The sequence below is a fragment of the Camellia sinensis genome, chromosome 11 (assembly GCF_055761805.1).
Source record: "Camellia sinensis isolate YWXY chromosome 11, ASM5576180v1, whole genome shotgun sequence".
NCBI lineage: Eukaryota > Viridiplantae > Streptophyta > Magnoliopsida > Ericales > Theaceae > Camellia > Camellia sinensis.
The window spans coordinates 96,257,267-96,329,355 of NC_138971.1; positions in this window are offsets into that span (position 1 = coordinate 96,257,267).

A 72,089-nucleotide genomic window follows, 5' to 3' on the forward strand; every position below is an offset into this window, starting at 1 on the left:
GTTGGTTGCATATCATATGCCATATTTAGGTTAACCGAGCCTAACTAAAATTGCATCTTGTATGTGTTGCATTAGGCAAAATAACATGAACTAGGACACGCATATTTGCTAACTAGTTTATTGTTTTGGCACGGAGTACAATGTAAGTGGTTATGCTTTAGCATCCAACATGCGTGTGAATGTTGCCATAAAAGTATGCTTGCCATGCGGCTAAGTGTTTACATGAGATAAATTGCTTGAATGCCTGTGGGTGGAGGTCAAACTGCTTAAATTGGGATAATGCGTTAAAACTATATTTGTTTTAAGCCCACTAGATAGTGGCAAAACCGTCTTTTCTAAAAAAAGCCCACTTGAGGGTGACAAAACCTGCATTTTAGCCTACTTACGAGTAGCAAACCATTTTCAAAATGAACATAGAATGTTTTGTTCCAATTTGGGCAATTTGGTCTATACTTGTTTGCTGTGCGCATAACATAGTAATTCTAGGCTGATAATCGGAATAAGAACACGTAAAGTTTTCAAAAACGGATATCACGGTTAGTAGAGGCCGGTCTTCGGACCGGGCGAGAGGGGGTGCTCATAGCTGACCTTCCCCGATCGTACCCAAGCTCCCGAGCCGAGATAACTCCGATGATGACGGACATGTGGCCTTCGGCACCGAGTCAGGGTTTCCTAAATTCTCCTATAAAAAAATATTTAGGTGGCGACTCTGTATCTGGCAAAGCAGTCCATGTTTGGCACTACTTTTTCAAAAATCTGTTTCTCAAAACGATTTGCCAGATTTGGACTCTTTGGTTCAGATTAAGAACCGTGACACAAATCGAGTCCGAACTGTAGCACGAGGCCACCGGGGCGCGTCTACAGTTTCTGGCGACTCTGCTGGGGAATTTTAGAGAGCTTGACTCAAACTCGTGATATCCTGTTTTGATCTCGTTTATGTGTTTCTTTGCATTGCATGTGCATTGGTGCGCCTAGGAACACAGTGTTTGCCATCTGCCATTCCTGAACGGTTTGCCGGAGGCTTGTCTTGTCAAGGCATGTCCATAAGGCTGACCGGCTATGGGCTCTGACAGTATGGGAACACAAACCCCGGTTTTACCGGGGCACCCTTTTTGACCATTCGACCTAGTGCATATTCGGAACCATAGTGACCATTCCAAGCTAGGACAGGTTGCTTACCCGATGCTAAGTTGTTTGAAACCGCTGCGTGCGTAGTGAAACCCTAGCTCCTGACAAAATAGGACAGGGAAACCCTACCCCAACATAGGGGTGTTTTGGCTCTCTTTACTTGCTATGTGCTTTCAAAATGTATTTCTGCAGGGAAATGAACACATCAGTTTGTAAGTTTGGGCATCAGGCCTGAGGGCATCAGTATCAGTTTTAAGAAAATCGGTTATCTGCGGGTATCAGGGTTCAGTATTGGGAATAGAGATTTTTGAGGACAGTGATCAGTATCGGGGAACCGTGTGCTCGGCTTATCGACTATGTGTTTTGAAAATCCAACTGTATATTATTTGTTTATTTTATGCTGTTGTGCTGTCCAGTTGTTGGTTTATTTATTGCTTTATTTATCTTTTTGCTAGGTAGTTTAGCATCATTGCGTCTAACCCAGTAGACATTCCCCAAGCACTCTGGATCAGAGGTCGCCGGCTCCATCGATCTGAGGATCTGATAGAAGGACAACCAGTGTACCATTCTCTACCCCCGGTTACTAAACGGAAAGCAACTAGGCAGAGGATATCGGTTCAACAGTCGGTACAAAGGGCTTCGTCTACCCCACCTGTGTACAGTAGGGATCAGGATCCCGTTTCACCCACAGAGAGGGAACGCATACCAGCAATTCAACCAGAGCAGAACAGTATGGCTAGCTTAGAGGAGATGGTGCGCCAACTTCAGGAAAGCATGAAAATGATGCAGCAAGATGCTGCCCGCCAGGCAGAGTTTGCCAGGCAACAGGCTACCGTTATGAGTGAGCAAGCGGATTTAATTGGGAGATTGCAACAACAAACTGGGGCATCACCTTCGTAGCAAACCCCTCCTCCATTAAGGGTTCCAATACCCGAAGAAACACCAAACGCCCGGAATGTCCAAGAAGATACAGACATCCCAACGGGGCCGGCTCCACCCCCGATTCCGCCTCAACAATCCAAGGCACCCACTCCCATTAATATATCGGATTCTCCCTTTGAGTCTGAGGTAGACCCCATGACGTTAAAAATGCACAAGCTTGAAAAGCTGTTCAAGAAATCTCAAGGTGCGAAGTCCATTCCGGACATTGGAGATGGGTACATCGACACAGCCGTGACGCTGCCAGATCGATTTAAGATGCCCCAAATTGATCGTTTTGACGGGTCTGAGGATCCCATGGTACACCTGCGACTGTTTTCAGACGTCCTAAGGCCAATGGGCCTCACCAGATTGCAGAAACTATCTTTATTCGGCCGGACCTTGTCAAGTGTGGCGTCCGCATGGTATGCCAAGTTGGGGGACGACGTCAAGAGAAACTGGGACGAGATGGCTGAGGCCTTCATCCTGCAGTACTCGTATAACACACAAATCGAGATCACGACCTGGGATCTCGAGACAACGAGGCAAGAACCCAAGGAAAGCTTCTCAGAGTTTGTAACTAGATGGCGGGCTAAGGCTTCAATGATGACCTTGAGACCCACAGACAAAGACCAGATTCGGATGATTGTGCGCAATCTTCAGCCGAAGCTAATGCAAAAGATGATTGTAGTCCCCTTTCCCACCTTTGCTGATTTGCATGAAATGGGGGTGCAGATCGAGGACGCCTTGAAACAAGGTTGGATTGATAAGGATCGGGATCAACCCCGCAGAAATTTCAATCGTAGTACTAATGCAGGCCCGAGTGGCGCTGCGACTGCCAGGACCTCCGAAGTGAGTATGGTCACCACTAACCCTTCCCCGAGAAATATAGCAGCCACACCATTCTCCGGTGCATCCGGAAGCAACTCGCAAACAGCCAAATACCCTCCCAGAAACACCAGAACCTTCGCTCCACTTTATATGCCCCTGTCCAAAGCTTTGGGGGTTTTGATCAGAAAAGGGCATCTGAAGCCCCTAGAGCCGCGGCCCTTACCTGAAAGACTACTCGCCACCCACAACCCAGCCAAATATTGTGCGTTCCACCAGCAGCATGGTCATGACACTGACCTATGCTTTCGTTTACGTCATGAGATTCAAGATCTCATTGATAATGGGGTGATTCTCCCCCCTGAGAAACCTAATGTTACCACAAATCCTCTCCCCGCACATAACCAAGTTCCACCACCCAAAAGAGTCAACTTCATCTACACTGGGGTCGCATCCTACGATCCCAGTATCTACATCACACCCTCCTACCTGCCTAAACCTAAAGTTTTCCTCCCCGATTGCACCGATTTGTGCATGACGGACGTCTCCATAACCCAACCCAAGCCAGTGGTGGTGACCATCGAGAACAGGAAAGAGGTTGTCAAACCAGGGTCCGTGGAGCCTGAGAATGATGTTGGGAATGCTTACAGTCCGAATGACTACATTTCACCGGTGGGCCAGAATAGACCAAATGTCGAACTTCCAGTCGGGGGAGAGCTGTGTGTAATCCGAGGGGACAATTCAGGACAGGGAATGAATGATTTGACAGCCGTGGAAAAGGATGTTGTCAAGTCCCAATTTCATGATGACCAAGACTCAGCCATCAACTGGTATGATAATGAAGAATCAGCAGAGGCCACGGGGTGGTTAGACGATCAGCCGGATGTAACAGGGGAGTTCCAGTCAGAACAAGGCCCGACAGGGGCAGGAATGTCAACAACGGCCGGGAGTGTCGAAAAGCAGAATACATCGCCGGAGAGCGCCGGCGTCGAGAGTTTCGCTCGGGAATAGAGCATTTTAAGTACAGGGATCAGTGAGCAATCTACTGCATTGACACAGTCAGAACAAGAGAGATTCGAGGATTCTGAGAGGATCAGAAAAGCAAAAGGCCACGTAGGGGTCGAAACCGCCGCAAGTACGGAAATGGAGGATGCTGTGAACATAGGGATAAAAGGTACTGTGAGTATCGGGACAGTTGTGCCAGAACCAGACAGATGCTTGTCAGTCGTAGATGGTATGTGGTGGGAAGACGACGATCTATGCCTTGCCCACACGGACGAAGATTGGAAAGGTAACCAACCAGATGATACTTGGTATATCGGCGAAGTCGATCACATGACTAGGAGTGGACGGTATTTCAAGCCTCCACACCTAGATCAGCCGGAGGCGTCTGGGAAAGATAATGAAGCAGAGAAACAAAAGGAGAAGCAACTCGAAGATGAGGCCGTATTGAGACAATTGAAAAAGATACAAGCAGACATCTCCATCTGGGGACTGCTTATGGCTTCTCGAGTACATAGACAAGCCGTCCTTACAGCCATGGACAAGGCCAAGCTGTCCATAGACACCACGCCCGAGCAGCTGGTGGGTTTAGTCTTTTCAGGAGGAAATTCCCCAGCATTGAGTTTTTCTGACAAAGAGCTGCCACCCGAGGGTGCGAACCATAACAAGCCGCTCTACATCTCTGTCGAGTGCAGGGATAAATGGATACCTGTGGTGCTTGTCGACACGGGGTCCGCCATCAACGTCTGCCCGGCAAGGACAGCTTATGCGATTGGTTTGAAAGTCGCCGATTTTGTGCCAACGGCCCAAGTGATTCGGGCGTATGACAACACAAGCCAGGAAGTAATGGGAACAATTAAGATTCAAACAAAGGTCGGGCCAGGACAGCACGAGATAGATTTCCATGTCTTGGAGGTTCCCACAACGTTGAACTTGCTTCTGGGACGGCCGTGGCTGCATCAGGTAAAGGCGGTCTCCTCTACCTTACATCAAGTGGTGAAATACCCCTATGGGAAGGGAGTAGCCATTGTCTTTGGAAACTCATCAATTCATCCACCACCAGAGGTGTCTACGCTTGTTCTAGAAATTGAGCACAGTATAGAAGATGTGTTCATATCAGGTTTTACCTTGGCCGAGGCTCGGGTTGTACAGAACATCATGGCAGCTAACGAAGGGGTGTATGTCAGTGCCCAAGCAGTTTATCTCATGAACAAACTCCAGCACATCCCCGGGATGGGATTAGGCAAGAGCGGTAGGAAAGGTGCCGCAGCATCGACCGAAGTGCCACATAACCCCCATACCTTTGGTTTGGGCTACCTACCCACCAAAGAGGATTGGATAAGGAAAGGAATGGAAATGGCCGGAAGGGCCAGGGCGAAACAGATGGGGAAGCCCTTTGACTTGATGCACCAGCCCATTCGGGGGACCCTGAACGGACGTTTCGTCCGGGAGGGGGAGGACTTTCCGTTCTGTGGCTTCCCGGAGCCGTGGCTCAATGCGGAGAAGAAGCGCGTACCGGGATTTGAAATTTTCTTTGATTTACAGTTACCTGAGGATGACATCGCCGAAGGGCAGGCAGATCTATCGGCTGAGGCCGAGCAAAGTAAGGAGGTACAGTCCGAGGATGCCAAAAATGAAATGGGGGCAGCGCTGGCGTGTCTGCTGTCAGATCCTCCGATCGAACAGAGGTGCTTGGGGGATAGCTCCTCGGTATGTGTGATTGGGAATGAAGCGACTGCGGGCCTACCATCAGCTATTTTGGATGCATCCATCGCACCTTCTCTCATCTGGCAATATGAAGAAGGCTTTTTATCAAGCAGCACCGGGTCAGGTAGTGAGCCGGGATCTGATTCTACCGAATCTTGTACGTCGGAATCAGATTCCAGCTCAACTGAGTCTGAGTCCGGTATTCCCGGGGGTGATAACCCGGATACCACAGTCCTGTCTAGATCGTCTTTTTCATTTTCTTTTGAGTCTGTTGTAACGGAAGAATCCGACGGCTCGGAAGTATTTAATGAGAACGACGTGGATATGGTTTCGGAGTATTTTTCTGTGCCTTTGATTTATTGCTTAAATCAGGATTTTCAAAATTTTGATGAAAACGGCGAGGAAGAAATTCCTCCGGTTTTGCAACGGTTAATTGATCAAGAGCAGGAAAGATTTGTTAAACCTTTAATGGATGAAATCACTACTGTGAATGTTGGTACTGAGAAGGACCCGCGGCTGGTCCAGATCGGGTCCACGTTGTCTTCTGAGGAACGCGAGCGCTTAGTCGCTTTGTTAAAAGATTTCAAAGATGTTTTCGCGTGGTCCTACGAAGACATGCCTGGAATCGATCCTGAGATTGTACAGCACCGGATCCCTCTTGATCCCGAGGCCCGACCTGTCAAACAGAAGCTCAGAAGGATCCGCCCTGATTGGGCCATTAAGATCAAGGAAGAGGTCACCAAGCAGATTGATGCAGGCTTCCTGCTGGTGTCTGAGTACCCGACTTGGTTGGCCAACATTGTTCCGGTGCCGAAGAAAGACGGCAGAATTCGGGTCTGTGTAGACTTCAGAGATTTGAACAGGGCCAGTCCGAAGGACGACTTTCCCTTGCCACACATTGATGAACTGGTAGATTTCACGGCAGGACATGCCTTGCTTTCGTTTATGGATGGTTTCTCAGGCTATAATCAGATAGTAATGGCGCCCGAGGACCGGGAGAAGACTGCATTCACTACCCCGTGGGGTACATATTGTTATCGAGTGATGCCATTTGGGCTGAAAAACGCGGGAGCTACCTATCAGCGGGCAGCAACTACGATATTGCATGATATGATTCATAAAGAGGTCGAGGTGTATGTGGACGACATGATTGTCAAGTCCAAAGAAAGAGAGGGCCACTACACCGCCTTACAAAAGTTTTTTCAAAGGATCAGAGAATTTCGGCTGCGGCTAAATCCCCAGAAGTGTACTTTTGGTGTTACAGCAGGAAAGATGCTAGGGTTTCTGATAACGCAAAGGGGCATCGAGGTCGACCCTTCCAAAATCAAGGCCATCTTAGAAATGCCACCACCAAGGACTGAAAAGGAGGTGCGAGGCTTTCTAGGTAAAGTGCAATTCATAAGGCGGTTTATCTCTAAACTAACCTTGACTTGTGAACCACTTTTTGGCCTCCTGAAGAAAGGAAAGAAATTCCAATGGGACGGCCGATGTCAAGCAGCTTTTGAGCAGATCAAAGAATATTTACAGAACCCGCCTGTATTGTCACCGCCAGAACCGGGGAGACCGTTGATACTGTATCTTTCGGTAACTGAGACCACCATGGGCTGCATGCTCGCACAGGAGTCAGAAGACAAAGTGGAAAGGGCTATCTACTATCTGAGCAAGAAGATGCTGGATTACGAGACCCGCTATACACCACTGGAGAAGGCTTGTTTGGCCTTGGTATGGGCTACCCGGAAGCTGCGGCACTACCTGTTAGCTCACTTTGTAATGTTGGTTTCACGTTTGGATCCCATCAAATATCTTTTCGAGAAACCAGCACTTACAGGTAGGCTAGCTCGTTGGTTGCTATTGCTTTCCGAATTTGACTTGAAGTATGTAACACGCAAGTCGGTGAAAGGGAGAGCGGTAGCGGAGTTCCTTGCCGACCACCCGGTTGAGGGGGATGAAGCGGTTGAGTACCTATTCCCAGATGAAGCGATTCTGCATATTGAGGATGAAACTTGGACGATGTACTTTGACGGAGCGTCAAACCAGTATGGGTATGGGATAGGGGTGTTGCTGATAGCGCCTGACGATTCCCGTATCCCTTTGGCATTCAAGCTCCAGTTCAGAGTCTCGAACAATGAGGCAGAGTATGAGGCGTGTATTGCTGGTCTGGAAGCAGCCCTAGAGCTAGGGGTAAGACGGCTGGACGTCATTGGGGACTCGAATCTTGTTGTGTCTCAAGCAAAAGGAGACTGGAAGGTCAAGGAGGAAAGGATGATAATTTACCACCAAACCTTGGATTTGTTAATTCCTCGGTTCGAGAAACTAAATTTCACCCACCTCGTAAGAGAGAACAATAGGTTTGCAGATTCGTTAGCAACTCTATCTTCCATGATAGACATCCCGTCGGGAGTCCGGATGCGTCCAGTCATCATTGATCAGAAGTTTGCGCCAGCATACGAGTCAATTTCCGCCATAGATGAGGCCCAAGACGACAACCCCTGGTATTACGATATTTGGAACTTCTTGGAAAAGGAGACGTATCCGATAGGGGCAAGCGCCAAGGATAAAAGGGCCATTAGAAGAATGGCTATTCAGTTCATCATCTGCGGAGGTAAGCTGTACAAAAGAGGTCATCTGGGAATGCATAAGCTCTGTGTAGAAGCTGAAGAGTCGAAGCGCCTAATGGAGGCCATCCATGGAGGAGAGTGCGGTGCACACATGAATGGAGTAATGTTGGCCAGAAAGATCCTTAGGCAGGGTTACTATTGGTCGACCATGGAAGAGGATTGTATCGGCTTTGTTCGGCGGTGCCACAAATGCCAGATCCACGCAAACCGTATGAATATCCCACCATCCAAGTTGTACAACATGACTTCCCCGTGGCCGTTTTCCGTGTGGGGGATCGATGTGATCGGAGCTGTTACCCCGAAGGGGTCGAACGGACATGAGTATATCCTGGTAGCAACAGATTATTTCACAAAGTGGGTCGAGGCCCAATCATACGCGGTGCTGAAAGCGTCGCACGTCGCAAAGTTCATCAGGAACAACATCATTTGTCGCTACGGGGTGCCAAATGAGATCATCTCGGAAAATGGATCCCACTTTAAGAAAGAAGTGGTCGACTTGTTGGAAAAGTATAATGTGGCTTTTCATAAGTCATCTACGTATCGGCCGCAAACCAATGGAGCAGTTGAGGCCGCCAACAAGAACATCAAGCATATACTGCGGAAAATGGTGGAGACCTATCGAGATTGGCCAGATAAGTTGCCGTTTGCTCTGTGGGGCTACAGGACTTCGATTAGAACCTCCACCGGAGCAACTCCGTATTCGTTAGTCTATGGAATGGAGGCTGTTCTACCTATTGAAATTGAAGTTCCGTCTTTACGGGTATTGGCCGAGTGTCAGATAGCTGAGGCAGATTGGCAGCAGAGCAGGTTCGAGGAACTAATGCTCTTTGATGAAAGAAGACTGAAAGCACTGTACCACGTTCAGAGTTATCAGCGCAGGATTGCTCGGGCTTTTAACAAGAGGGTTAAGTCCAGAAATCTAAAGGAAGGGGATTTGGTACTCAAAGACAACCGAGCTCCCATCCACGACCCGAGGGGCAAGTTCAGACCCAATTGGACTGGTCCCTACATCATCAAAGCTATCTGGTCAGGAGGAGCTGTGGTTCTGATGGACTTAGATGGCTTAGAATTCTCCCAACCGATCAATATGGACAAGTTGAAGAAATACTATCCTTGAGAGGCTCGCTAGGCCGAAAACCCGAAAGGGCGACCTAGGCAAAAGTTAGAGCATAAAAAATTAGAAAATATAAAAATTGAGCTCGCAAGGCTGAAAACCCGCAAAGGGCGGCCTTGGCAAAAGTTAGAGCACAAAAGGAGAGTGAAAATACTCGAGCGAACCCAAGCCGGAACTACGTAAGGCTTGATTCCCATGTTTGGGATACGTAGGCAGCTTCATCCTGAAGTTCAGCCATAACACTTCCCCGATCAACTTTGTCCATTTGATCATCTCAGCCATCTTTGTCCATCAGCATTCGTTGGAATCTCCGGTGCAGTGCCACTCAGACTAGGGGCAACTTTCCGTTGCTATGCAGTGCTACGAGGCTCTTCAGACTAGGGGCAACTTTCCAGTTGCAGGAATCTGGGGTTGTGCATCTCAAGTGACAAATCTCAGGCGTGTCCAGTTCTGATCCACATCAAAAATGTTTTTGAAAAGTTTTAACATAAGCTGGCTTTGTTCAAATAATCTTTTTACAACTTCGACCATTTTCGGACCAAAGTGGAAAATTCTTAGTACCAGAACTTTCAATTTCATTGATTTCAAAACAGAGTTCTCCTGCTCTTACAAACAATTGAAGTTGCTTTTTATTACATTCAGGAAAGAAAACTTGAAAGTACTAATAAAGAAATAAATCTAGGGCATGGTCAAATCAGGTGTTCCTGTGCCCCCTCCCAGAGCTGGTCGAAGCCTCTGATGCCAAGCTGGGCCCGATCTGTGCTTCTTCATTGAGCCAATCTATGCACTCATCAGATAAAGTGCAACTGAAAGTAGGAGCGGGGGCCAGGAGTTCTCTCATCCTCCACGCAGTGGCCTGCCAAGCAAGTTGCGCACCCCGGGCTGGGAATGCAGCAGGATACTCTATCCCCTCTGGCGGGCAGGTCTGATCATGGCCAAATTGGCGTCGAATCCGAAATGGGAAATAGAATACACAATGAGTGAGACCGACCAGTTGAATCCCAGTCTGCCGAGGCATATTGTAACTCATTGCCGGAAGGTTCAACCAAGGGTACCGCCAAGCAATACGGTCTGCGGACAAGTGGCACATCCAAGCGAACCACCATTCCTCATCCAAGGCATTGACTAGACGATGCCGGAAGAAGTAGCCGTGAGCTGAATATGCTGGGCAGGAGTCCACAACCTGCAATTTATCCATCAACCACACCTGGGGAGGGATTGAAAAAAATGAGAGATTAAAGAATAGAGAGATGTACGAGGAGAGAAAAGTGAGAATGGGGTTTTGTGAGAAAAGACTGAGCTCGAGGGCCGAGTGATGTGAGCAATACAGAAATGCGAGATTGGGTGGGAAATATTACCTGTAGCAGTAGTGGACTCCCTGCCAACCTAGTCGTCTCATGACGATAAAAGGCGTCTAAGCCCATTAACGTCTCGGCCAGAGCCATGGCAATATAGCTCTTGCCCTCTCTCAAGCCTTGGGCAACCTCAATCAGCCGGGCACTAGCCCCTCCAGAGCCCGAGACAAATAGAAAATGGGATAGCATGCACAAACAGAGGGCATGTTGCCGGAAGCCTTGCCAGTGATGGTTGTTGCGATCACCAGCATTAGAAAATCGATTGGCCAAACTCGGAATGTCCAACATCCCGTCACAAATTAGGGACCGGGCATCGCGCATGCTGAGTCCACACATGCGCCCTAAGGATTGGGCATGGCCAAAATTAAGTTGGGGTAGGAGTTCCTCGTCGCGCTCGGACTCCATTAAGGCTCGAAAGTCTTCAAAGGTAGGACATATCTCTTGCCCGGCGAAGCTAAAGATATGTGTCACCGGATTCCAAAACCTTGCCGCGGCATGAAGAAACGGGAGATGCAACGGGGTACGACCCAAAGTGAATAGTGCATTTATGCCGAAACCCCGAAAATTCACCTTTTCCGAGCCATCCAAGCTAGCAATCCAAGCTGTGAGATTTTGAGCAAGAAACTCTTCCATTGGAGCAAATCAGTGTGAAAATGAGGAAAACTACGAAGCTGGGATCTTTTGTAGGAGATAAGGTTGAGTGGGGGGACAGGTGTCAACATTCTGGTGGTTCCCCTCGTTTAGTGCCGACCGGCCAAAAATATATGCCGACCAGCCAGAAAAATATGCCGACCGGCCATTTCAGTTTGCCGACAAAACAGACATACGGCCGGTAGCCACTCCTTGCAGCCGGTGGTCCCTACACCGTGCCGGTGGGCTTCCTCCTAGTTTCCTGAGCTGTTTATGCTAAGAATTGGGGAACTTCAACACCTCCAACCCCCTTCCCGGCGGTAGACTCTTGCGGAACCACGCCTGTCTGCTTGTCGAGTTTTTGAACATTTGTTTATCGAGTTGTATTTCGCTCTCTTTGAGCTCTTGATTTGTTTATCGAGTTGTATTCACACTTGTTTGATTGTGTCATGGCTTTGTTTTGCTTATCGAGTTGTAAGTCGGTTCACTACCTGATTATTACGATGACGAATTTCCAAAATGAGTTCAATTTCGTTCACATTGTGGTGTGAAACCCTGCGATGCGATGCACAGAAGATCCACAAATGCAACATCTTTTGAATAAAACAATTCGTTTCGTTCCCCATCGCATGTTTTGCAAAGTGTGTGAATTTTGAGAAAGAAAATAAACCTGCCTGAGGCAGTGCAATGTGCTTAAACTACTAGTAAAAAAGGGAAATAAAACGTAGAATGGCAGGGTAGCCAAGTATCAGAATTGATACCGGTGAAACTCCCCTTGCGATTAACGCACCTTCCGCATCTTTGTTCGGGTCAGCCGCGTTGTTGGACGCCCTCACAATACGGGAAATCACACCTTTGAAACGTGAACCTTTGAGTTGACCTCAGGCCACAACTTCTGCAAGCAACGCTCGATGCGTGCGAAGAATGTCCCGCCCCGTATCCTTTTCATGCTTTGTGAGCCCCGCAAATTGTTTCGATTATGCTGTGTAATAGTACGTTCCTTTACTTGCGTAGACCGCATGTTAAATTTCATTACTTGCGTAGACCGCATGTCTTGATTGCGTAGACCGCATGTTAAATTTCATTACTTGCGTAGACCGCATGTCTTGATTGCGTAGACCGCATGTTAAATTTCATTACTTGCGTAGACCGCATGTCTTGATTGCGTAGACCGCATGTTAAATTTCATTACTTGCGTAGACCGCATGTCTTGATTGCGTAGACCGCATGTTAAATTTCATTACTTGCGTAGACCGCATGTCTTGCTTGCGTAGACCGCATGATTTATCGATTCCATTACCTGCGTAGACCGCATGTTTTGATTGCGTAGACCGCATGTTTAATTCCATTACCTGCGTAGACCGCATGTTTTGATTGCGTAGACCGCATGTTTAATTCCATTACCTGCGTAGACCGCATGTTTTGATTGCGTAGACCGCATGTTTAATTCCATTACCTGTGTAGACTGCATGTTTTGATTGCGTAGACCGCATGTTTAATTCCATTACCTGCGTAGACCGCATGTTTTGATTGCGTAGACCGCATGTTTAATTCCATTACCTGCGTAGACCGCATGTTTAATTCCATTACTTGCGTAGACCGCATGTTTAATTCCGTCACCTGCGTAGACCGCATGTGTTAATTACGTAGACCGCTTGTTTGTTTCGTCACCTGCGTAGACCGCGTGCTTATGATCAATTTCGTCGCCTGCGTAGACCGCTTGCTCCGCTTGCCTAGTTGTATTTCAATATGCATTGTCATGCTCTCTACTTACTTTGCGCTGTCACGCATTTCGAGTACACCACTATTCTTGCATTGTCATGCATGTCGCTAACAATATTGTACCTGTTAAGTTTGTTTTCTTTGCAGGCACGATATTGTATGTACGGTTCATTTGAAGCTGGTGCAACCAGACGAGCCGCACAGGTATTGTATCTCCCGAGTGAGACGTATTGAGAATTCCGTAATTCTCTTACATCCTTTCTGCATTGTAGTGTAGTTTGGTATGCTAGCTTAAAATTGTCGCATGTTTGCTTCATTACAGCTTTCTTTGCATGATCATAAGTATGCTCGGCTTCGTGCATTGTCTTGCATTTTGCCCCTGCCTCCGGGCGCATACCTTGTTTGTCTTACATGTTTGTCTAAGTCTTCGGCCTTGTCAAAAATGGGTCGTCTCTGGGCTTTGACATTCACTCCCGTCATTGTTATGACTTTCGAGTTCTGTCAAAGAGGGGCAACTGTAGACACCCCATTTTTGACCGTCCTCAAGACTTGGACGTCACTGTTTGAACACACGGTGATCTTCCATGTTTGTGTTCGTTTGGAGTTCCCGGAGGTCTCGGCTCGCGCGCCTTGCCTCAGGATCCCCGAACTCGACTGTTTAGTGTCTGGTTTTGCACCAAACACTTTTGTTTTGCCTTAGAGGGGCAGGGAATGCCTTGTGAGACATCCCCATACACCACCGGCAGTGGCTGGAGGCCACCGGCTGGTCTTTTTCTTCCATCGGCAATTTTGTTTGCCGGTCGGCACACTTTATTGCCTGTCGGCATAATTTGTTGCCGGTCGGCACTGTTTTTTGCCGAAATAACATTTTTGGGCAGCCGACCACTGTTCCTCCACTTTATGGAGATATTTTGTGCCAGCTGTGATAGCTGGCACCAACTCCTTTCCCCTCCATACACGTGTATGGAGGGATTTCCCTCTAGCCAAGCTTGTTGAATAAGCTTTGCAAGAGGGAGTCCTATAAGAGAGGGGCTTTCCTCTTGGTTCTAGGTTAGAAAAAAAGAAGCAAAAATCAGCCTTTAGAGATATAGATACATATTATCTATATACCTCTCTCCCTCTCCCTTCTTGTGTGTGTTTCTTGGCCTAAAAGGTGTGTTTTACCTTACTTTTGCACCATTACACACACCATTACACCTTATTCTGAGATTGAGGGACTTAGGGGAGTTGTTTCTTGAGTTTTGGACTGGTTTTGATCCAAAGAAGGAGGCTAGACCATTTGTTCTTCAAGGGTTCTTCAAGGGTGAGCATCTTCCCTTTTATTCCCCAAACTTGCATTGGTTTTCTACCTATTTTGTTTATTGTTTTGGCTCTTGTGTATAACATAAAAAAGGCTCATATTTTCCTGCTCTAACACTTTCATTAAGGTCACTTTGTGGTTAGATTGCAAACTCACCCTCATAGGCCTTGTTTGGCCTATTTTGGTGCCTCTTTGATAAGGTTTTGTTCACTTCAGCATTTTGATCTTTTCATCACTAAAAATCAGTGTATTTTAGTGTCAAAAAAGTTGGTTTGAAGTCTTGCATAGGGGAGGGACACCCCTCTCCCTTTATGGTTTTGTTTCTTTGCTTTTTGGGCTCAAGAGGGTAGCATGTGTGCTTGATGTTTCTTGGCTTCATTCCAGCATTTTTTTAGGCATCTTAGGTCATATATAATCTCTGTTTTTGGTCAAACTTGTGCCTCCTTGCATGCTTGTAATACTTGTTTTGTATTGTTCTACTTTGCTTAGAAGTGCACATCATGGTTAGGCCATGATTCTTGTGAGAGTTGGCTTAGTTCCATGAAGTTCTTGGTGATGTTTTTCCATGCTTAAGGTTTATTGGTTGTTCATTTAGCCATGCTTGACATGTTTGTTAGGGTTGCTTTGTATTTTAGCTTAAAAGCTTTGAGCATGATGGCCTCTAGCATATATGTTTGTGACTACCCTCTTGGTTTAATATCATCTAAGGACTTTCTTTTTAGTCCAAGAATCATGCTTACATGTGTGCATGCATGGCCTTTTTCATGTCTTGAGGGTGTGTCCTCTTATGCCTAAGAATGAGCCTTAGCGTATTTGCTTCATGGGGGATATCTTAGTTGCCATATTAGGAGTTTTTGGGGTCCTATTTTGCATGCATAGATTCTGTTTTTACTTGTTTTGATCATGCCATGAGTGGTCATGTCAATGAAGGTAAGTTGTCTCCTTGTGTGCCTTAGCTTTGGGACCATGAATTTGCTTGTTAACATGAGTTGATTGTCTATCATTTTGAGCACTTTTGGCCACTGTTTTGAGAAGGGTGAGGGCCTGCCCTTTTGCCATTTTTAAGCCCTCTTGCATGCTTGCTCCATGTTTGTTGCATAGTTGTTCCATTAAGCTTTGTAGCACATCAATCCCATAGTCAATTTGGTCCATGTTTATATCATGTTTGTACCTTGTATACTTGATATTATACATTTATCATGTTGGTTGCATAATGCTTGTTGTGCTTTACATCTTGATGGCATGATCCATTTGAGCCTTGTTGAGCATTACATGCATTGCATTTACTTGGTTTGGGGTGTCAAACTAAGTGTGGGAATCAAGGACCATTCATACTTCAAGTGATGTAATGTGCCTCGATTCCCGATCATCGGGACCTTTGACTCCACCTTGATAAGGCCCCGGTTTTCATGTTATTTGTTGCATACATTTTCATATCAAATGGAAAATTCGATCCTTTGACTCACCATGTACCATTGATGGTTCAAGGATCGAAAGTCATGCTTCTTTGAGTTCAAAATATGATAAGAAGTAGGACCATGCTTACATGTGTCCAAAAACTCCATGCTATGCACTGTCTGTTCTCTGTTTGCTGTCAAATTGTCTCCTGCAGGAAGCTTCTGCCGACCGGCAGAATTTAGTGCCGACCGGCACTATCTGGAATGCCGATGAATCCGATAAAGTGCCGATGAGAATTTTGAAGTGCCGGTGGCAATTCTGTCTGGCCGGTGGTGCTCTGCAGGATGCAAGGAGCTTGTTCCAGTACTTTGGCAATTTTCAGAAGGACAAGGCAGTACAAACAGAGGCGACAAGAGTATAGTACGGGTTTTCCGGGCAGGACGGACTCGAGCATGCATCATCCGCGCACCCCGAGGCAAAGGCTGTGGCTACCCTCTTCTTTCCTTTTGCTCCTTTTTTTTTTAATTAATTAGAGAAATTTTGTAATAATTTTATTTGTTCATTATTTTGGGACTGTAATATTAATTCGAACCCTCTGAGTGAGGGTAAACATGTAATAAGTGTGGGTGAGTGTGTGTATGTCTTCCAATCCCCATTTCTTTCTTCCCTTTTATTTATCTGCTTATAATGGTAGATTAGGGCATTTTTGAGATTAGCACACCTTATGATATGCATGCGTGCATTCATGCATCTGTTGGCATGCACCGGGCTCGGTACATCATACTAACCGCATTCGTATTTTCAAATTCCAAAATTGAATACATGAAACAGTTGGTTGCATATCATATGCCATATTTAGGTTAACCGAGCCTAACTAAAATTGCATCTTGTATGTGTTGCATTAGGCAAAATAACATGAACTAGGACACGCATATTTGCTAACTAGTTTATTGTTTTGGCACGGAGTACAATGTAAGTGGTTATGCTTTAGCATCCAACATGCGTGTGAATGTTGCCATAAAAGTATGCTTGCCATGCGGCTAAGTGTTTACATGAGATAAATTGCTTGAATGCCTGTGGGTGGAGGTCAAACTGCTTAAATTGGGATAATGCGTTAAAACTATATTTGTTTTAAGCCCACTAGATAGTGGCAAAACCGTCTTTTCTAAAAAAAGCCCACTTGAGGGTGACAAAACCTGCATTTTAGCCTACTTACGAGTAGCAAACCATTTTCAAAATGAACATAGAATGTTTTGTTCCAATTTGGGCAATTTGGTCTATACTTGTTTGCTGTGCGCATAACATAGTAATTCTAGGCTGATAATCGGAATAAGAACACGTAAAGTTTTCAAAAACGGATATCACGGTTAGTAGAGGCCGGTCTTCGGACCGGGCGAGAGGGGGTGCTCATAGCTGACCTTCCCCGATCGTACCCAAGCTCCCGAGCCGAGACAACTCCGGTGATGACGGACATGTGGCCTTCGGCACCGAGTCAGGGTTTCCTAAATTCTCCTATAAAAAAATATTTAGGTGGCGACTCTGTATCTGGCAAAGCAGTCCATGTTTGGCACTACTTTTTCAAAATCTGTTTCTCAAAACGATTTGCCAGATTTGGACTCTTTGGTTCAGATTAAGAACCGTGACACAAATCGAGTCCGAACTGTAGCACGAGGCCACCGGGGCGCGTCTACAGATGTTTTTGAGGGAATTGCTTGGTTCTCTATATATAGAAGACCTCTCATATTATTTTGAAGGTTAGAAAATTTTGAGCTTAAAATTTTTTCTCTCTCTATAATTCTCTCTCTCTCTACCAAATCTCTACACTTTAGCCTACAATTCTTCAACCTTTGCCTATACACCCTTAACCAAATCTCTTCACCTTTGAGCTGAGGTACTTTTGAGCTTAGTTTGAGCTCAAGAGGGTGTTTTTTGCTTGTGTTGTTGCTTGGAATTGCTTCTTTTTTTCAAGAGGTAGAAGGCTCTACATATTTGCTTGCTTGCTTTGCTTTTATTCCTACTGTTTTTCCATTGTTTTGGGCTATCAAAACTCTATGTTTTTTGGGCTGAAACTTGGGTTTAAGGCCATTAAAGGTTGAGGGGTTGATAGCCTTTCTTTATACCTTATTTTGGAGGCCTTTCCCCTTGTGTTTCCCATCCTTTTGCTATCTTTTTCCAAGCTTTTAAACACTAATTTTTAGAGCTTCTTTAGCGGCCAAAATCATGTTTTGAAGTCCAAATTTGGAGGGGTTAGCCTTGCCTCCTTGTGTCTTGTTTACTAGCCTAGTTTATGCTGTGTTAGCTTAATTTTGTAGCCATTTATAGCTTAATTTCAACATGTTTTAACCTCTGATTTGTACTATTTTAACTCTGTTTTGAGTTGGTTAAGTCATTTGAGTCTTGTTTTGCATGCTTCTAGTGTAAGTGTCCTCACAAGCTTGGTGTTTTAGGCCTTTAGACACCACTTGTTTGAGTTGATTGCATTGTTCTAGTATTTTTCTCACTTAATTTTAGTAAGCATAATCTCTGCAACATCCCTCATTTCTTCACTCTTTGTTTGCTTTGAGGGTTGTTTCAACATTGGGATTGAGGTCCATGCTTAATGGTTTAATCCTCTTTTGGGGGTTCATTATCAACGGCATGACACCTTTCTCTTGCCTTAAACTATTCCTTGTTTGACACTTCCTTCTCTTTTAGAGGACTTTAACTCACTGATGGACTTAATTGGTTAAAGAATGGAAGGGTAATTAAAATGAGTAAACTTGGGACTAAAATTGTGCAAAGTTAAGAATTTGATTGTGTTCAATCGGACGTTAATTGAACACATGGAAGCTTGAACCATTTCATACTTGTTAGTGATGAAATGATTCAAATCTCCAAGGTTAACTTTTTCCCTTGATCATTCATGAAAGGGAGGAGGTTTGTGTCTTGTTTTGCATTTATTGAACTTACACTCTTGGGTTCGCAAGCCATCATGTAATTAAATTGCTTGAATTGGTGGTTTGTGGCTTAGGCTCACCACTCCTTGGATTTGTTCATGAAAGGAGGGGTGAATTGTGCAAACAACTCTTGAAAATACCCTGTATATGCTCTATTTGTCCTCTGTTGCAGCATGATGAACCTGTGCACCAGTGGCTAGCAGGTGGCCGGTAGACCACCATCTATGGCCGGTTGATGACCGGCAATCTTTACTAGTGGCCGGTCGGCCACTGATGCAAAATTCAACAGTGTGTTTGTAAGGCAGAATAGAGTAAGCAGCAGTGTTGGTGTTCAACTATACAAACAGAGGCATTCGGAAGTAAAACAACTGCGTCTTTGGGCGGAAGCTGTGTATGCGCATGAACATCTCTCATTTCCTACGGCGGAGTAGTTAATTACTTAGTTTAATTATTAATTGTGATTGTGTTGTAATTCTTTAATTAGTTAAGTAGTTAACTAGTTATGATGTAATTATTTTAGTTAGCTAGATTAGTTAAATAATTAGTTCATTTGTTTTTGTATTAATTATTTAAGTTGTTTAGCTAGTTATTCATTTTTGGTTTGTAATAATTAGCTTTATCTTAGCTTTAATTAGTTAGCTAGTTAGCTAGTGTATTCATTCGGTCTCTCATTCGTGAGAGCGAAATGATGTAATAACGTGTATGTCTTCCAACCCCACGTCTTTCTCCCTTTTATTTATCCGCTTTTGATGGTTAGATTAGGGGCATCATGTTTTAATTAGCATACTTCATGTTTGCATCCATTCATCTTACATGCACCGAGGCTCAGTTCATTATTCTAACTGCATTGTCGTTTCAATACCTCGTTGAATACGTGTTTAAACGCATGCTATGAAATTGTTGCAAATAACATGTTAAGTAGCCGAGCCTATTTTAGTTGTATTATTGCATGCGTTACATTAAGCATCTTGCATAGTTAGAAATCATGCATATTTTTCTAACTCTTCTTTTTTTTTTTTATCTTAGCCTGGAGTACTGAGTTGTTAGCGCTTTAGCATACTTGCATGAGTGTGAGTGATTACCATGACTAGCATGCTTGCCATGAAGCTAAGTGCTTACTTATTAAACTATTTGAGTGCCTGTGGATGATGGCTTGTTGCTTGAATTGAAATGATTCAATGAATGTACGTTTAAGCCCACTTTGTCAAGTGCCCACTTTCTTAAGTGGCAAATTCAAACCCTTTTCGAAAAAAGCAAACATGAAATTGAATTGTTCCAATTTGAGCAAACTAGTCTATACCTTGTGTGTGCGCATCACATAGTAAATGCTAGCCTAATAAACCAGAACGAGAGCATATAATGTTGATAAAAATCATGTCATGATTAGTAGAGGCCGATCTTTGATTAGACGAGCAGGGGTGCTCAATTCATAACCTTCCCCTCTCGTACCTAAGTTCCCGAGTTGAGACAATCTTGGTGATGACGGACACATGGCCTTTGGCACGAGTCATGGATTTCCTAAATTTGCTCAAAAATATTTAGGAGGCAACTTTGTATCTGGTAAAGCAATCCATTTTTGGCAATTTGATTCAAAATCAATTTTCCAAAATGATTTGTCGGATTTGGACTCTTTGGTGTTTATTAATTTCACATTGCACTTGTGAGATTAGATTTAGAACCGCGGGAGTCCGAACTGTAGGGCTTCTTTCAAACTTTCGAAAGGGGGCACGAAAAAGTCAAGCTACAGTTTCTGACGACTCTGCTAGGGAATTAGAGAACTTGACTCGAACTCATGATATGAAATTTTATCTACACTTATATGTTTCTTTGCATTGCATTTGCATTGGTGCATTTACGTCACTGTGTTTTCTATCTGTTATTCCTGGATGGTTTACCGGAGGCTTGCTTGAAAAAGCTTGCCAAAAGGCTGACCAGTCACGGGCTTTGCCATGATGGGAACACAACCCTTGGATCTGGATTGCCGTTGTACCGTTTGATCTACCTTTCACTTTTCGGTGTTGGGTGCGAGAGGTGTATTAGGTAGTCTTGTTGAGGTACTCTTTTTGACCATTTGGCCTAGTTGTATATCGAAGCCATAGAGACTATTCCAAACTAGGACATAATGCTTACTCGAATTCAGGATTGCGAGAAACCGCTTTGTTTGAAATAGTGAACCCTAGTTCCTGACGAAACTAGAACAGGGTAACCCTTCCCCCCTCATAAGGGTGTTTTGGATCTCACATAACTGGTATGTGCTTTACAGCGAAACTGTACAGGAATGTGTGTATCAGTTGCAAGATGGGTATCAGCTTTGGTGGTAGAATTCAGTGTTCAGTACAGTCCTATAACTTTGATTACATCTGTATGTTGTTCACATCTGAGCTGAGGTGCTGTGAGGTTTCTGATTTTTATTTTCCTTTTGCTTTATATCTTATTGCTAGGTAGTTTATCACAATTGCTTCAAACAGTTCGGATATCCCCCAAGCGTTCTGGACCCGTGTCAGGAGGCTTTACAGATCTGGAGATCTTATTAGGGGACAACTAGTGTTTGCTTCGCTCCCACTGGTTACTAGATGGAGGAGAGTTAGGCACAATTCACCCGTCCAGCAGTCACCCTTCAGTTCACCTGCATCTGGTTAGGCTCAGTCTTCTACATCCAGTCCAGTAAAAAATTACTCGCCAATTTCGATGGCACAATATCCCCCGGTTAGCATGGAGGACTTGATCCACCACCTTCAGCAAACAGTTGAAAGCATGCAGCAAGATGCTGCTCGTCAGGCCGAGGTCACCACACGTCAGGCTGAGGTCATTAATAGGCTGCAACAACAACAACCACAGCTGGGAGCGACTTTTGCTTCTCATGTACCTCCAGTGGGTATCTTAGTACCCGAAATTACTACTAATACCCAGGCTGAGAATCAGGGCAACCTGGTAGACCCCATCCCACCACAAGCCTCCAAGGCACCAGTGTACCAAATTGAGGCTCCGTTTGAATTTGAAGTTGACCTGACTGTGCTTAAGGTCAACAAGTTGGAGAAGCTTTTCAAGCAGGCACAGGGCATGAACTTTATCCTCGACATCAAAGATGAATATACTAACTTTGTAGTAACGTTTCCAGACCGGTTCAAAATGCCACACATAGATCGGTTTGATGGTTCCGGAGATCCCATGGTTCATTTTTTATTGTTCTCAGAAATTCTGCGGCTGATGGGCCTTACCAGATTGCAAAAACCCTCACTCTTTGGCCGGACCTTGTCAGGTATAGCTGCAGTATGATATGCAAAACTGGAGGATTCTGTGAAGCAGAGTTGGGAGGAAATAGCTGAGGCCTTTATTGCACAGTACTCCTACAATACCCAAATTGAGGTCACAACCCGTGATCTCAAAGTAACGCACCAGGAGCCAAAGGAGGGCTTCTCAGAATTCGTGACAAGGTGAAGGGCCAACGTTTCAATGATGACTACACGACCTTCAGAGAAAGATCAGATAAGAATGATAGTTCGTAATCTAGGCGGGAAATTGCTGCAGAAAATGATCATCCTACCTCTGTTCACATTCACCGAGCTCCATGAGATGGGGGTTCAGATTGAAGACACCATGAAACAGGGGTTGATAACTGATGAGAAAGAGCAGGTCAAGAGGCCTTTTGCACGTAGTTCTAATATAGCCACTAGTGGTAGCACTGCTGCCCGACCATCTGATATGACTGTTGTCACCACCACAACCAAGACCGCCAATCTCTTTTCCAGCACAACTCCACAGACTTCAAACAACTAGGCTCGATCCCAGAGGACCTTTATCCCACTCTATATGCCTTTATCACAAGCTATGAGGGTGTTGATAAAAAAGGGGCACCTTAAGTCGTTAGAGCCTTGCCCACTACCTGATCCTTTTCTATCTAAACACAACCCAGCCAAGTACTGCGCGTTTCATGAATAGCACGGTCACGACACTGACCAATGCTTCAGGCTGCGTCATGAGATTCAAGATCTCATCGATAATAAGGTGATCACACCACCCCAAAAGCCAAATGTGACTACCAACCCTCTTCCGGCCCATAATCAAGTTCCTCCACCTCACAATCTAAACCTAATCCATACACTGTCCCTTTTCTACGACCCTAGCGTATATATTACCCCTTTCCATCTACCCAGACCGACAGTGTTCATTCTTGAAAACACAGATTTGTGCATGATGGACACGTTCGCACTTCAACCTAAACCTGTGGTGGTGACAGTTGCAGGAGAAGGGAGGCTGGCCTTAGAGGAGAGTACGAGTCTGTTGCTTGAGTGCTCTGAGGACTTGTCTAAGGGGGAGTACAATCCGTGCTATTACATTGTGCCAGTTGATCAAGCTAAGCCAGAAGTGGTATTGCCAATAGCAGTAGAGGTTAGTGTGGTTAGAGAGGATGGCCCGAGCTAAGGTTTGGATGATCTAGCAGAGTTGAAAGAGGACTTAGACAATCTGCAATTCTTTGACGAATAAGATCAAGGGGATGTGCAGATTGATTGGTCTGATTTAAATGGGTCGACGAATAACTTAGGGTGGTTGAGTGATGAACCCGACATGGAGGAAGGAATTGAAACAAGACCGAAAGAAAATGGAGCAAGAATTGCTATAGTGGCCGGGATGGCCGATGAAAAGAGAAAACTGTTGGAGAACACCGGTGTAAAAAGTTCAGCTCAGGAATTGGGCGCTGTTAGTGCCGCGGACACCGAACAGGAAGCTGCTTTGAAGCAGTTTGAATAAGAGAGGATTCAAGACGAGCAAAAAGCTGTGTTGGCCCAACACCCTCCAGGGGATGCTTGTAATGTCAGAGTGATACAAACGGAGTCAGACAATTATTTGTCAGTTGTCGGAAGATGACGATATACATCTGGCCCACACTGATGAAGACTGGGATGAGTCCCTGCCAGACAATACCTGGTACTCTGAAGAGATTGACCACATGACGAGGAGTGGGCAATATTTCAAGCCCTTGCACTTAGACCAAGCCGAGGCCTCTGGGAAAGATAAGGAATTTGAAAAATAGAAAGAAAAGCAGTTCAAAGAAGAGGCAGTTTTGAAGCAACTGAAGAAGATCCAAGCCGACATTTCGATCTGGGGGTTGCTCATGGCTTCTCGAGTGCATTGACAGGCTGTATTATTAGCAATGGACAAAGACAAACTATCCATTGACACCACCGCTAAACAACTTGTGGGATTAGTTTCCCAGGTGGTGCAAGTCTAACCCTAACCTTTTCTGAGAAAGAATTGCTGCCGGAAGGCTCAACACATAACAAGCCTTTGTACATATCTGTTGAGTGCAGAGAAAAATGGGTGCCAGTGGTGTTGGTCGATACTGGGTCGACTATCAATGTCTGTCCATCTCATACAACTTATGCCATTAGTCTGAAACCAGCAGATTTCGTACTTACAGCCTAAGTGATTCGGGCATATGATAACACAAGCAGGGAGGTGATGGGCACAGTACAAATCCGAGTTCAGGTCGACCCAGCTCAACAGGACGTCAAGTTTCGTGTCCTAGATATGTCGGCCACTTTCAACTTACAGCTAGGGAGGCCCTAGCTGCACCTTGTGAAAGCAATCTCTCCTACCCTCCATCAAATGCTGAAGTACCCTCACGGGAAGGGAGTGGCTATGGTGTTCGGGAATTCGTCTATACATCCTCCGCCAGAGGTAACTACACCAGTTCTAGCTGCTGTCAGTTGCTAAATGTGAATTAGAACAGTTTTAAAGCAAAAATGACTGTGTTTCGGGTTACCTCATGAGCAACCACAGTGTCGAAATAATGACGGAAGAACGCGAAGGTCTCGCGGGTCTTATGCTAGAGCCGACTGTCATACCTCCGTGAGTAAGGGATAGCCAAAGGACGCTCCCCCACAGGCTCTGGGGAGAGAGTCAAAAAATATGCATACACCCATAGTTACAGGGAAAATACAGTGATTTGTGTCAGCACAATGTATGACCAGATACAGAAAGTGCAAAACAGAAAGCACAATGGATGAACAGATACAAAAACTGCAAAGCAAAAAGCACAGATATTGAACAGATGTAAAGCAGAAAATGTAAAGTACAAAGAGGGAACTAAGATGCATACCTCCCAAGCTCGCCAGTAGCCTCTAATCAAGTATCCGCTCAGACGGGAGGTCGAGCTCATATATCCATATAAGGCACCCTAATCATAGAAGAGCACCCGAGGAAGGGTCACCAAAGCGCTTAGCAGATACAGGCTTACGGTGCTCCACTTATTAAAAAACAAGGTGGTACCAAAGACGAACATCAGAAAGCCTCTAGCGTACTGCCCCATCTTCTCTACGGTCTCGGGTTCGCTTCCTCTGAATTGCTCGGCGAACCAGGTATATCTGACCATGCCTGCCCAGTATATGGGTGGACGTGCTCCCAACAGCTCAACCCAGGTCATCTTCCTTTCTCCTATGTCGAAGTTGAGCGGGATCAGATCAACCCCTACATCTAAGCCGGTGAGTATGGCGAAGTCGTAAAGAGTCATCGTCATCTCCCCTATAGTGGAAAAGTGGAAGGAGTTTGTAGTGTCCCACCATCTCTCTATGAGCGCTTCCAGAAGAGGACGGTTCGTGATAACCCGCGTTAGACTAGAGCATAATAGGCCGAAGCCTATCTCATCTATGATGTCGCGAACTCCTGTGGGGAGCTCGTTATACTAATCTCGTGCAGTTGTAGCTCCATACCCTCGGAAGGCACGAGACTAGCCCAGTGGCAAAGAATAGATGAATCAGATATGGCAGTGTGAAAGTACAGTCAGAGGATACAATGCAAGAAATGCAAGTAAAGACAGGTAGCAATGCATGAAAACAGAGCTCATACCTCAACTGCAATGGATGACAGATGAGAAGCCGGCTCCTTCAGTAGGAGATCCTCCGGCACACCGAGAATGAAGTGGCTGAAGCGCCTAATGCCTCCAGCTGGCAAGATATGTATCCGGGGATGGTACCTCTCCAGATCAAATGGACGTACTCTCACTGGTAATGGCTCTGGCTCAGGCTCAAGCTTGAACTCTGCCTCGAGGTCAGCCTCCACACCTCTAGCCGCCTCGGCAACGACTGGCTCATCCACCTCAGGGATGGGTGGAAATACAGGGGGAACCTCTAGAGGGGCCTCGTCATATGGTACACCATCCGTCATTTGGAAAATGGGCGAAATGTGGGTGAAAAATGAAGAAAAGAGGGTAAATTTGGAAAAAGTCAACCCTAGGAGATAGAAAATGGAAGTAAAAGTCAAAGCCAAGAAAAGTGCACAGAACTCGAGAGAAACTCGAGGGGAACAATTCTAGAATGGTGGAAATGGAAAAAAAAGCGTCGAAATCAAATTTCAATTGGTTCAAAGTGAAGAGAATCAAGAGGGTTTAGCGAATAAAGTTTGCGCGGGGTGTTGAAAAACGAGTAAAAAGAGCAAATCTAGAGAGAAAGAGCACCCAGAGAGAGAGGGAGAAGAATTTCGGGCTTAGGGTTGCAAGGAAATGAGCCCTTGTCACTTATATTTAAAGACCTGAGCATGAAAAGTCAGTTTTGCCCCGAACTGCCATCAGTGGCCGGCCTCACCCGTGGCCGGCGGCCTCTCCTTTCGGCCGGCCAGTGGCCGGTAGCCCTCCTCTGAGTCTTGATACTGTTTTGTGCATCTATCGCACTCATTCACTTTGTGTATCTATCGCACTTGTTTACCTTCGTGCATCTAGTGCACACCACTCTCTTGTACCTCGAGATGTGTGAAGCACGACCTCGAGTGATTTTTGTTTCTCAGGATGCGTGGCATGTGACCCTGAACGGGCTTCATCTTGGGACGTGCGATGCACATGCTCACGCGGTTGTTTCTTAGGACGCGTGACGCACGACCCTAGGCAGGTTTCATTTCGGGACGTGCGAAGCACGCATTCGAGCGGTTGTTATCTCAGGATGCGTGATGCGTGGCCCTAGGTGGGTTTCATCTCGGGACGTGCGAAGCCTGAGCCCGAGCGATTTTTTTGTATCTCGAGACGCGTGAAATGTGGGCCCAAGTGGTTTTTCTTATTTCTCAAGATGCATGAAAGGCGACCCTGAGTAGGTTTTTATTGTTTCTTGGGATGCGTGAAATGTGACCCTATGCGGTTTCTGTGTTACCTCGAGACGTGTGAAACACAACGCCGAATGGTTTTCTCAGTTTCTCAGGATGCGTGAAACGCAACCCTGAGTGGTGTTTTCTTACCTCATCTCTTACTTTGGCGTGGTTAGAGTGTGGTTTTATCTTCTTTAAGCTTGCAGTTACTCATTCATGTGTTCTTATCTTGCTTATCGCATTCGTTACTGCTTCTTGCATCATGTTGCATGATCATGGGTTTTCAAAATAGTCGGCTTCGCGAAGCATGTGAGTCCAGCTTTCGAGTTGCATTATGTGTATCATTTGCATCTCGCCCTAGAACTACACTAGTTTGATTCCTTGGAAAGGGATACGTAGCCAGCCTGCGGGTGCAACCATTTATTTTTATCTTGATTGTTTGTCCAGTTCTTACGGCCTTGTCAAAATGGGTTGTCTCCGAGCTTTGACATTCACTCACGTCATTTCATGGCTCCGAACTCTGTCAAAGAGGGGCAACTGTAGACACCCCATTTTTGACGGCCTTTACCACTTGGACGTCCTCGCATGCACACTGGATGATGAGTCTAAATGTTCGTCTAGTGCTCGAAGTCCTCAGCGGAATGCCACAACTTTGAGCCTTTCAAACCCTACACCTTTTTTGTCTCATTTTTGGACCATGCCTTGGTCTTTCTAGCCTGTAACCTCTGGTGGCCTGCTGACCATCCCTAGAGGCTGCCAGCCATTATTTTTGGGCTACTGGCCATTGATGTGGCTTGCCAGCCACCAGTGATGGCCGGCTGGCCACCAGTGTGTTTTGCAGATATTTTATGCCAACTGTGCTAACTGTTTGCATAGATGCATGCATCTTCACCCACGTGTAGCGCTGGATGTTTTTGAGGGAATTGGTTGGTTCTCTATATATAGAGGACCTCTCATATTGTTTTGAAGGTTAGAAAATTTTTAGCTTAAAAATTTTCCTCTCTCTTTACAATTCTCTCTCTTTACCAAATCTCTACACTTTAGCCTATAATTCTTCAACCTTTGTCTATACACCTTTAACCAAATCTCTTCACCTTTGAGCTGAGGTACTTTTGAGCTTAGTTTGAGCTCAAGAGGGTGTTGTTTGCTTGTGTTGTTGCTTGGAATTGCTTCTTCTTTTCAAGAGATAGAAGGCTCTACCTATTTGCTTGTTTGCTTTGCTTTTATTCCTATTGTTTTTCCATTGTTTTGGGCTATCAAAACTCTGTGTTTTTTGGGCTGAAGCTTGGGTTTAAGGCCATTAAAGTTTGAGGGGTTGATAGCCCTTCTTTAAACATTGTTTTGGAGGCCTTTCCCCTTGCGTTTCCCACCCTTTTGCTATCTTTTCAAGCTTTTAAACACTGATTTTCATAGTTTTTTCAGTAGCCATAATCATGTTTTGAAGTCCAAATTTGGAGGGTTAGCCTCTACTCTTTGTGTCTTGTTTACTAGCCTAGTTTATGCTATGTGTTAGTTTAATTTTCTAGCTATTTATAGCTTAATTCCAGCATGTTTTAACCTCTAATTTGGACTATTTTAACTCTATTTTGGGTTGGTTAAGTCATTTGAGTCTTGTTTTGCATGCTTCTAGTGTAAGTGTCCTCATAAGCTTGGTGTTTTAGGCCTTTAGACACCACTTGTTTAAGTTGATTGCATTGTTCTAGCGTGTTTCTCACTTAATTTCAGCAAGCATAATCTTTGCAACCTCCCTAATTTCTTCACTCTTTGTTTTCTTTGAGGGTTGTTTCAACCTTGGGATTGTTTAAGCTTGAGATTGAGGTCCATGCTTAATGGTTTAATTCTCTTTTGGGGGTTCATTATCAATGGCATAACACCTCTCTCTTGCCTTAAACTATCCCTTGTTTCACTTCCTTCTCTTTTAGAGGACTTTAACTCACCAATGGACTTAATTGTTTAAAGAATGGAAGGGTAATTAAAATGAGTAAACTTGGGACTAAAATTGTGCAAAGTTAAGAATTTGATTGTGTCTTGTTATATTCAATTGGACGTTACGTGAACACATGGAAGCTTGAACCATTTCATACTTGTTAGTGATGAAATGATTCAAATCTCCAAGGTCAACTTCTTCCCTTGATCATTCATGAAATGGAGGAGGTTTGTGTCTTATTTTGCATTTATTGATCTTGCATTCTTGGGTTCACAAGTCATCATGCAATGAAATTGCTTGAATTGGTGGTTTGTGGCTTAGGCTCACCACTCATTGGATTTGTTCATGAAAATAAGGGGTGAATTGTGCAAACAACCCTTGAAAATACCCTGTATATGCTCTGTTTGTCCTCTATTGCAGCAGGATGAACCTGGGCATCAGTGGCCGGTAGGTGGCTGGCAGACCATTATCCATGGCCGGCAATCTTTTCCAGTGGCTAGCCAGCCACTGATAAAAAATTCAACAGTGAGTTTGTAAGGCAGAGTAGAGTGAGCGGTAGTGTTGGTGTTCAACTGTGCAAACAGAGGCATTCAGAAGTAAAACAACGGCGTTTTCGGGTGGAAACCGTGCATGCGCTTGAACATCTCTCATTAACCGAGGCAGAGTAGTTAATTGCTTAGTTTAATTATTAATTGCAATTGTGTTGTAATTCTTTAATTAGTTAAGTAGTTAACTAGTTATGATGTAATTATCTTAGTTAGCTAGATTAGTTCAATAATTAGTTTATTTGTTTTTGTAATAATTAGCTTTAGCTTAGCTTTAATTGGTTAGCTAGTTTATTCATTCGGACTCTCCTTCGTGAGAGCGAAATGATATAATAATGTGTATGTCTTCCAACCCCACGTCTTTCTCTCTTTTATTTATCCATTTTTGATGGTTAGATTAAGGGCATCATGTTTTAATTAGCATACTTCATGTTTGCATCCATTCATCTTACATGCACCGAGGCTCAGTTCATCATTCTAACTACATTGTCGTTTCAATACCTCGTTGAATACGTGTTTAAACGCATGCTATGAAATTATTGCAAATAACATGTTAAGTAGTCGAGCCAATTTTAATTGCATTATTGCATGCGCTGCATTAGCCATCTTGCGTAGTTAGAAATCATGCATATTTTTATAACTCTTCTCTTTTATCTTAGCCTGGAGTACTAAATGAGTTGTTAGCGCTTTAGCATACTTGCATGAGTGTGAGTGATTACCATGAGTAGCATGCTTGCCATGAGGCTAAGTGCTTACTTGTTAAACTGTTTGAGTGCCTGTGGATGAAGACTTGTTTCTTGAATTAGAATGATTCAATGAATGTATGTTTAAGCTCACTTTGTCAAGTGGCAAATTCACAAACTTTAAGCCCACTTTGTTAAGTAGCAAATTCGAACCCTTTTCGAAAATAACAAACATGAAATTGAATTGTTCCAATTTGAGCAAACTAGTCTATACCTTGTGTGCACGCATCACATAGTAAATGCTAGCCTAATAAACAGGAATGAGAGCATATAGTGTTGACAAAAATTATATCATGACTAGTAGAGGCTGATCTTTGATCGGGCGAGCGGGGCTGCTTAATTTATGACCTTCCCCTCTCGTACCTAAGTTCCCGAGCTGAGACAATCTTGGTGATGACGGACACGTGGCCTTTGGCATGAGTCGTGGGTTTCCTAAATTTCTCCAAAAATATTTAGGTGGCGACTCTGTATCTGGCAAAGCAGTTAATTTTTGAAAATTTGATTTAAAATCTATTTTCTAAAAAGATTTGCCGGATTTAGACTTTTTAGTGTTTATCAATTTCACATTGCACTTATGAGATTAGATTCAGAATCACGGGAGTCCGAACTGTAGGGCTTCTTTCAAACTTCCGAAAGGGGGCCCGAAAAAGCCGAGCTACAATAATCCAAACCAATTAATCTACGCAAAGCATCAAAATTCACATATCGTAATCTACCATGCCATAAAATTGACTCAAGAATATAAGCAAAATATGTGTTATTCTTATTCATAGCAGATTTTAGTACAACAGTCATTACATTCAACTTGAAAAGACCATCGCTCATGTATCCTTTACCTACATACATTCCACTCTTTGTTAATACAAACTTATTAGATTCAAATACAAGTCTAAAACCATTTTTACTTAACAAAGAACTAGAAACTAAATTCTTTCGGATATCTGGTACATGCAGTATGTTGTTGACAGTAAATTCCATCCCCAATGTCTTCTTCAAGATAACTTTCCCTTGTCCAGCCACAGCAGAAGTAGACGAATTTCCCATGAATAGTTGTTCAACATTTGCAGCCTCATTATAAGTAGTGAACATCTTTTTGTCCGCACAAATGTGTCCAGTTGCCCCAGTGTCGACCCATCACTCCTTGGGATTTCCAACCAAATTAGCCTTAGACATCACAGTAGAGAGATTGATGTCATTTACCCCGTCAGAAATATAATCGACTTCTGTCATATTGTCTTAATTGGTGGTCTTTTTGCTTGTACTTCCGCAATCCTTCGTAGGGCGGCAGCAATCACATGTACGATGTCCGGTCTTGCCATAGTTATAGCATTTTCCTTTGAACTTTTTATTGCCATTGTTGTCGCCTTGTTTAGGACCATCTCCAGCAAACTTTCTCTTTTTGTTATATGGTTTGGGCACTTGTTCCACTTCATTAGCCTTGGACTCAATGAGATTTTTCATTTGTTTTTTCAGTCTTACGATTATCTTCCTCAATTCTCAGCCTTACAATAAGTTCATCCATGATCATTTCTTTGCGTTTATGTTTTAAATAATTTTTGAAATATTTCCAAACTGATGATAATTTTTCCACTAATGCATCGACTTGGAAAGACTCACTAAGAGACATACCTTCAGTATGAATATCATGTAAAATTATTTGAAAACTTTGAAATTGAGAAATTACCGTTTGGGAGTCTACCATAACAAAATCTAGAAATTTACCAACAACAAATTTCTTTGTGCCGGTATCCTTTGTGTTGTATTTTTTTTCCAAAGAATCCCACAATTCTTTTGCTATTTTTAGAGGACTGTAAACATTATAGAGCATGTTGTCTAGGCTATTGAGGATGTAATTTCTGCAAAGAAAATCAGAATGCTTCTACCCATCCACTGCGACAATAACTTGACGATCACTTTCATCCTCTTTAAGCACTGGAGCATCTTCATGGAGAAACCGGGCAAGATTAAGAGCTGTATGATTGAACAACATTTTTTGCTACCATCTCTTAAACTCGGTGCTATTAAATTTTTTCAATTTTTCTCCATGACATATTGGAACTTGAACATGGTTTTGGGTAAGGACCGGAGTTGTTGTAACAATCGGATTTGGAGTACTACTTTCAGTTGCGGAAGCCATAATATCTAATTACAAAAATAAAAAAAAAATGAAAACCAAAACACAAATTAATTTTCTATTTACTAAAACCAGAAAATAAGTTATAACACAAAATAATTTTACTTTTCTAGTTATTAAAACCAAAAAAATCAAATAAAGCACAATAATTTTCTTATTACAAAAACCAAATTATTTTCTTGGATTCAAATAAAATAAGGTTATGAAATGAAATTATTAATACAACGAAGACTTATCAAAGAAAACAGGTCTGTCTTAAGATTGTTAGACAATCTTCACTCTATTAAAATTAAATTCTGTTTGTGTACTGTGGGAGCCGAATAATGGGCAAAGTCAGAAGCGTACGCTTTGAAGGATGGACATTTGTTCGGCTCTAATTTGCATGATTAGGAGGCCGATTGCAATTAACAGGCCGAGTAACTATGGGGCCGAATAAATAAGAAGTTTGAGAGTGGAAAGTGGACCAGGTCCCGAGGCCCTGTAAATGAGTATAAATAGAGGAACAACAGTCAAAGAAAGGTATGTGAGAACTATTGTGCTTAACTTAGAATATAAGTAATCTTAAGTATAGAGACTGACTTGCCCGTCAGAGTGCTAATTTCGGCACCCCCGACCGGAGTGTTTATTCCTTTTCAGGTGACCAGAAGAGGATCAATAGTGTCCCCCAAGATCAAAAGAGTATTTCCAAACCACATCCCCACAATTGGCACTGTCTGTGGAAATACTCAAACACATCCATGGCGGGCGTAACGGAAGACCCTCTGATAGTCACTGATGAAACCACGCAAAGAGACGACCTCACTCCAACAAACATGCTTGCACCGGAGACTATCCCTGCAAGACACGCTTTGAACTTCGCCTCACCCTCTACTCTAGAGCATAAGGCAATGCAGGCGATCATGGAACAAGTAAAGCAAAACGAATAGAGGTTGGAGAACAAGATCGCAGAGAACGAACGTCTCCGTCAGGATTTGGCTTTGGAAGTGGCAAGGTCCAAACAAGCTGTACGCCAAGATCCGAAACGAGCGGTGAGGGCAGGTGGTCGACGATCTTGAGCCCGACAACAAGACACTAATAGCGACTCTGACTCATTATCCCTGGAACCCAAGAAGAAGGGACGATCTGAAACTTCCAGTGTGGTTATGTCCAAAACCCAACACCTTCCGTTCTTCAAGTGGCCATCGAAAATGTTAGGACCTCCTAACACGTGAAGACGGGACAGACGGTGTGAGTATCACAAGGACCATGGCCATGATACTGAGAGTCGTTATACACTGAAGGATCACCTGGAGGAATCGGTACAAGATGGCCGCCTACAACAGTATGTCCGAAAAAGCAACCCAACCAAAACAATAGCCTTAAGACAGGATTCATCTCCGCTCGGCGTGATCCACATGATATACAGCCTGCCAATGTCATCGGCGGTGCATACGATTCAGTCAAAGCCCGACCTTCAAAGTCAACTCACTTCGGCTAAACGGCCCCATGAAGCTGCAAATATTTTTTTTGATGATTCAGATCTGGCCGGAATGACACTCCCTCACATCGATCCCTTGGTAATTGAGTTACGCATAAACCGATTCACCGTTGAGCGTGTACTCATTGATCCGGGGAGCATATCAGAGGTTATGTATTACAAGACATTCACTAAACTCGGCTTCTTAGAATCAGATTTCTCTCTGGCTCCTTATCCATTATTCGGCTTCAACGCCAATCCAGAATACCTATTGGGGAAAATCACACTACCGGTCTGAGCCGGCTGTCGAACATTAGATGTAGAATTCTTGGTCGTCAAGCTGCCATCGCTGTACAATCTCATTATGGGGCAAACTTGGTTACACACCATGCAAGCTATGCCGAGTACATATCATTAGTTGCTACGCTTCCCAACAGAGCGCGGCATTGAGCAAATCCGTGGCTCTTAGAAATCGGCACACGCACGTTATCTCTTTGCTGAAAAAATACCAAAGGAGCTGCAGGTGAATTCTATTGAGGTGCCAGATCGAGGGAGCCTCGACGATGTTGGGCAGCTCCCAAATGAAAAGGCCACAGAAGACTTAGACTGAGTTGAAATCGATGGCAGCCTAGACAAATTCTTCATGGTCGGCGCATCCCTGAATCGGGCCGACAGACAGCAGCTAATCTCTTTCTTGCTCAGCAATATCAACAACTTTGTGTGGACTCCGTATGGGATGTCGGGTATAGATCCGTCAATTTCACAGCACCATTTGAATGTTGATCCTAAGTGCAAGCCGATCATTCAGAAAAGCCGGCGGTCAGCCGCAGAGCACACTGTCGCCGTCGTTGAGGAGGTTGACAGCTGCTTGAAGCCGAGGCAATTAGGGAAGTGACCTACCCTACATGGCTCTCTAATACAGTGGTGGTGAAGAAGAAAAACGGGACTTGGCGAGTGTGCGTTGATTTCATGGACCTGAACAAAGCCTGCCCTAAGGATTGTTTTCCCCTACCCAGAATTGACTAACTTGTAGATGCGACGGCACGCCATCAGCGTATGAGCTTCCTCGATGCTTACATAGGCTACTATCAGATCGCCATACATCCTGAGAACCAAGAAAAAACTGCATTCCTCACCCCAAGAGGAACATTCTGCTATAAGGTTATGCCTTTTGGGCTGAAGAATGCAGGGGCAACTTACTAGAGACTGGTCACGGCTATGTTCAAGGAGCAACTCGACCGCACTATGGAAGTGTACATTGATGACATGGTGGTCAAGTCCAGAGAAGAGCAAACCCATCTAGTCGATCTAGAAGAGACGTTCGGCATCTTACGCAAATACAAATGAAGCTGAATGCTTCCAAATGTGCGTTTGAGATCGGCTCTGGCAAATTCTTGGGGTACATTGTCAACCACCGAGGAATCGAAGCCAACCCAAGACAAATCACAGCAATCCTAGAACTCGGCTCCCCTCGATCAGTCAAGGAAGTTCAGAAGCTAATGGGGATGGCCGCCGTACTCAACAGGTTCATCAGTCGGTCCACAGATTGCTGCCGACAATTCTTTCATACACTACGGCAGGGCAAGGCTTTTGAATGGACCGTCGAATGCGAAACCGCTTTCAACGGCCTCAAGACCTACCTCTGCTCAGTATCACTCTTGACAACACCTGCTGTTGGCGACTCGCTCATTTTGTATCTGGCAGTTTCAGACCGGACTGTCAGCGCCGTACTGATAAAGGAAGAGCTGGGGGAGCAGCGACCAGTGTATTATGTGAGCAAGGCAATGATGGACGTTGAAACACGCTACCTTCCGCTGGAAAAACTCATCCTAGCCCTAGTCATGGCGGCAAGAAAAATGATGCATTACTTCCAGGGACATAGCATTGGGGTGCTAACAGATTATCCTCTCCGATCAGTACTGCGAAGTGCATAAGCATCAAGACGTGTTTCAAAGTGGGCACTTGAACTCAGCAAATATGGCATTCAGTTTCTACCAAGAACCTCAATCAAGGGACAGGTGCTTGCCGACTTCCTTGCCGAATTCACTGGGGGTCTTGCCGATTTCAAGTCCGATGAGATTCGACCGAAGCCGAACTGGAGAACTTATGTTGGGGACATTTGGCAGTTGTACTGTGATGGATCATCCAATCAGCAGGGCAGTAGAGCCGGAGTTGTAATCGTGGCTCCCGACGGCGCAATAATTGAGCAGGCTGTCAAGCTCAGTTTCTAAGCATCAAATAACGAGGTCGAATGCGAAGCCCTTCTAGCCGGTTTGCGGAATGCGCATCTTCTGGGTGCTCGGCGTTTGCTTGTATTTTGTGATTCAAAACTGGTGATCAATTAGCTCAAGGGGGAGTACGCTGTATGGCGGCTTACATGAAAATGGCCAACTTCTTGTTGGCAAAATTTGACCATCATGAATTGAACCAAATAACGCGTGATCAGAACACACATGCAGATGCCCTTGCTTGCCTAGCTTTCGCCAGTAATTCAGAGATTAAACAGACCATCGAAGTAGGTTTCATCCCGGAACCGAGCATCGGCCCTTCGAAGGAAGTTCAGGTCAATGTTATAGAATCTGGACCGAGTTGGATGGATCCCATTGCTGCATTTCTATCTTCCGAATAGCTCCTAGAGGACAAGAAAGAAGCGCACAAGCTACGAAACAAAGCCCTGCGATACTACTTGGATCCGCAAGGAAGGCTTTATAAAAAATGCCTCTCTGGTCCATATTTGGAATGTGTGCACCCTGGCAAAGTCGAAGAGCTTTTTGCTGAAATACATGAGGGCAGTTGTGGTGCCCATTCTGGCGAGCGCTCTTTGGCCCATAGAGCAGCCGACAATGAGATCTGATGCCGAATGCTATGTGAAGAAATATGAACAGTGCCAGAAGTTCTCCCCGTTAACCCATCTTCCTGCTAAAGAGTTGAGCTCTATCACCAGTCCCTGGTCGTTTGCCCAGTGGGGGCTTGATATCGTAGGTCTGTTGCCGAGGGCCCTAGGGAACAAGCGATGCTTGATCGTCGCCACAGACTACTTCACAAAATGGGTCGAAGCAGAGCCATTAACGCACATTGGAGATTCTGATGTCAAGCGCTTTGTGTGGAGAAATATCATAACGCGATTCGGCATTTCAAGAGCCCTTATCTCAGACAACAGCACCCAGTTTGATTGTGGCGTCTACCGAGAGCTGTGCAGCAAATATGGTATCAGGCCTTACTTTTCTATGCCGGCTTATCCACAAAGCAATGGTCAAGCCGAAGCCTCTAATAAATCCATCTTGGACGGCATTGAGAAGAGGCTGGAGAAAGCTAAAGGCAAATTGGTCGAAGAATTGCCGAGTGTATTGTGGGCTCATCGAACTACGCCGAGGCGATCTACTGAAGAAACGCCGTTCGCTCTGTGCTTTGGAACCCAGGCAATCATACCCTTAGAGATCGGCCACCCAACCCTGAAATCTCAAGTTTTTTATATGGGCCGAAACGACATGACGCTGGCACTGGATTTGATTCTAATCGAAGAATGAAGAGACCGTGCACTTGCGTCGATGGCGCGGTACCAGCAGCAGCTTGCCAAATCATATAATCAACGTGTTCAGCTGCGCCATTACACACCAGGAGAGTTGGTCCTGAAGAAGGTACTTCCAGCTGACAAGAAATCGGCTGATGGAAAATTGGGTCCTAACTTGGACGGCCCCTATTAGATTGATTCGATCGCAAGAGTAGGGGCATATCGGCTCAAAGATATGTCAGGGAGGAGTCTGCCACGGCCTTGGAATTCCACATATTTATGCAAATTTTATCATTGACCCGACTTGTGAGGCATGACACTTGTTCTGAACTGTTCGCCATGTACATCACATTTTCTGTAATACAAAGATCGCTACTTACTCACTTCAAAATCGAGTTCAAGAGTGTTCTAATAAAAGCCTTCGGATTCGGACCGCCCTTCGTGGATATCACGATTGGCCAAATAAGTCTCTAGATTCGGAGCCCCATCGGTGCACGACATCTTTGGGCCGATTAAGCCTTCGGATTCGGAGCGCCCTTCGTGGATATCACAATTGGCCAAATAAGCCAAATAAGTCTCCGGATTCGGAGCCTCATCAGCGCACGACGTCCTTGGGTCGAAAAGCCTTCGGATTCGGAGCCCCATCGGCGCACGACGTCTTTGGGCCGATTAAGCCTCTGGATTCGGAGCGCCCTTCGTAGATATCACGATTGGCCAAAAAAGCCTCCGGATTCGGAGCGCCCTTCGTGGATATCACGATTGGCCAAATAAGTCTCCGGATTCGGAGCCCCATCGGTGCACGACGTCCTTGGACCGAAAAGCCTCCAGATTCGGAGCCCCATCGGCGCACGACGTCCTTGGGCCAAAAAGCCTCCGGATTTGGAGCCTATCGACGCACGACGTCTTTGGGCCGATTAAGCCTCCAGATTCGGAGCGCCCTTCATGGATATCACGATTGGTCAAAATGCCTCCGGATTCGGAGCACCCTTCGTGGATATCACGATTGGCCAAATAAGTCTCCGGATTCGGAGCCCCATCGGCGCGCGACGTCCTTGGGCTGAATAAGTCTCCGGATTCGGAGCCCCACTGGCCAAATAAGCCGCCGGATTCGGAGTGCCCTTTGTGGATTTTCAGGCTGTGCGTAACATAATGATGCCGATTAAATACTTAATGTAGAATGTTCTCATTTCGAGCCGACTAAACCCTTTTATACTTCAAAACATATAAACATTCGGAATGATGTTTATACAATAAAACACATGCAAACACGTGCGTGCCGAATGAAAGTCATAATGAAAGTCATGAAAGTTACAATAAAACACATACAAACATTTTATTCAATCAGGCAATGATTACATAGTTTTGAACGCGATCTGGGTTTAAGCATTACAATGAGTATTTTTATACGGCGTCGCCCTCATCCTCACTCTGCTCAACCTCAAAGGCGGAAAACGAAAAATGCTTTCGTCGGTAGAGTGGCGATGCCGAATCAATGCTCGACGCTCGGAGAGTTTCCGCGGCTTGAATGCCTTGATCCAACCATGCTTAAAACCGCGATTTTCACAACGGCAAACCTCTTCAACGAGTTTTTCCTTGGTCTTCTGAATTTCGATCTTTCGGCCGTCATGAAAACCTTTTTCATAGGCCGCGGCCCTCGCAGTCCCAATCGCGAACATACTAGCCGTGTTTCGATCGGCAATAGCATCACTTATCAGCCTTTGAGTGACCCTCTCTTCCACAACCGGATTGGGTTGGCTGGCTGATTGAAACTCGGCAGACTTGATTTTCCTTAGCTCGCACTCTGCCTTCTCCGCACGAGCTTCTAACTTTCGAATGCGTTCATCTCTTTGCTCTATATCGCGCTGAGTGGCGCAGAGACGCATGCCGATTTCATAAGCTGTGTATAGCCTCATCACCGCCTCGTGAACGCCTTCGCGAAATACTTCGAAGTCTTGCCGACCTACCATCGACTGCTGGACTTCGGGTGAAAAAATCTGTCAGGCGAACTCGACTGCAACGTTTGGATCTCGAACGATCGAGTCCGCCTTTGTCATTGGTCTATTCTCCACGAAGACCACAAAACTCAATGGGCACGGAGTCGCGTCGGATTCCCTTCTAGAACTGGGTTGAGGAGCTTTGCCCTGAGGCTGCTTATCCCTCCTGGGCGACCTGCTTCGACGACGAGGAGATTGGTGTCTCTCCCGATCCCTTAAAGTCCTACTCCCCGTGCATGACGGATCACCACTTCGATTCATGGCTCCTTCTAGCTTAGCTAGCGTCTTCGCCTCGCCTCACCTCTGTTGTTGAAGAAAAGTCTTTGTGACATTCGCACTTGTTTAATCTTCCTCAAAGGGCTGGATTGAGTTACTAACTGAGCATATAAATAGGACCCCCGTTCACAAAGTACACGCCCATTTATTCCCTATGCAGGCAGCACCTCCGAGGCAATCTCATTAATATTGAAATGTCAACAGCCCGGCGCCGACTGAGTCATATGCCCCGATCGCCCCGTCAGTCGCTGTCATTCGGCGTTTAATGTTCGTGAACCAGTTGGGGCAAGGGCAGATTCATCAATCCAATCGGCTTGAATACCCAAGCCGCTCCACGAATCAATTCAGCAATATGACTCATAAGTAACGTGTTCTCTGGCGTTTAATGTTCGTGAACCAGCTGGGGCAAGGGCAGATTCATCAATCTAGTCGGCTTTAGTGCCCGAGCTGCTCCACGAATCGATTCATCAGTACAAGATTCATAAGTTCGTGCTATTCGGCACCTCATGAATTCATTTTGTTGATTAAATCAGATCCATAAATTTTGTTCTAATTACTGATTCTCCTAGTTACGTATTCATACAACAAACAATACAAGCAGTAACTTGAGTACGATATTAAATTTTCATTCATAAATTGGGCGCTAGCAGCGGACATTTTACATATGAAAATCCAAAAATGATGAAAATCTACTAGACAAAAACACACATTGAAATTGAAAATACTTAATAAAACTACTGTCTCCCAAATCAATCCTCGGGATCAGACTCAAATGGCTCAACGTCTACTTGCTCATATGGAATTGGCACGGCCAATGTAACTCTAGCGGCAGCAAGGGCTTTGAGCCACCCATGTTTGATTCCCCGATTCTCGAATTTGGGGACCTCTTCTACGTAGTCCTTAAGGGTGGCGCTCTTTCCAGCCTTGAGCGCTGTAGAAGCCTCAGAGTTGGCTTTTTCCTTGGCCTTCCTTAACTCTTCTAACTCGGCCTCCACCTTAGCAAGCGCCTCCCTGGCTAACTTGAGTGATTCCTCGCTCGCGTTCGCCTTCTCCTCGGCATCGGCTCTGAGCCGGTCAGCAGTCTGAGCCCTTTCCTTCTCAGCTTCGGCTCGAGCACTTTCCATCGCGGCTCTCATCACCTCGAACTCGGTCCTACTCCTCTCACCTTCAGCTTCCGACTTCAGGCGGCCAATTCTTTCAATGGCTTCGTGCTGGCGGTGGCCTAGTTCGGCTATCCTTCCAACCGTCTGCAAAGCAAGGAGTCAGGATCATCACATACCAACAAATATCGTATGCAAACCAAACCAAACAAGGAGTAAAAAAGATCAAGTCGCATACCAAAAGGGCTGACTGGGCAGCTAGCACTATAGCTACCAAATCCGGCTCCGCTCGAAAGGTGGCCTTGTCAGCCGGCAACGAAGTTGAGGCGGCCAAGCTCAACGCTATAGCTGGATTCTTCAAGGCAGACTTGTCAGAGGAGATTGGCGTGTTTTTGATCTTCAGTTGAATAACGAAAGGAACAACCACATTCGATTCCTCTAGACAAGGCCGTTTGTCAGCAGGGCTCTCCTCTGAGCCGGCCTCTTCCTTGGCGGTACGTTTTTCGCCCCGCTCTTCTTGAATCGGCCTTTCTTCTAGATCTGCTGTTCGGCCACCTTATCCGACTCGGCCGAAACAACTTCAGCCGTCTATTTCACCATAGCGGGTTCTGAAGATTCAATTGGGGCAGGCCCAGAATGGCTGGCCTCGGCTTTCCGTCATGCGGCCATGCGTTCAGCATTTCTCTTTCGTGCCATCTGCGTTAGATTTTCCGCAGCCATGCCTTTAGAAAAATCGCCGGGTAGATCTCCCAAATCTATAAAAATATCTTCGAAGGAAAACTCCGCCCGACCCGAAGTGGACGGTGAGTCAGGCTGGTTAAGACCGGCTGCCTCAAGCATCGAGTTTAGAGCCTCGTCGACCTCTTCAGCCTCTACAGCAAACTCTCTCGTTTGTTCGGCAACTACCTCGACCACCGTCTCTACGTCTTGCTCTGAATCAGAAGCTTCGAAACCAATTTGTCTGAGGGTCATGAAGCTGGGGAAGATAAGAGCCGTAAGGTGGTGTTCGCCGGATGGGATCGAGATGTCGCCCACAGCTAAGAACGTGGTATAAGTAGGCTCGTACCGCAAAAGTATATGGGCGGCTCTTCCTCGCTTTTGTACATTTGGACGGCCAAAATACTTGAGTGCAGTCTTAATCTCCACAAAGACTGCGTCATCAGCCGAAGTCTGAATCTTCTTCAACTTATTGCTATAAGAACGAAGGATTAAACTTGAAGAGAAAGCCGAGTAAAAGAAAGATCAACAAACATAAGGAGTTACTCGGCCACCTGGTGTAGACGTCCCCGAACGCTCCGGGAGGGTTAGCTCCCGTTCCGTTCATTTTGGGGTCACTACAGCTCGGACTCTCCAAATGTCACGGTTCCTAATCTGAACCAAAGAGTCCAAATCCGGCAAATCGTTTTGAGAAACTGATTTTTTGAAAAAGTAGTGCCAAACATGGACTGCTTTGCCAGATACAGAGTCGCCACCTAAATATTTTATTTTGGGAAATTTAGGAAACCCTGACTCGGTGCCAAGAGGCCACGTGTCCGTCATCACCAAAGTTGCCTCGGCTCGGGAACTTGGGTACGATTGGGGAAGGTCACTTCGTGAGCACCCCCGCTCGCCCGGTCATAGACCGGCCTCTACTAACCATGATATCAATTTTTGAAAACATTGTATGTTCTTATTTCGGTTATTAGCCTAGTTTACTATGTGATGCTCACAGCATACAAGTATAGACCGGGTCGCCCAAATTGGAACAAAACATTTCATGCTTGTTTTTGAAAATGGTTTGCTACCCGCAGGTAGGCTTGAAACATTTGATGATTTATTCCAATTCAGATAACTCAACCTTCACCCACAGGCATTCAGGCAGATATATCAGATAAGCACATAGCCTCATGGTAAGCATGCTATCATGGCATTCACTCACACGCATGCAAGGATGCTAAAGCATAAAGCTTACCGAGTACTCCAAGCCAAAATAGAAACTTCATTAGAAATCATGCATGAATCCTAAGTATACAGAAATGCCTAATGCAACACATGCAAAATACAATTATAGCAGGCTCGGCTATTCTAAGATGGCATATGAAATGTTACAACTATCATGTATCCAACTTTGAAATTGAAAGTACAATGCAGTTAGTATGATGCGCCGAGCCCGGTGCATGCAATACAGATGAATGAATGCAAAACATGCTGTCATACTGTATGCTAATTTAAACATGCCCTAATCTAACCATCAAAAGCGGATAAATAAAAGGGAGAAAGACGTGGGGTTGGAAGACATACATCACACTCACGCACACTTATTACAGTTGTGCCCTCGCAGAGAGGGTCCGAATAAATATACAGTCCAAATATTACGGTCCCAAATAAAAGAATATTACAGTCCAAAATATTACAGAATTCTAATTAATTAAAGAATTAACTAAGAAAGCAAATAAAACTGGCGTGCGGGCCAGGGACTGCCTTGCTTCTGATGGATGATGCATGTCCGGATTGTCTTGCGCGGAAATCCACCGAGATGCCCCAATTAGCCTCTGTTTACATCTGTTCTTGAAATGCGTGCCAAGCCCCAAAAAGTTGCTGATTCCTGATTTTGCTGCAACAGAGAGCAGGAAAGGGGCATAGCAATGTATTTGCACAGATATATGCATGTCTCGATCCTCGCGCCACCAATCACGCATACCGAGGCATGATGGCCGAGGAGTCGAAATGTACAACTCAATATAGGATGAATGCACATGAAACTACAGCTAAAACCTAACTCCATCATGGATAATCCGGAGTGTCAGTGACTGGGGAATTGAGACACATTCCGTCACTCGGAGTACGAAATGTACCTCGTTTCCCGTGCCCGGGCTAACTCCTATTCCGGACATGATGCAATGACATGCATGAAATGCAGCTAAGATACAATCCTAACATACACAATGCTATGGAAATGAGATGCCTCGAAATACGTGCACACGGGCGCGCAAACTGAGAAAATGGTAGAATGCTATGAAAATGAGGTGCCTCGAAATACGTGCACGCGGGCACGTAAACTGAGGCGATGATATGTGTCTCGAAATACGTGCACGTGGGCACGCAAACCGAGGCGATGATATGCGTCTCGAAATACGTGCACGTGGGCACGCAAACCGAGGCGATGATATGCATCTCGAAATACGTGCACGTGGGCACGCAAACCGAGGCGATGATATGTGTCTCGAAATACGTGCACGCGAGCACGTAAACCGAGGCGATGATATGCGTCTCGATATACGTGCACGCGGGCACGCAAACTGGGGCGATGATAAAATGCTATGAAAATGACAAGGAAATAACAAATGGGCTTATACCAACATGAGTGAGCCTCAGCCACACTCACATAGGATGCCGGCGGGTAAAAATGGAGTGCCTCGAAATGCGTGCACACGGGCACGCAAACCGAGGCGATGGCGGAATGCAATGAAATGACATGGAAATGACAAATGGGCTTATACCAACATGAGTGAGCCTCAGCCACACTCACATAGGATGCCAGCAGGTAAAAAATGGGGTGCCTCGAAATGCGTGCACACGGGCACGCAAACCGAGGCGATGGCGGAATGCAATGAAATGACATGAAATGGATGGCAATCATTCTAACAGAATTTCAGCAACAAAATATGGGGGAAAACAGTCCCGAAATGAAGCGAAATGATACCAAATGCAAGGAATTGTCCCGAAATGGCTTATAGCTATGCCAAACATGCACAATATGGACATGCATTGCAAAGACAGAAGCTAGACAGTCCCAAAAAAGGCACTTTCACAGTTATAAACATGGCCAAACAGCAAGCACAGGTATGGCAAAAATGGCATGCAAGAATAGGGGCCAAAAGAGGGGTAATGAAGCAAGTGATATAAACAAAACCCAAACTGAAAAATTTCCTTCTACAACACTGAAGAGGGACCAAAAATATGAATATTTACAGTATATGGCAGACCTCAAATCAGTATACAAACATGATAGAAATGTGATGCAAAATTAGGCTCAAAAGTGGCTACAACATGAAGTATACAAAATAATCACCAAACAGCCAAAGACCCTTAATAAAACATGTAGAATGGACCAAAATAAGCACTTTTCCAGAACTGTAAAATGGCCAAAAACAAAAGCATGGTAGGCTAACTAGACATGCAAGAATGGGGAATAAAAGAGGGATATAACATGAAGTGACCTATGGAAGCCCCAAACCATGAAAGGACCTAAATGAAAAATGAAGTATGGACTAAAATAAGAACTTTTTCAGAACTGTAAAATGGCCAAAAACAAAAGCATGGTAGGCTGCCATTGCATGCAAGAATGGGGAAGAAAAGAGGAATATAAAGGTAGGTACAACATGGAAGTCCCAAATGGTGTTGAGCCCTTCTTCAATATTGAAGAGGGGCTTAAAATAAGCCTAATATCAGTTTACAACATGCTCGAAAATAAATTGCTCATGGGTCAAAAATAGCATGCAAAACTATGACATACAAGAGGATCAATGAAGCAAGTGTATCATGAAGGGCTCAAGCAGGGTTGAGCCCTTAATGAAAAGTGAAGATGAGCTCAAAAGAGGGCCCTTTTCAGTTAGGGCCGGAGCTTGAAACAAAAATCAAGTGAGGCTTAGAAATAGATCAAGAAAAAGGGTCAAAAGGGTAAAAGTATTACTTACCCTTGAAGACTCAAACTTTTGTTGCTTCTTGGATGAATTTGCAGCTTCTTTGACCTTTGAAAAACCTTCCTTGTTGCTGGAAATGAGGTGGTGGTGGTAGAGCTTGGTGGTGTAGAAGGAATGATGGTTAGGGACTTAGGGTTTTTCAAAGAATTGAGAAGGATGAAGATGGAGTTGAGTATGGAGACTTGAAGAACAATTTTTCTAACCCTTGTAAGTGAAGCCATCAGCTGGTTATAAGGGTTCAAAAGGGGGTGTAAAGGTGGGGGAAAAGGAGAGCAAAATTCCCCCACAAAATATCCCCCGGGTAAATATCTTTTCTGGGGGATATTGCCCCACAGCTGTAAAGTGCACAGTGCAAGGAACACGGCCGGCCTATCACTTTTGCTCCAGGTGGCCGGCCGGCCATACCCCCTAGCCGGCCGGCTAGGGGTCAAAAGGTTCAATCATATTTTCTGGCCGGCCAGCAACTGGTAAGGTACTCCTATGTGTGTACAACACAACCATGTGGTTAAAAGTCCAAGAAAGTGGGTCCAAGGGGTTCAACATTAGCTCGGAAAGAGGGGTTCAAAAGGGTCAATTTGAATTACTGGCCGGCCATGAACTTTTAGGGTCCTCTCATGTGTGTAGATCACAGATATGTGGTTGAAAGTTCAAGAATGTGGGCCCAAGGGGTTCAACATTAGCCCGGAAGAAAGGGGTCAAAAGGGTCAGGTAACCTTAATGGCCGGCCACCAACTTTTAGGGGCCTCCCATGTGTATAGATCACAGATATGTGGTTGAAAGTTGGCAACATTAACTCCAAGGTGTTCAACATTAGCCCGGAAGTCAGAAAAACGGGCGTCGGAGGGCCTCGGAGGAGATATAACTGGCTGCTGCAACAATTACTAGCCTCCCGTCCTTCAGTGACCTTCCCCGTGATAAAACAGAGGTACCTGCCAAAAATGAACGAAAACCGTTGCAAAACGAATGTTCGGGAGCCAAAACACGCAGTTCGGGATCCCGAAAATGGGCTGTTAAGCACCGAAAGTGGCATTCGGCCACGAAGTGGGTTTCTCAGACCCCAGTGTCCCTCAAAAGGGATTAAATAAGATGTACGCCAAAAACCGGAGCAAAAGGAGATGGTTAAGCGGTCCCGAACCGAGGCACACGGCCAACGGTCCCAAAAACCGGGAACCGGACTCCGAAATGGGCAAAATGGCCTACGGCCACCAAATGTAGCCTACGGACATTGAGAGATGGTCTACGGGACCTCTCCCTCCCCTCAGGAAAAGAACAGAGAAAACCGAGTCTGGTTCGCAAACCGAGACAAGGCACAGAAGAAGGTTCGGAAGTCCGGAGGCAGGGCTCACGGCCGCGACTCTGAAACTTCTGAACGAGCACACTATGCAACATCACCAAGCACTCAATCGGTGACGTCTGAGTCTTAAGGTCGGTCAAAAATGGGGTGTCTACAGTTGCCCCTCTTTGACAGAACTCGGAAGTCACAAGTGACGGGAGTGAATGTCAAAGCCCAGAGACGACCCATTTTTGACAAGGCCGAAGACTTAGACAAACATACAAGATAAACAGAGATGTGCCCGCAGGCAGGGGGCAAAATGCAAATGATATGCAAAAGCCGAAGGTAACCCAATGATCGTGCAAATGCAGCATGCTGTAATGAAGCAAGTATTCGCAAATAGATGCAACAGTTTTAAGCAAGAATGCAAAGCAACAACTACATTTCATGCAGTTAAGAATGCGGAGGATCATTCAATCCCCGCCACGTCTCACACGGAGAAGATACAATACCTGCGCGATTCGTCTGGTCGCACCAGCCTCAATTGAACCGTACATAAAATATCGTGCCTGCAAAAGAGAGAAACTCAACGAGCACAATATGCTAACAACATGTATTTAATGTGATTCCGAAAGTTCGACACACGCAGTGCCGGTGAGTGAATGCATCACAATGCAAGAATGGAACTTGCGTGACAACGCATGCTCAAACATGGAGGTATGCCAATATCAAGAAATGTACATGACAAGGCAAGTATGCTCATGAGAATGCAAGTTATGTGCATGATAGTACAAAACGAGCATAAATCAGGGTGTTCATTTGTCATGAAACAACGAGTGCGGAAAAGCGTGTTTCGGCGAAGGTAACTCAATCGCGCCCTCCGATCCACTTCTCTGGAAGGTTACAACTCATTCAAAAGGGATACACTTTGATTTCGATGAGTGATGATGAGACACATGTCAGAACTTGAAGCCGAAGTCCCGGCGGAGCTATTTCGCGACCGGAAGTGTACTTTTCTTGAACTTTTTCAGGTCCCGGGAACTCCGATCTTCCTCAAAATTTGCAGAGAGCTAGGTGGGCATGTGGGGAACATGGCCGGCCATTTATCTTCCCAAGGGGAGGTGGCCAACCGGTTTCCAATAAAGTAGATAGCTGGCCGGCCATTTCTGCAAAAAGCAGATAGCTGGCCGGCTAGAAATAGGGGCCGGCCGGCCATGTGCTTTATCCGGGGGTATTTTGGTCTTTTTCCCTCCTTTTTGCATGCTTCTTCAAACAAGGCTTGAGGCCTATAAAAGGCAGCCGAGGCCCCTTCCTTTTCTTGCCTTCTACAACACTTTCCTCTCCAAATCTGAGTTTCACGCGCGTTTTCCAACGCCCCGCGCAAATTGTTTTCGCAAAAATATTCGGTTTCAAGCACTTTGAAGCGATTAAATTCTGGCTTCGGAGCTTCTTTTTGCATTTTCGCCACTCGAGGTAAGTTTATCTCAATATTTGGAAAATTTTCTCTGGAGTTGACTTTTGTTGACTTTTCATTTCCCGAGAGTTGACTTTTGCTGACTTTTTCCGATTTTGGCTCATTTTGCTCATTTTTGCTCCCTTTTGCAGATCCTTTGAAAATGGCGGGCAATTCTCCCCACGGCGGAGGTTTTCCAGGTGCCGGAGATGATTTCGATCCCATGACTCTACCCCCGAGGACCCGACCTTTCATTCCCGGGAGGTACCGTCCGCCAGCACACGTTCTTCCGCGCGCTGTCTTCCGTCACTTTACCAGTTTTGACGAGCGAGCACCCGGGGATCTGCTTCTCAGAGAGCCGGAGCAGCATCTCTCTCACGAGGCCCGAGAGGTATTTACCTCATCTTCTGTATTTTACATTTCGCACCTTTGCCATGCTTGAACATGCAGTTTAGCTTATGACATAGTATTTTGCTTGCATCTTGAACACGTAATTTCAACATTCGAATTTCTGAACACTCGGCTCGTTAATTAATTGCGAATACACAGCCCGCATTAGAACACACGGCTCAAACACTGATTTGTCGAATACACGGCCCGAATTCGAAAGTGAACACACAGCCCACACTTTAAATCTTCTGAACACGCAGCCCAGATTAATAGTGAACAGGCAGCCCACAATTTAAATTTTCTGAACACGCAGCCCAGATAGATAGTGAACACGTAGCCCACATTTTAACTGAAAGTTGAACACGCAGCCCAAACTTCAAATTTTCTGAACACGCAGCCCAGATAGATAGTGAACACACAGCCCACAATTTAACTGAAAGTTGAACACGCAGCCCAAACTTCAAATTTTTCTGAACACGCAGCCCACAATTTAACTGAAAGTTGAACACGCAGCCCAAACTTCAAATTTTCTGAACACGCAGCCCAGATAGATAGTGAACACGCAGCCCACAATTTAACTGAAAGTTGAACACGCAGCCCAAACTTCAAATTTTCTGAACACGCAGCCCAGGTAGATAGTGAACACGCAGCCCACAATTTAACTGAAAGTTGAACACGCAGCCCAAACTTCAAATTTTCTGAACACGCAGCCCAGGTAGATAGTGAACACGCAGCCCACAATTTAACTGAAAGTTGAACACGCAGCCCAAACTTCAAATTTTTCTGAACACGCAGCCCAGATAGATAGTGAACACGCAGCCCACAATTTAACTGAAAGTTGAACACGCAGCCCAAACTTCAAATTTTTCTGAACACGCAGCCCAGGTAGATAGTGAACACGCAGCCCACAATTTAACTGAAAGTTGAACACGCAGCCCAAATTTCAAATTTTCTGAACACGCAGCCCAGGTAGATAGTGAACACGCAGCCCACAATTTAACTGAAAGTTGAACACGCAGCCCAAATTTCAAATTTTCTGAACACGCAGCCCAGATTAGAATTTGTATGTAGCTTTTTTCACTTCATCGGCACACAGCCCATTTCATTCCATTGGCACACAGCCCATTTCATTTCATCGGCACACAGCCCTTTCATTTCATTGGCACACAGCCCATTTCATTTAATCGGCACACAGCCCTTTCATTTCATTATTGACACATGTATTCATTCTGAATGCAGGTTGGTTCCCGCAGTGTGCGAGGGTATGGTTCTACCATCGCGCGGGATTGGTATGCCGAGCTCCCGGAGGGTGTTCGAGACTTAGTAGATTTGGCAGGATTCGGACCCTTCTGTGTCGGGTTGTCACGTTGTCCTGCCAGGAGGACGCTGATGGCAGCCTTGGTAGAGAGATGGTGGGACACCACCAACTCCTTTCATTTCTCTGCTACCGGGGATATGACCATGACCCCTTTTGACTTCGCTGTATTGACCGGCTTAGACGTCGGAGGTTGGTCCATCCCCTACGATGAGGATATGGGCGAGTGGGAGGCCGCCTAGATGTATCTATTGGGGGCTCACCCACCTGTTGACAGGGTCTCTGGGAGAGTCCGATACACTTGGTTCTCTTCCCATTTCCGGCGGGCGGAGATGGTGCCTGAGACTCCCGAGGAGACAGAGCAGTATGCCCGTGGTTTCCTTATGTTCCTCTTCGGGACTACCCTGTTTGCCGACAGAGGGAACACAGTTGGGCTATATTTGCTGAGCGCTCTAGTCGACTTATCACAGGTCCATCGATATGACTGGGGTGGCGCCGGCCTGGCTACCCTTTACTTTTATATGAGCGCGACCTCCCGCGGGCGGGGCGATTTGCTTGGCGGCTACTGGAGAGCCTGGGAGGTACTTTCTGTCCCCTTGATTTACATTTCTGCTTCTAATTACTTGTACATCGCACACACACAGCGCACTTTTACAGTCTGTATTTTGCTCTCAGCATTTCGTACTTACATTCTGCACTGCTTTTCTCAGCTATGGGTCTGTGTATACTTCCCATCATTAGCCCCAGAGCTGGAGGTGGTAGGGATTCCCATGACCCCATATTCATTGGTGTTCGAGGGCCCACACCGGTCGAGGCCTCGAGAGACCCTCCTTCGCCTGCGACAGTATTTTGACACTGTGCGACATTCAGAGGTACCTCAGAACTTTCAATTCCTTTTATTCTCATCTTTGATTTGCTCTGTATATTCTCGATTTCTGATTGGTTTATGCATTTATCATCCGCAGATTACATGGCAGCCCTGGGTGACGGCCTCCGACTTCAGTATACCGGAGCGTCGGGCATTTCCCAGTATAGGGTCCTGCTCGAAGGGCCGGTTGGCAGGGTATGGTTCCTGGGGGAGCGCTTTCTGCGCCAGGTATGGGGGTATCTTTCTCAGGATATTCCCGCAGTACCCCCAGCCAGTATGCGGACTGCTGACAGGCTCTCTTACTCAGAGGTAGTCGGCGCCATGCTGGGTACTGATGCTTTACTGCACATTGAGGAGGGGGACTACGCCACTTACCGTCACATATACCTGATGCCTCCATTGACGGAAGCTCGTATCCCGAGGATGAGGCCTGCCGGTATGTCATCCTCGGGCCAGGCTCCGGCTCGGGCCGCAGACGCCCCTTTTACTAGCAGGGCCGGTACATCTAGAGGTGGGAGTAGACCGGTTCCTCCGGCTCCGTCGGTTCATCCTCATCCCGGATGGCCAGATATGCCTACTGAGTTGTTGGCGTGGCAGTATGGGGCTAGCTTTCTGACTCCGATTCCACTAGAGCCTCCGATGCCCAGTGATCGATACGCCATTGATCCGGACTCACCGCCGGTATGCTCCACTTCTTTTCATTCATCATTCAGATGTTTAGACACTCTTCTGTTCACTGATGATTATGAGCTCATTTTTGCAGCCATCGCGAGGGTACATGGAGGAGGTGGTTGGACTGGTGGCCACACTCGAGGGCATGGTCCTACGCAGGGAGGCACAGTTGTCTGTCGCGGGCATTCAGGTACCCTTCAGTTTTCTGGCATTTATCATACTTCTGATGACATGCTGATTTCTACTGCATCGATAGACCACTTGTGTAGAGCACATCTGACACACACCCCACTTGTACACTGTATTTACATGCACCCACTTCACGTAGCCTTTGCTTGTATCTGCATCTGATGTATATATTTGGACTGATGTATTTGAATTGAACTCTTTGTTTTCAGATGCCTTCATGGTCCGGTCAGCCGCAGGCCAGGCCACCTGGGCCTCCTTGGGGAGCTGGGCCATCTGGGCCTTTCCATGGAGTTGGGTCACCCGGGCCTTTTCAGGGGGCGGGGTCATCTCGGCCTTCCCGAGGAGCCGGGCCATCTAGGCCTTTTCGGGGAGCTCGAGGAGGGCCTGTCCGCAGACACAGGGCTCACGTTGTGGAGGTGGAGCCTGATGAGGAGGAGGAGGATGCTGAGGAGGAGGAGGAGGCTACCGATCGTCAGTCAGAGACATCTGCTGAGGAGGGAGGCTCCGGTTTTGGCTCGGGGAATAGAGGCGAGGCTGAGGGGGATCCTGAGGATGACAGCTCCGACTCAGATGATGATGATGGTGCGGAGATTGTCCCGCAGAAGAGGATGAGGAGTGCTTCTCGTTCCCGCTCCCGAGGACTTTGACGTTGCTATTTCCTGCTTTATTTTTCTTTTTGCTAGTAGTTTGTAGCACTTTGCATATTGTTAGGCAGTTTTAATTTTTTGTAAAATTTGTACCTTTGTTTGCTGTAAAGCATGATGAAATGGAATAGCTTTTGAAAAGATGTTTGTATTTTAACTTTTAGCATCGTATCGCATCAATTTATTTTGCACAAAAATGGAATTGAATGGAAATGCGCGTTGTGTAATCACCAAGTCAGGTAGTGAACCGACGCAACAAACTAAACAACTCAACTTACTAAGATATAACAGGACCTCAGGAAGTTTACAACTCGATAAACAAAATGCAACAACGCAAATAAACAAGACTTTAACAAAGATTGCTTAAACAGAGAGCAATGACTTAAAAACACGAAACACGTCCGCTCGACAAACAACTCGATAAGCAAAACAACAACTCGATAAACAAAACTCAACAACAACAAAGTGTACTTCTGACGATCTGGGCATCGGAACGCATCCGAAACGGAGGGAGATGAAGGCCTTTGACTCTCCCGTTGCATGGAAATGCTTGGAACTCTCCCTCGAAGGGTAAAACAGGGCCAAGGAGATGCACTGCAGCATTGCCAGCCATTCCTGGGAGCCGGCCGGCCATTTTTGTGGAGAGAGACAGTTGGCCGGCCATTTCTGCAAAAAGTAAATGGCTGGCCAGCCAGAAAAGGTGGCTGGCCGGCCATTCAGTCCTGCAGCCACTAGATTTTTGACACGTGTCCCCGTGAATAGTGTTTTTCCTTCTATAAAAGCCTCAACTTTGGGAACATTCATTTCATCTTAGTTTTAGACAAAGATGGAAGCGTTTCTCGCAGAAAATGTCACATCTTGGATCTCTTCTCTAGATGGCTCGGAAAAGCTGAATTTCCGGGGTTTCGGCTTGAATGCACTATTCACGCTGAGCCGTACTCCGCTACAGCTTCCTTTTCTCCATGCCGCGGCAAGGTTCTGGAATCCAGTGACACATGTTTTTAGCTTTGGCGGCCAAGAGATGTGTCCCACTTTCGAAGATTTTCAGGTTTTGATGGAGTCTGAATGCTCTGAAGTGATCTTGCCCCAGCTCCGTTTTGGCCATGCTCAGGCTTTAGGGCGGATGTGTGGGCTCACGGCGCATGACGCTCGATCTCTGATCTGCAGTGGGGAACTGGACACCCTTGGCTTGATCCGTCGTTTTTCCGATGCCGGTGACCACAGCAACCATTATTGGCAGGGTTTCCGGCAACACGCCCTCTGCTTGTGTATGTTGTCTCACTTTCTGCTTTCCTCGGGCTTCGGCGGGGCTAGCATTCGCCTGATTGAAGTCGCCCAAGGTTTGAGAGAAGGAAAGAGCTGTATTGCCATGACCTTGGCCGAGACACTGATGGGTTTAGATTCTGTCTATCGCCGGGAGGTGACTAGGTTTGCTGGGAGTCCACTGCTGCTGCAGGTAATGTTTCCCACCCGACCTCACATATATATTCGCTCACATCACTCGACCCTCAGGCTCGGTTTTTCTCACAAAACCCTTGTCTCACTTTTCTCTCATCGTACATCTCTCTGTTCTTTATTCTCTCATTTTCCATCCCTCCCCTAGGTATGGTTAATGGACAAGTTGCAGGTTGTGGACTCTTGCCCGGCTTATTCAGCTCGAGGCTACTTCTTTCGGCAACGCCTAGTCAATGCTCTTGACGAAAGGTGGTGGTTCTATTGGATGTGCAATTTGTCCGCAGACAGCATTGCTTGGCGTTGTCCTTGGCTCAACCTCCCGGCAATGAGCTATAGTATGTCTCGGCTGATTGGGATCCAATTGATTGGTCTAACCCACTGCGTATTCTACTTTCCGTTCCGGTTCCTGTGTCAGTTTGGCCATGATCAGACTTGTCCACCGGAGGGGATTGAGTACCCAGCCGCCTTCCCAATCTGGGGTGCACACCTTGCCCGATATGCCACAGCATGGAGGACTAGAGAGCTCCTGGCCCCTGCTTCAACTTTCAGTTGCACTTTGTCCGATGAGTGCGTGGACTGGCTCAATGAGGAGGCACAGGTTGGGCCTAGCTTGGCATCAGATGCTCCGCCCAGCTCTGGGAGGGGACGCAGAGATACTTGATTCAACTATGCTCCAAATTTATTGCTTATTTAGCATTTTGAAGTTTTCTTTATGAATGTACTAAAAAGCAACCTCGATTGTAATGCAAGAGCAGGAGAACTCTATTTTGAAAACAATGAAATTGAAAGTTGCGGTACTGAAAATTTTCCACTTTCGGTCCAAAAATGGTCTTAGTCGTAAAAAGATTAATTTGAACAAAGTCAACTTTTATTAAAACTTTTCAAAACTATTTTCGATGTGGATCAGAACTGGACACGCCTGAGATCTGTCACTGAGGTGCACAACCCCGGATCCCTGCAACTGGAAAGTTGCCCCTAGTCTGAAGAACAATGCGGCACTGCATGGCAACGGAAAGTTGCCCCTTGTCTGAGTAACTTTGCACCGTCGCGGAAACGGAAAGTTGCCCCTAGTTTGAACAGCACTGTACCGGAGATCACGATAAATGCTGATGGATAAAGATGACTGAGATGATCAAAAATGGACAGAGTTGATCGGGGAAAAGTTTATGGCTGAACTTCAAGGTGAAGTTGCCTACGTATCCCAAAGATGGGAATCAAGCCTTACGTAGTTCAGGCTAAGGTTCACTCGAGTATTTTCACTCTCCTTTTGCGCTCTAACTTTTGCCAAGGCCGCCCTTTGCGGGTTTTCAACCTTGCGAGCTCAGTTTTTACATTTTCTAATTTTTTGTGCTCTAAATTTTGCCTAGGTCGCCCTTTCGGGTTTTCGGCCTAGCGAGCCTCTCAAGGATAGTATTTCTTCAACTTGTCCATATTGATCAGTTGTGAGAACTCCAAACCATCTAGATCCATCAGAACCACAGCTCCACCTGACCAGATAGCTTTGATAATGTAAGGACCAGTCCAATTAGGTTTGAACTTGCCCCTTGGGTCGTGGATGGGAGCTTGGTTGTCTTTGAGCACCAAATCTCCCTCTTTCAGATTCCTGGACTTAACCTTCTTGTTGAAAGCCCGGGCAATTCTTCGTTGATAGCCTTGGATGTGGTACAGTGCTTTCAGTCTTCTTTCATCAAAGAGCATGAGTTCTTCGAATCTGCTTTGCTGCCAATCTGCTTCGGCTATCTGGCATTCAGCCAACACTCGTAAAGACGGAACCTCAATCTCAATGGGTAGAACAGCCTCCATTCCATAGACCAATGAATATGGAGTTGCTCCAGTAGAAGTTCTGATTGAAGTCCTGTAGCCCCACAGAGCAAATGGCAGCTTGTCTGGCCAATCCCGATAGGTTTCCACCATCTTCTGTAGTATATGCTTGACATTCTTGTTGGCGGCCTCAACCGCTCTGTTGGTCTGCGGCCGGTATGTAGATGACTTATGGAAAGCCACATTGTATTTCTCCAACAAGTCTATCACTTCTTTCTTGAAATGGGAACCATTATCTGAAATTATCTCGTTTGGCACCCCGTAGCGACAGATGATGTTGTTTCTGATGAACTTTGCGACATGCGACGCCTTCAACACCGCGTATGATTGGGCCTCGACCCACTTTGTGAAATAATCTATCGCTACTAGGATAAACTCATGCCCGTTTGACCCTTTCGGGGTAACAGCTCCGATCACATCAATTCCCCATACTGAAAAAGGCCATGGCGAAGTCATGTTGTACAGTTTTGACGGCGGGATGTTCATGCGATTTGCATGAATTTGACACTTGTGGCATCGCCGAACAAAACTAATACAATCCTCCTCCATGGTTGACCAGTAGTAGCCCTGCCTGAGGATTTTTCTGGCCAGCATTACCCCATTCATATGTGCTCCGCACTCTCCCCCATGGATGGCTTCCATCAGACGTTTTGACTCTTCAGCTTCGACACAGAGCTTATGCATTCCCAGATGACCCCTTTTGTACAGCTTACCTCCGCAGATGATAAACTGAGCAGCCATTCTCCTGACAGCCCTCTTATCTTTGGCATTTGCCCCTAGTGTATATGTCTCCTTTTCCAAGAAGTTCCAGATGTCGTAATACCAGGGGTTGCCGTCTTGAACCTCATCTATGGCGGAAATCGACTCGTATGCCGGCACGAACTTCTGATCAATAATGACTGGACGCATCCGGACTCCGGACGGGATGTTTATCATAGAAGATAGAGTTGCTAATGAATCTGCAAACCTGTTGTTCTCTCTTACGAGGTGGGTGAAATTTAGCTTCTCAAACTGAGGAATTAGCAGATCCAAGGTTTGGTGGTAGATTATCATCCTTTCCTCCTTGACTTTCCAATCTCCTTTTGCTTGAGACACAACAAGGTTCGAGTCCCCAATGACGTCCAACCGTCTTGCCCCTAGTTCCAGGGCTGCTTCCAGGCCAGCAATACACGCTTCATACTCTGCTTCATTGTTGGAAACTTTGAATCGGAGCTTGAATGCTAGAGGGATACGGGAATCGTCAGGCGCTATCAGCAACACCCCTATCCCATACCCATACTGGTTTGACGCTCCGTCAAAGTACATCGTCCAAGTTTCATCTTCGACGTGTAGAATAGCTTCATCTGGGAATAGATACTCAACCGCTTCATCCCCCTCAACCGGCTGGTCGGCAAGGAACTCCGCTACCGCTCTCCCTTTTACTGACTTGCGCGTTACATACTTCAAATCAAATTCGGAGAGCAACAGCAGCCATCGAGCTAGCCTACCCGTAAGTGCTGGTTTCTCGAAGAGATATTTGATGGGATCCAAACGCGAAACCAACATTACAGAGTGGGCTAACAGGTAGTGCCGCAGCTTCCTGGTTGCCCATACCAAGGCCAAACAAGCCTTCTCCAGTGGTGTATAGCGGGTCTCGTAATCCAGCATCTTTTTGCTCAGATAGTAGATGGCTCTTTCCAATTTGTCTTCTAACTCCTGCGCCAGCATGCAGCCCATGGTAGTCTCAGTTACTGAAAGGTACAGTATCAACGGCCTCCCCGGCTCTGGCGGTGATAACACGGGTGGGTTCTGTAGATACTCTTTAATCTGCTCAAAAGCTGCTTGACATCGGCCGTCCCATTGGAATTTCTTTCCTTTCTTCAGGAGACCAAAAAGTGGTTCACAAGTCAAGGTTAATTTAGAAATAAACCGTCTTATGAATTGCACTTTACCCAGAAAGCCTCGCACCTCCTTTTCAGTCCTTGGTGGTGGCATTTCTAAGATGGCCTTGATTTTGGAAGGGTCGACCTCGATGCCCCTTTGTGTGATCAGAAACCCTAGCATCTTCCCTGCTGTAACACCAAACGTGCATTTCTGGGGATTCAGTCGCAGCCGAAACTCTTTGATCCTTTGAAAGAATTTTTGTAAGGCGGTGTAGTGGCCCTCTCTATCTTTGGACTTGACAATCATGTCGTCCACATACACCTCGACCTCCTTATGGATCATATCATGCAATATTGTAGTCGCTGCCCGTTGATACGTAGCTCCAGCATTTTTCAACCCGAATGGCATCACTCTATAATAATATGTCCCCCACGGGGTAGTGAACGCAGTCTTCTCCCGGTCTTCGGGTGCCATTACTATCTGATTATAGCCTGAGAAACCATCCATAAATGAAAGCAAGGCATGCCCTGCCGTGAAATCCACCAATTCATCAATGTGTGGCAAGGGGAAGTCGTCCTTCGGACTGGCCCTGTTCAAATCTCTGAAGTCTACACAGACCCGAATTCTGCCGTCCTTCTTTGGCACCGGAACTATGTTGGCCAACCAAGTTGGATATTCAGATACCAGCAGGAACCCTGCGTCAATTTGCTTGGTGACCTCTTCCTTAATTTTGAGGGCCCAGTCCGGGCGAATCCTTCTGAGTTTCTATTTGACAGGATGGGCCTCGGGGTCAAGAGGGATCCGGTGCTGTACAATCTCAGGATCGATTCCAGGCATGTCTTCATAGGACCACGCGAAAACATCTTTGAAATCTTTTAATAAAGCGACTAAGCGCTCGCGCTCCTCTGAAGACAACGTGGACCCGATCTGGACCAGCCGCGGGTCCTTCTCAGTACCAACATTCACAGTAGTGATTTCATCCATTAAAGGTTTAACAAATCTTTCCTGCTCTTGATCAATTAATCGTTGCAAAACTGGGGGAATTTCTTCCTCGCTGTTTTCATCAAAATTTTGAAAATCCTGATTTAAGCAATAAATCAAAGGCACAGAGAAATACTCAGAAACCACATCCGCATCATTCTCGTTAAATATTTCCAAGCCGTCAGATTCCTCTGTTACAACAGACTCAAAAGAAAATGAAAAAGACGACCTAGACAGGACTGTGGCATCCTGGTTATCACCCCCGGGAATACCGGACTCAGACTCAGTCGAGCTGGAATCTGATTCCGACGCACAAGGTTCGGTAGAATCAGATTCCGGCTCACTACCTGACCCGGAACTGCTAGATAAAAAGCCTTCTTCATATTGCCAGATGAGAGAAGGTGCGATAGATGCATCCAAGATCGGCGCTGGAAAGCCCGCAGCTATTTCATCTCCAATCACAGAAACCGAAGAGTTATCCCCCAAGCACTCTTGGCCGATCGGAGGATCTGATAGTAGACTCGCCAGTGCTACCCCCATTTCAAGCTCTGTGCTCTCAGGATCCACTGCTTTACATTGCTCAACCTCAGTTGGTGGGTCTGTTTGCGCTTCGGCAACGTCATCCCCAGATAATTGTATGTCGAAGAAGATTTCAAAACCAGGCACGCGCATCCCTTCCGCGTTTAGCCATGGCTCCGGGAAGCCGCAGAATGGAAAATCTTCCCCCTCCCGGACGAAACGTCCGTTTAGGGTACCCCAGATGGGCCTATGCATTAACTCAAATGGCTTCCCGGCCTTCTTTGCCCTGGCCCTTCCGGCCATTTCTTTTCCTTTCCTTACCTAGTCTTCTTTGGTGGGCAGATAACCCAGTCCAAAGGCATGAGGGTTGTGTGGCACTTCGGCCAACACTGAGACGCCTTTCCGGCCGCTTCTCCCTAATCCCATCCCGGGGGTATGTTTTAGCTTGTTCATGAGGTAGATAGATTGTGCACTAACGTACATGCCCTCATTCACAGCCATGACATTCTGAACCACTTGAGCCTCGGCCAAAGTGAACCCCGACAAAAACACATCCTCCGTGCCGTGCTCAATCTCCAAGACAGGTGTAGACACCTCCGGCGGCGGATGGATTGATGAATTCCCGAAAACTATCGCTACCCCTTTCCCGTGGGGGTACTTTAGCATCTGATGTAGAGTGGAAGAGACTGCTTTGACCTGGTGCAACCATGGTCGCCCCAAAAGTAAGTTAAAGGTTGCGGGAACGTCCAAGATATGAAATTCGATGTTGTGTTGTCCTGGACCAACCTTGGTTTGAATTTTAACAGTCCCCATCACTTCTCTGCTGGTATTGTCGTATGCTCTGATCACTTGGGTGGTTGGGACGAAGTCCGCGGGTTTTAACCCGATTGCATATGCCGTTCTGGTCGGGCAGACATTAATCGCAGACCCGGTATCAACAAGTACCACCGGTATCCACTTATCTCTACATTCCACAGAAATATAGAGAGGTTTGTTATGACTTGTGCCCTCAGGCTGTAGCTCCTTGTCCGAAAAGGTTAATGCCGGGGAACCTCCTCCCGGAAAAACCAGCCCAACCAGCTGTTCAGGCGTGGTGTCTATGGAGAGTTTGGACTTGTCCATAACAGATAGGACAGCTTCTCTGTGTACTCGTGATGCCATTAGCAGTCCCCAGATGGAGATGTCTGCTTGTATCTTCTTTAACTGTTTCAGCACAGCCTCATCCTCAATCTGCTTCTCCTTCTGTCTCTCCGCTTCTCTATCCTTCCCGGATGCCTCGGGTTGGTCCAGGTGTGGGGGCTTGAAGTACCGCCCACTTCTTGTCATATGGTCCACTTCATCAAGATACCAAGTATCATCCGGCTGGTTATTCCCCCAGTCTTCATCGGTGTGGGCAAGACACAAGTCGTCATCTTCCCACCACATTCCGCTGGCAGCCAACAGACACCTGTCTGGCTCTGGTCCACTCGCACTCTCAGTGCTCTCTGTCCATATGCTCGCAGCATTGTCTGTCTTCGTGCACACAGCACTTTCAGTCCCCTCAGGGCCCTTTGCCTTCCTGGCTCTCTCAGTAGCCTCAAACTTTTCTTGCTCCAGCTGCGTCAGTACAGCTGTTTGTTCAACAGTTTCCATCTCCATAATGCCCATGTCCCGAGCGGAATTCTTAACACCGGCGCTCTCCGGCGATACAACTTGACTTTCGGCCGTTCCGGCCACAACTGATACTTCCGCCCCTGCCGGGCTCTGTTTTGGTTGGGCTTCCCCCACTGCATCCAGTTGATCTTCGAGCCATCCCGTGGCCTCCTCTGATCCCTCATAATCATACCAATTGATTGACGCATCCTCCAGTTCCCGGTCATCGAGAAATTGCAAGTTGGCAAAGTCTTCCTCTACGGCTGTCAGCTCATCTGCCCATAGCCTAGATCCATCCCCCCGGATCATGCATAGTTCTCCTGTCTCTAGCAATTCTGCACTTAGCCCAATTCGGCTCGTTGATAGGATGTACTTGCTTGGATCATAGGTTCCCCCAACAAAATTCTGCCCAGTTTCAGATTCAACAATCTCATTTCCTCCCAAAATCTGCCCTGCTCCGTTTTCGACGGTCACCACCATCGGTTCTGGTTGGGTTTCAGAGATGTCCACCATGCACAAGAAATCAGTGCAATCGGGGAGGAGCACCTCTGGCTTGGGTAGGTGGGTGGGAGTAATATAAATGCTAGGATCGTAAGATGCGACCCCAGTCTGGATAAAGTTAATTCTTTTGGGAGGAGGAGCTTGGTTATGTGGTGGGAGAGGGTTGGTTGTGACATTGGGTTTATCAGGAGGTGCGATCACTTGTTTGTCAATAAGATCTTGGATCTCGTGACGCAATCTGTAACAACGGTCGGTGTCATGACCGTGTTGTTAGTGGTACGCACAGTATTTTGACGGATCGTAAGAGGGGGGGAGTGGATTCGTTAATGGCTTTGGTTCCAGGGGTTTTAAATGATTTTTTCTGATCAATATTCCCAGAACCTTGGTCAGAGGCATATATAGTGGGGTAAAGGTTCTTTGGCCTCGCGGTTGAAATCGGTTGTTTTGTGTGCTGCTTCCGGACGCGCCGGAGAAGGGTGTGGCAGTCATGGGCCTTGGAGGGGGAGGGGGAGTGGTGGTGACCATACTAACTTCCGAGGCTCTCGTATTTGCAGCGCCACTCGGGCCCGCATTGTTGTTACGGTTGAAGGTCCTCCTCGGTTGTTCTCTGTCGTGGTCAAACAGACCTTGTTTCATTGCGTCTTCGATTTGCACCCCCATATCATGTAAATCTGCGAAAGTAGGGAAGGGGACTACAATCATTCTCAGCATCAGTTTTGGGTGGAGATTGCGCACAATCATCCGGATTTGATCTTTGTCTGTGGGCCTTAAAGTCATTGTTGACGCCTTTGCCCTCCATCGGATCACAAAGTCCGAGAAAGATTCCTTGGGCTCTTGCCTTGTCGTTTCAAGATCGCGGGTTGTGATCTCGATCTGAGTGTTGTACGAATATTGCGTGACAAAGGCCTCAGCCATTTCATCCCAATTCTTTTTCACTTCATCTTGTAATCTTGCGTACCAATGGGAGGCCACACCCGACAGGGTTCGGCCGAATAGTGAGAGCTTCTGTGGTCGTGTTAGGCCCATTGGCCGCAAGACATCTGCAAACAGTCGGATATGGACCATAGGGTCGCCGGTTCCGTCAAAGCGGTCAATTTGTGGCATTTTGAACCTATCGGGGAGTGTTACGGCCTCCTCGGTATATCCATCTCCGATATCCGGCATAGCCTTGACCCCTTGGGATTTCTTGAAGAGCTTCTCCAGTTTGCTCAATTTCAGAGCTGTATGATCAACCTCGACCTCGAATGGAGAGTCCGGGTGATTGGGTGTATGGACCTTGGACAGTTGTGGTGGAAGCGGGGGCGGAGCTGGCCCCGTTGGAAGATTTGTGTCTTCTTGCAGATTTTGGATAGTCGGTACAGTATTCTGGGTGTTTGGAGGAGCGTTCTGAACAGCAGGTGCCTGCTCAGGTAATGGGGCTCCTGCCGGAGGAGGAATTTGGTGTGAAGCAGACGCTGTATTCTGTTGTTGCAGTCTGGTAATCAGCTCAGCCTGCTGGGTTATAATCTCAGCTTGTTGCTTAGCGAGTTCATCCCGACGAACGGCATCCTGTTGCATGGCCCGCATGGTTTCCTGCATTTGGCGCATCATTTCCTCAACTCCTGTCGGTGCCGTCATACTGTTCTGATTTGTCTGAACTACTGGCAGATCTGTCTCAATGGGGATCTCAATCCAACTGTCCACTGATGGGGGATACCATTGTTCTGGTGCTCTTTGTTCAGATACACTGCGCTTTTTCTGCTTCCTTCTTGTAACAGGGGGTAGAGAATGGAACACTGGCTGTCCGTCAATTAGATCCTCAGATCGATGGAGTCGACGACCTCGTGTCCAAAGTGCTTGGGGAATGCCTGCTGGGTTGGAAGCAATCGTGCTAAAACTGACCTAGCAAAAGATAAATAAAGTGAAAAGGAAATAAATAAACAGATAAATGGACAGCATAACAGCTTAAAATAAAATGCATGACACACAGTCGGGCATAATCAATACACAGTCAATAAGCTGAATAACACACTGTCCTCAAACACTGATTATTATCCCTGTATCACTGTCCCCTAAAACAGAATCTGATACTCGCAGATAGCTGATTCTCAAATACTGGCTGATGCCCGCAGGCCTGATACCCATAATATTGAACGGATGCCCGCAGGCCTGATGCTGACAATACCGAACTGATGCCCGCAGGCTTGATACTGACGATCCTGAACTGATGCCCGCAGGCTTGATATTCAAACTCATATACTGATACATGCATTCCTGTAGAGACGCACTCTAAAGCACATAGCAGATAAATGAGAGCCAAAACACCCCTATGTTGGGGTAGGGTTTCCCTGCCTTATTGTGTCAGGAGCTAGGGTTTCATTACGCACGCAGTGGTTTCAAACAACCTATAAACGGGTAAGCAACCTGTCTTAATTTGGAATGGTCACTATGGATCCGAATATGCACTAGGTCGAATGGTCAAAGAGGGTGCCCCGGTAAAACCGGGGTTTGTGTTCCCATACTGGCAGAGCCCACAACCGGTCAGCCTTATGGTCATGCCTTGACAAGACAAGCCTCCGGCAAACCGTTCAGGAATAGCAGATGGCAAACACGGTGTCCTAGGTGCACCAATGCAAATGCAATGCAAAGAAACACACAAGTGTAGTAAAAAACAAATATCATGAGTTCGAGTCAAGTTCTCTAAATCCCCAGCAGAGTCGCCAGAAGCTGTAGACGTCCCCGAACGCTCCGAGAGGGTTAGCTCCCGTTCCGTTCATTTTGGGGTCACTACAGCTCGGACTCTCCAAATGTCACGGTTCCTAATCTGAACCAAAGAGTCCAAATCCGGCAAATCGTTTTGAGAAACTGATTTTTTGAAAAAGTAGTGCCAAACATGGACTGCTTTGCCAGATACAGAGTCGCCACCTAAATATTTTATTTTGGGAAATTTAGGAAACCCTGACTCGGTGCCAAGAGGCCACGTGTCCGTCATCACCAAAGTTGCCTCGGCTCGGGAACTTGGGTACGATTGGGGAAGGTCACTTCGTGAGCACCCCCGCTCGCCCGGTCATAGACCGGCCTCTACTAACCATGATATCAATTTTTGAAAACATTGTATGTTCTTATTTCGGTTATTAGCCTAGTTTACTATGTGATGCTCACAGCATACAAGTATAGACCGGGTCGCCCAAATTGGAACAAAACATTTCATGCTTGTTTTTGAAAATGGTTTGCTACCCGCAGGTAGGCTTGAAACATTTGATGATTTATTCCAATTCAGATAACTCAACCTTCACCCACAGGCATTCAGGCAGATATATCAGATAAGCACATAGCCTCATGGTAAGCATGCTATCATGGCATTCACTCACACGCATGCAAGGATGCTAAAGCATAAAGCTTACCGAGTACTCCAAGCCAAAATAGAAACTTCATTAGAAATCATGCATGAATCCTAAGTATACAGAAATGCCTAATGCAACACATGCAAAATGCAATTATAGCAGGCTCGGCTATTCTAAGATGGCATATGAAATGTTACAACTATCATGTATCCAACTTTGAAATTGAAAGTACAATGCAGTTAGTATGATGCGCCGAGCCCGGTGCATGCAATACAGATGAATGAATGCAAAACATGCTGTCATACTGTATGCTAATTTAAACATGCCCTAATCTAACCATCAAAAGCGGATAAATAAAAGGGAGAAAGACGTGGGGTTGGAAGACATACATCACACTCACGCAAACTTATTACAGTTGTGCCCTCGCAGAGAGGGTCCGAATAAATATACAGTCCAAATATTACGGTCCCAAATAAAAGAATATTACAGTCCAAAATATTACAGAATTCTAATTAATTAAAGAATTAACTAAGAAAGCAAATAAAACTGGCGTGCGGGCCAGGGACTGCCTTGCTTCTGATGGATGATGCATGTCCGGATTGTCTTGCGCGGAAATCCACCGGGATGCCCCAATTAGCCTGTGTTTACATCTGTTCTTGAAATGCGTGCCAAGCCCCAAAAAGTTGCTGATTCCTGATTTTGCTGCAACAGAGAGCAGGAAAGGGGCATAGCAATGTATTTGCACAGATATATGCATGTCTCGATCCTCGCGCCACCAATCACGCATACCGAGGCATGATGGCCGAGGAGTCGAAATGCACAACTCAATATAGGATGAATGCACATGAAACTACAGCTAAAACCTAACTCCATCATGGATAATCCGGAGTGTCAGTGACTGGGGAATTGAGACACATTCCGTCACTCGGAGTACGAAATGTACCTCGTTTCCCGTGCCCAGGCTAACTCGTATTCCGGACATGATGCAATGACATGCATGAAATGCAACTAAGATACAATCCTAACATACACAATGCTATGGAAATGAGATGCCTCGAAATACGTGCACACGGGCGCGCAAACCGAGAAAATGGCAGAATGCTATGAAAATGAGGTGCCTCGAAATACGTGCATGCGGGCACGCAAACCGAGAAAATGACATGTCTCGAAATACGTGCACGCGGGTACGCAAATCGAGGCGATAATATGCGTCTCGAAATACGTGCACGCGGGCACGCCAACCGAGGCGATGATATGTGTCTCAAAATACGTGCACGCGGGCACGCAAACCGAGGCGATGATATGTGTATCAAAATACGTGCACGCGGGCACGCAAACCGAGGCGATGATATGCGTCTCGAAATACGTGCACGCGGGCACGCAAACCGGGGCGATGATAAAATGCTATGAAAATGACAAGGAAATAACAAATGGGCTTATACCAACATGAGTGAGCCTCAGCCACACTCACATAGGATGCCGGCGGGTAAAAATGGAGTGCCTCGAAATGCGTGCACACGGGCACGCAAACCGAGGCGATGGCGGAATGAAATGAAATGACATGGAAATGACAAATGGGCTTATACCAACATGAGTGAGCCTCAGCCACACTCACATAGGATGCCGGCGGGTAAAAAATGGGGTGCCTCGAAATGCGTGCACACGGGCACGCAAACCGAGACGATGGCGGAATGCAATGAAATGACATGAAATGGATGGCAATCATTCTAACAGAATTTCAGCAACAAAATATGGGGGAAAACAGGCCCGAAATGAAGCGAAATGATACCAAATGCAAGGAATTGTCCCGAAATGCAACATTAGGCACCCGAAATGGCCTATAGCTATGCCAAAAATGCACAATATGGACATGCAATGCAAAGACAGAAGCTAGACAGTCCCAAAAAAGGCACTTTCACAGTTATAAACATGGCCAAACAGCAAGCACAGGTATGGCAAAAATGGCATGCAAGAATAGGGGCCAAAAGAGGGGTAATGAAGCAAGTGATATAAGAAAAACCCAAACTGAAAAATTTCCTTCTACAACACTGAAGAGGGACCAAAAATATGAATATTTACAGTATATGGCAGACCTCAAATCAGTATACAAACATGATAGAAATGTGATGCAAAATTAGGCTCAAAAGTGGCTACAACATGAAGTATACAAAATAATCACCAAAAAGCCAAAGACCCTTAATAAAACATGTAGAATGGACCAAAAGAAGCACTTTTCCAGAACTGTAAAATGGCCAAAAACAAAAGCATGGTAGGCTAACTAGACATGCAAGAATGGGGAATAAAAGAGGGATATAACATGAAGTGACCTATGGAAGCCCCAAACCATGAAAGAACCTAAATTAAAAATGAAGTATGGACTAAAATAAGAACTTTTTCAGAACTGTAAAATGGCCAAAAACAAAAGCATGGTAGGCTGCCATTGCATGCAAGAATGGGGAAGAAAAGAGGAATATAAAGGTAGGTACAACATGGAAGTCCCAAATGGTGTTGAGCCCTTCTTCAATATTGAAGAGGGACTCAAAATAAGCCTAATATCAGTTTACAAAATGCTCGAAAATAAATTTCTCATGGGTCAAAAATAGCATGCAAAACTATGACATACAAGAGGATCAATGAAACAAGTGTATCATGGAGGGCTCAAACAGGGTTGAGCCCTTAATGAAAAGTGAAGATGAGCTCAAAAGAGGGCCCTTTTCAGTTAGGGCCGGAGCTTGAAACAAAAATCAAGTGAGGCTTAGAAATAGATCAAGAAAAAGGGTCAAAAGGGTAAAAGTATTACTTACCCTTGAAGACTCAAACTTTTGTTGCTTCTTGGATGAATTTGCAGCTTCTTTGACCTTTGAAAAACCTTCCTTGTTGCTGGAAATGAGGTGGTGGTGGTAGAGCTTGGTGGTGTAGAAGGAATGATGGTTAGGGACTTAGGGTTTTTCAAAGAATTGAGAAGGATGAAGATGGAGTTGAGTATGGAGACTTGAAGAACAATTTTTCTAACCCTTGTAAGTGAAGCCATCAGCTGGTTATAAGGGTTCAAAAGGGGGTGTAAAGGTGGGGGAAAAGGAGAGCAAAATTCCCCCACAAAATATCCCCCGGGTAAATATCTTTTCTGGGGGATATTGCCCCACAGCTGTAAAGTGCACAGTGCAAGGAACACGGCCGGCCTATCACTTTTGCTCCAGGTGGCCGGCCGGCCATACCCCCTAGCCGGCCGGCTAGGGGTCAAAAGGTTCAATCATATTTTCTGGCCGGCCAGCAACTGGTAAGGTACTCCTATGTGTGTACAACACAACCATGTGGTTAAAAGTCCAAGAAAGTGGGTCCAAGGGGTTCAACATTAGCTCCGAAAGAGGGGTTCAAAAGGGTCAATTTGAATTACTGGCCGGCCATGAACTTTTAGGGTCCTCTCATGTGTGTAGATCACAGATATGTGGTTGAAAGTTCAAGAATGTGGGCCCAAGGGGTTCAACATTAGCCCGGAAGAAAGGGGTCAAAAGGGTCAGGTAACCTTAATGGCCGGCCACCAACTTTTAGGGGCCTCCCATGTGTATAGATCACAGATATGTGGTTGAAAGTTGGCAACATTAACTCCAAGGTGTTCAACATTAGCCCGGAAGTCCGAAAAACGGGCGTCGGAGGGCCTCGGAGGAGATATAACTGGATGCTGCAACAATTACTAGCCTCCCGTCCTTCAGTGACCTTCCCCATGATAAAACAGAGGTACCTGCCAAAAATGAACGAAAACCGTTGCAAAACGAATGTTCGGGAGCCAAAACACGCAGTTCGGGATCCCGAAAATGGGCTGTTAAGCACCGAAAGTGGTATTCGGCCATGAAGTGGGTTTCTCAGACCCCAGTGTCCCTCAAAAGGGATTAAATAAGATGTACGCCAAAAAACGGAGCAAAAGGAGATGGTTAAGCGGTCCCGAACCGAGGCACACGGCCAACGGTCCCAAAAACCGGGAACCGGACTCCGAAATAGGCAAAATGGCCTACGGCCACCAAATGTAGCCTACGGACATTGAGAGATGGTCTACGGGACCTCTCCCTCCCCTCAAGAAAAGAACAGAGAAAACCGAGTCTGGTTCGCAAACCGAGACAAGGCACAGAAGAAGGTTCGGAAGTCCGGAGGCAGGGCTCACGGCCGCGACTCTGAAACTTCTGAATGAGCACACTATGCAACATCACCAAGCACTCAATCGGTGACGTCTGAGTCTTAAGGTCGGTCAAAAATGGGGTGTCTACACCTGGTTCACCCCTCTTTCTGGGAATGGGGTCTAGGCGATCTTCGCTCTCGCTGAATTCCCAGTTGCCGCGGACATTGACCATGACATCGTCAACTCGCTTGCCAGAACTGGAAAGCAGTAGTGATGGTTGGTGTCCTTGGCCCTGAGAAAGTAGCGCCCAAGCCGACTGAAGGATTTGGCCAGAGCGTAGCAGTGCCGAATCGCCGGAACGCCGTGGTTGATCCGAAGGCGCCGGTTCAGTTCTACGATTCCCGTTATGATTCGAAAGAAATTCACATTGGGTTGAGAAGGAATCAGACCCCAATGGCGGAGGACGGCCCTAAGAAATGGGTGCAAGGGAAAGCGAACCCTGCCCTCCGCAATGGATAGAAGAAGAAAGACGATGGTATTTTGGTCCTCCCTCTCCATATCAAAGGTATTGTCTGTCACTAGAGATATATGGACATCATCAGGGATAGAGAAATGTCTCCGGAACCCAGAGATACGACCCTCGAAAAGGAGGTCTTTCAAATGCTTAGCCATTCTAGTAAGGATTCGGGTATTCTAAATCAAAAATGAACACGGAAAATAGGATTACAAAGAGGAGAAGAAAACTTATGAGAGGTAAATGAGACACGGAGAGATGGGAAGAAGTTGCAGAAGATGCGAGATAGAGAAGGAATTTCGGCTGGCAATCCAGGAGGCCTTAATATTCAAAAAGTATGCATTCGAAGAGACTGGAGTTTTAAATCGTAATAAATGCAAAAGATGCACGAATGAGGCGAGAACGTATAATAATGACCGAAAGGCCTGTGTTCTGACATACACATTGGGATAGGTGAAGCCGCCTAATTTATGTTTCACTTGACTTTTCAAATTCGAAACCAAACACACCAATTAACTGCTGTCAATGGGGAGTTTGGGGGGCAATTGTGGGAGCCGAATAATGGGCAGAGTCAGAAGCGTACGCTTCAAAGGATGGACATTTGTTCGGCTCTAATTTGCACGATTAGGAGGCCGATTGCAATTAACAGGCCGAGTAACTATGGGGTCGAATAAATAAGAAGTTTGAGAGCGAAAAGTGGACCAGGCCCCGAGGCCCTGTAAACGAGTATAAATAGAGGAACAACAGTCAAAGAAAGGTATGTGAGAACTATTGTGTTTAACTTAGAATATAAGTAATCTTGAGTATAGAGACTGACTTGCCCGTCGGAGTGCTAATTCCGACACCCCCGACCGGAGTGTTTATTCCTTTTTAGGTGACCAGAAGAGGATTAATAGCGTCCCCCAGGATCAGAAGAGTATTTCCAAACCACATCTCCACATGTACTTAACAACAAACAGAACACATAAGGAATAAATTAAAAGAAAGATTTTTCAAAATCTGTTTAATTACAGAAACCAAACAAAAAATGGAAATAGAGTAGGAGGAAGAAAACCAAAATAAAAAACAGGAAAAGACTTACAGAAAATATTTTCTTAGAATGATCAAGTTTAGTGTTTAACACTGTCTTCTTAAGACAGATTCGTCCTCTCTAGGGTGCTTACAGATTATGGACATCTATCTCACAGGATGAAATGATCTACAATGAACAGTAACAGCACTGCAAACTATTCGCACAACGAACACACTTTATATTTATACACTTTCTCATAGAGAAATTAATTCAGCAAAATATAGAGAGCAATAGCAGAAGTAAGAATGAAAATAGTTGAGTGTAAAATCCAAATGAAGGACTGACATTTATAGGAGAACTTGTGGCTTTTCAGAACAGGTTTTAACAAGTACCAAACTTGTTCGAACAGATATGAACAGGTATAGTACCTGTTTGGGTTTAAATTTGAACAGATAAAACCTGTTCATGTTTAACTTAAACAGGTAGGAACCTGTTTAGGAAAGAGGAATAGGTGCATTGGACCAAACAATTTAATTTTGAATTTCAAAACGAAATTCAAATTTCAATTGGAAAGAATTTAATTTTAGAAAAATAAAATTCAAATGTTTTTGGTCCAAAAAGATAAGCATTGGGTTGGACAAGCCCAACCCAACCTTACACTATGCACCCGCGTCCAAGCCCAGCCCACTCGACCAACTAGAGGGGCGGTGGCGGCGGCGCGCGGATGCGCGTGTGTTTGTTTTGGGTCCAATGGGTCTAGCCTACTTTGTCCATAACCTCACCACTCCACAAAACTTGGGTACCCCTTGGGGCCCTCCCCAAGTTGTAAACCCAAGGCGTATAGACCCACACAAAGTTTGCTCACCAAAGCAATGTGGGACAGACCTTTAACTCCATCCTTTTATGGAAACTTCACCAAAACACTATTTTCATGGAGCTCAATTTTGTATCGATTTCCCATTCACTCGATAATGGTTTTGAGCAACCAAATATACGATGTGAATCGTTATGCGGCAAAGAACGCATTGCCACATGGACCCGCCAATTTTGGCTCATGGGTCCCACCTAAAAATTAGACCAAAGTTTAAGAAAAAATTGTTTTTGCCAAATAATTTTTTCAAACCATTTCTTACAAAATGATCCACTCATCAACAAAAGAAAAAAAAAAAAAAAAGTAGTTTCGATCCCATGTTTGATTTTAAAGATTCAAGACACTTAGTTGTTGGAAGTTAGTACATGAGTAAGAGATGTTGTCTTTCCTTCCACACTGAATCTCACTTTACACGAAATCAACGTGTGATGCTCTCTATCCAACTGTGATTCGATGCTGTTTATTTGCATATTTATGGGCTCATGGATAGTTTCAAGATTTGTCTAACTTGCGTACTTCAAATTTGTCATAAGTGAGAGAGGTTGGTTTTGATGCAAAGGGGTGGTGTCGAGTAATTGTGTATAAATCTGCTCTAAGTTTCAATTCCTTTGATCAAGTTGATGTTTGTGGGGTATCATCTCTGGAAACACTCACAAGACTTCACTCGTCCACTTGTGTAACCTTGTGGTTGAAAATGCTTGTTGCATATGCTAAATGCAATCGTGATCCCTACGAAAGTGCCATAGAAAGATTTTGCTTTATCTTTCTTTACTCGAGGACTAATAAAGTGTAAGTTAGGGGGTGTGATCTGAGTTGAAATGTTACACTTTGAGGCTCCCTATCTTATGGTTTTAGTATTTGAGCTTATGATATTTGATACAATAAAGTGTTTTATTTATTTATTTATTTACGTTTTTTATCCTTTTGAGGCTAATATCACCCCGAAGACAGAAGGATGGAAAACAGGGGCAAAAAGAGCTAAAAGATTGTCACTGATTGGATCCGCTAGAGTGGAATTCATAATCTGCCCAAGCGGAATTTCCTGCGAACAATTCCTCTATGACTGGATCCGCTCGAGCATAATTCCCAATCCGCACGAGCATATTTGCCTCGATATGTGTGCATGTGTTTTTGACTCTAAATGGAATGGAGGCTATAAACCTATTTTGGGCTCTGAAACCCTAGAAAAGATGGTTAGAAGCTACAGAAGGAGAGAAAATCATCAATACATGTCTTTATCTTCAACATTCGAAGTGCTCAACCTCTCCATAAGCGGCTAAGCTTTCTTCTTATGATTGAGATGGAACTTTAATCAAGTATCATGTAATTTTGTATTTTAATTCTAGTTTGTCTTTGGAATTGGATAACCGTTGTATGATTGTTTTAAGATCTTTTATTCAAATAATCTTTTCATTCGATTTATGTATTCGATTTCTGTGATTGAGAATACATAATCATACAACTGTTTTACTTTCTTGTATATACAAATTGTGAGATGAGTCATGCTTAGGGGAGACGAATCGTGTTGCAACCGTAGTTTAGCGTAGACGATTTGTGCTGACTGAGGATGATTCGTGCCTACATTTTG